We start from the raw sequence: 71,632 nt of genomic DNA, 5'->3' as shown, positions 1-71,632 counted from the left end.
CCTTCACTGGCAGCAGCAGATAACCCTACACAAGAGGCTCAGCTGGAGCCTGAACTAAAATAGTGCACCAGTGGAAAGTGGTTCACAGTCAACAGAAACAGCCCCATCACCCGCATTGCTTCCAAAGGGAACAAACCCAGATCCACAATCCAATGAGGAACTGATGTCTCCAGCATCAAGGGAACAGTTCCAGACTGAACAGGAAGCAAATGAAAGCCTCCAGAGAGTTTGGACGGCAGCATGGAGCAACCCACCGCCTCTCAGTTCTTTTAATCAATCCAGGTTTGTAGTAGAAAGAGGACTTTTATACAAGGAAACTCTTTCTGGTGGACACCAGGAAGACTGGCATCCTCAGAGACAGTTGGTAGTTCCAACTAAATACCGGGTAAAGCTCTTAAGCATAGCCCACGATCACCCTAGTGGCCATGCTGGGGTAAACAGAACCAAAGACCGTTTGGGAAAGTCATTCCATTGGGAGGGAATGGGCAAGGATATTTCTACCTATGACCGGTCTTGTGAGATGTACCAAAAAATGGGAAAACCCCAAGACCAGGTCAAAGCCCCTCTCCAGCCACTCCCTGTCATTGAGGTTCCATTTCAGCACGTAGCTGTGGATATTCTGGATCCTTTTCCAAAAAAGACCCCCAGAGGAAAGCAGTCCATACTGACTTTCATGGATTTTGCCACCCGATGGCCGGAAGCAGTAGCTCTAAGCAACACTACGGGTAAAAGTGTGTGCCAGGCACTAACAGACATTTGTGCCAGGGTAGGTTGGCCCTCTGACATCCTTACAGATGCAGAAACTAATTTCCTGGCAGGAACCATGGAAAGCCTTTGAGAATCTCATGGGGTGAATCACTTGGTTGCCACACCTTACCACCATCAAACAAATGGCCTGGTGGAGAAGTTTAACGGAACTTCGGGGGCCATGATAAAAAAATTCATAAATAAACACTCCAGTGATTGGGACCTAGTGTTGTAGCAGTTGCACTTTTCCTACAGAGCTGTACCCCATCTCAGTTTAGGGTTTTCACCATTTGAACTTGTATATGGCCTTGAGGTTAAGGGGCCATTACAGTTGGTGAAGCAGCAATGGGACGGTTTTACGCCTTCTCCAGGAATGAACATTCTCCAATTTGTAACCAACCTACAAAACACCCTCTGAACCTCTTTAGCCCTTGCTAAAGAAAACTTACAGGATGCTCAAAAAGAGCAAAGCGCCTGGTATGATAAACATACCAGAGAGCGTTCCTTTAAAGTAGGAGACCAGGTCATGATCTTAAAGGCGCTCCAGGACCATAAAATGGAAGCATCATGGGAAGGGCCATTCACGGTCCAGGAGCACCTGGGAGCTGTTTATTATCTCATAGCATTCCCCACCTCCAACCCAAAGCCTAAGGTGTACCATATTAATTCTCTAAAGCCCTTTTATTCCAGAGAATTAAAGGTTTGTCAGTTTACAGCCCAGGGAGGAGAAGACGCTGAGTGGCCTGAAGGTGTCTACTACGAAGGGAAAAGTGCTGGTGGTGTGGAAGAGGTGAACCTCTCCATGACCCTTGGGCATATGCAGTGACAGCAGATCAAGGAGCTGTGCACTACCTATGCGCCAACTTTCTCAGCCACCCAGGACTGACTGAACGGGCATATCTCTCCATTGACACAGGTAATGCTCACCCAATTAAAGTCCAACCTTACCGGGTGTCTCCTCAAGCTAAAACTGCTATAGAACGGGAGATCCAGGATATGTTACAGATGGGTGTAATCCGCCCCTCTGGAAGTGCATGGGCATCTCCAGTGGTTCTAGTTCCCAAACTAGATGGGGAGATACATTTTTGCATGGACTACGGTAAGCTAAATGCTGTAACTTGCCCAGACAAATATCCAATGCCATGCACAGATGAACTATTAGAGAAACTGGGATGGGCCCAGTTCATCTCTACCTTGGACTTAACCAAAGGGTACTGGAAGGTACCGCTAAATGAATCTGCCGAGGAAAGGTCAGCCTTCATCACACATGTCGGGCTGTATGAATTTAATGTGCTCCCTTTTGGGCTGCGGAATGCACCCGCCACCTTCCAAAAACTTGTAGATGGCCTCCTAGCGGGATTGGGAGAATATGCAGTCACCTACCTTGACGATGTGGCCATATTTTTGGATTCCTGGGCAGAACACCTGGAGAATCTAGAAAAAGTCTTTGAGCGCATAAAGGAGGCAGGACTAACTGTTCAGGCTAAGAAGTGTCAGATAGGCCTAAACAGAGTGACGTACCTTGGACACCAGAGTTCAGAGTGGGGAAGGAACCTTGACAAGTGGTTAGTAGGTTTCTGGTATAGGGTTGTGTTTATGTGACCATCGCTTATGTTACGAATTATACCTAATTTGTCACGCACACAAACTGCTGCGAATTATACCTGACAGGTCACACACACAAACTGCGCAAATTGTACTTCACAGGTCACACACACAAACTGTTACGAATTATACCTGATAGGTCACGCACAAGAACTGCTATGAATTATACCCAATAGGTCACGTACAGTTCGAGTCTAGGCTGAGGCAAATGAACAAAGTCCACAATTGCAGAGTTCCCAAAAATACTAAGTTTATTATGCTCGAGCATGGTGCCCCCCTGCTAATCAGGAGGGGACCCCAAATGCAGGTTATAAAGAGATTATATACCTTTTAGCAAAGCATGTTGCCCTCGTGCATTGGAAACCTTAGCCAATAGACAAACCCTTCCCTTACCTACCACCTATCCCTGCTAAGTGCATTCCTTGTGCTAAACCATTACTGTAACTACACAACATGGTCCTAATGCAATGCACCAGTAGCCTTTTTTATCAGGATGGGAGGCTCACATTAAGGCCAGGAGGCAGGGAGTTAGGAACAGACAAAGAACAGAAACCAGGAGTCGAGACAGGCTGGAAACAAGGGGGTGGGGAGATTTCACAGGAATGCAGTATCTAAGAAACACTCCTCCTGGTGCATGATGTGTTTGCTTTTAGACAATGGTGGGCCCCAAACCAAAATGGAGTCACATATGCACATATGCTAACTTTTCCTTAACACTTATTAGCACCATAGTGTCCAGGAAGTGGATCTCTTGTGTGGACTGGTTCAGGCTGAGGTTGATGGTGGGATGGAAATTGTTGAAATCATGGTGGAATTCCTCAAGGGCTTCTTTTCCATGGGTCTGTATGATGAAGATGTCATCAATGTAGCGCAAGTAGAATAGGGGACGAGAGCTGAGGAAGCGTTGTTCTAAGTCAGCCATAAAAATGTTGGCATGCTGTGGGGCCATGCGGGTACCCATAGCAGTGCCGCTGATTTGAAGGTATACATTGTCCCCAAATGTGAAATCGTTATGGTTGAGGACAGAGTCACAAAGTTCAGCCACCAGGTTTGCCGTGACATTATCGGGGATACTGTTCCTGATGGCTTGTAGTCCATCTTTGTGTGCAATGTTGGTGTAGAGGGCTTCTACATCCATAGTGGCCAGGATGGTGTTTTAAGGAAGATCACCGATGGATTGCAAAAAGAAAAGGAGTACTTGTGGCACCTTAGAGACTAACCAATTTATTTGAGCATGAGCTTTCGTGAGCTACAGCTCACTTCATCGGATGCATACTATGGAAACTGCAGAAGACATTATATACACAGAGACCATGAAACAATACCTCCTCCCACCCCACTCTCCTGCTGGTAATAGCTTATCTAAAGTGATCATCAAGTTGGGCCATTTCCAGCACAAATCCAGGTTTTCTCACCCTCCGCCCCCCCCCCCCCCCACACACACAAACTCACTCTCCTGCTGGTAATAGCCCATCCAAAGTGAATACCAGGATATTCTGGTGCCATCCTGGCACACGTTCATCTTATAAGTGCTTATATGTGTTTGTGTGTTTTTAGCAGCCTTCTTCTTGCCAACTTCTGTGAGCACGGCCTGCCTCTGGCTCACAGCATAACTTTTCTTTATGTTAGCATGGTCTTGACCATTACCTTAGTTCAGGCCTCATACTGGGCTCCTGATACAAGGGTTTATGTTTCAGGGCCTCATCTTACTACTCCCCCCTTAGTCATCTCTTTTCCAAGCTGAAAATTCCCAGACTTATTAATCTCTCCTTATACAGAAGCTGTTCATTACTTCTGATCAGTTCTGTTGCCCTTCTCTGTACCTTTTCCAGTTCTAGTATATCTTTCTTGAGATGGGACAATCAGATCTGTATGCAGTACTCAAGATGTAGGCATACCATGGATTTATATAGAGGCAATATGATATTTTTGGTCTTAACATCTATCCGTTTCCTCACAATACCCATAATACCCAATAATGCATCCGATGAAGTGAGCTGTAGCTCATAAAGGTTATGCTCAAATAAATTGGTTAGTGTCTAAGGTGCCACAAGTACTCCTTTTCTTTTTGCGAATACAGAGTAACAGGACTGCTACTCTGAAACCAGAGACTATATGTGCATTGCAGGAAGTACCAAGAAGTAACAACAACGATAATACAAGTATATGTTGGGACGTGAGCGTGTGTGTGGACAGACACTGTGTGCGCTGGCTGCTGAGGAAGTTTCTGAGAGATGCCATGAGCTGTCTCTTTACGTCACTCACTGAAAGCTATCCTGCTTCTGTGCTCTGTCTTCCCTCCACTGTTCTGTGGAGATATGGCATGGTGGGGGAGGGGGAGAGACTCTGTGTGTGTGTGTGTGTGTGTGTGTGTGTGTGTGTGTGAGAGAGAGAGAGTTGACTGCTGGGGAAGTCTGTGAGAGACCTGCGCTGTCTCTTTAAGGCACTCATTCATGCATCTGGAAGGCTGGTTCAGACCTGGGATCACAGCAGCTCTCTCCTGCTCAAGTCCTGAGCCCCCTCTCCCCTCTCCCCTGCTCTGTGGAGATGGGGAACAGGGAGGGGGAAACCCTGACATGAGCACCCTCTCCCCACCCCACGCTCTGCACAGCCAGCAGGAGAGTCCCCAGAGCAGCTGCAGGATCAACGTGGCTGCAAAGCAGTCGTGTGGAGGGGCACCTGAACATACACTGCCAGATTTGCCTGGCTCTGCTAATCAAGTGCGTGGCACATGAATGACTCTAGGGTGGCTGCCTGACATCACAGCTTAAAGGGAACACAGCTCCCTGCCTGAGGGGCACATCTCCTCTGCAGAACTTACATTTCACACGAATGCTGTGCTGTAGTTAAAACCTCCATCTGGGACCTCCTCCTGGGAGCTCCCATACCTCCTGTACGAAACTCGGGGGGGGAGGGCTTCTTCTCCCCTAAATGGCACCCCTGAAGAGAAGGTTCAGGGGTGACTTGATCACAGTCTGTAAGTACCTGCCTGAGGAACAAACATTTAACAATGGGCCCTTCAATCTAGCAGAGAAAGTCATAGCAGGATCCAATGGCTAGAAGATGAAGCTAGACACATTCAGATTGGAACTCAGGTTGTTGGGTTTTTTTAAAACAATGAGGGTAATTAACCCTGGGGAACAATTTACCAAGGGCCGTGGTAGATTCTCCATCACTGACGATTGTTTGATGAAGGCAGGATACTGTCCTAACAGCTCTGCTTTAGGAGTTATTTCAGGGCAGGTCTCTGGCCTGTGCTATGCAGGGGGTCAGACTAAAGGATCATAATGGTGTCTTCAACCAAGTGGTGTTAATAGCAGTGCCCTAACACACAGGGTGTTGTACTGATAAATGTGTTACAGATTGACAGACGACAATAATTGGGACCAGAGCTAAGTGCCTTCGGGAGATTTCAGCTCTGTGTGCCCCATACGGGGACAATTTGGGGCAGTGGGTGGAGAACCTGAACTCTTCTTTTCTTTTTGCTAATAATACCCAACGTTCCGTTAGCTTTTTTGAGCGCTACTCCACATTGAGTGGACGTTTTCACAGAACTGTCTACAATGATTCCAGGATCTCTTTCTTGAGTCGTAATAGCTAATTTAGACCCCATCGTTTTACATATATAGTAGACATTATGAAAAGGAGGACTTGTGGCACCATAGAGACTAACCAATTTATTTGAGCATGAGCTTTCGTGAGCTACAGCTCACTTCATTGGATGCATACCGTGGAAACTGCAGCAGACTTTATATATACACAGAGAATATGAAACAATACCTCCTCCCACCCCACTGTCCTGCTGGTAATAGCTTATCTAAAGTGATCATCAGGTGGGCCATTTCCAGCACAAATCCAGGTTTTCTCACCCTCCACCCCCCCCCCCACAAATTCACTCTCCTGCTGGTGCTAGCCCATCCAAAGTGACAACTCTTTACATAATCAAGTCGGGCTATTTCCTGCACAAATCCAGGTTTTCTCAAATCCCCCCCACCCCCATACACACACAAACTCACTCTCCTGCTGGTAATAGCTCATCAAACTGACCACTCTCCAAGTTTAAATCCAAGTTAAACCAGAACATCTGGGGGGGGGGTAGGAAAAAACAAGAGGAAACAGGCTACCTTGCATAATGACTTAGCCACTCCCAGTCTCTATTTAAGCCTAAATTAATAGTATCCAATTTGCAAATGAATTCCAATTCAGCAGTTTCTCGCTGGAGTCTGGATTTGAAGTTTTTTTGTTTTAAGATAGCAACCTTCATGTCTGTGATTGCGTGACCAGAGAGATTGAAGTGTTCTCCGACTGGTTTATGAATGTTATAATTCTTGACATCTGATTTGTGTCCATTTCTTCTTTTACGTAGAGACTGTCCAGTTTGACCAATGTACATGGCAGAGGGGCATTGCTGGCACATGATGGCATATATCACATTGGTGGATGTGCAGGTGAACGAGCCTCTGATAGTGTGGCTGATGTTATTAGGCCCTGTGATGGTGTCCCCTGAATAGATATGTGGGCACAATTGGCAACGGGCTTTGTTGCAAGGATAAGTTCCTGGGTTAGTGGTTCTGTTGTGTGGTATGTGGTTGTTGGTGAGTATTTGCTTCAGGTTGCGGGGCTGTCTGTAGGCAAGGACTGGCCTGTCTCCCAAGACTTGTGAGAGTGTTGGGTCATCCTTTAGGATAGGTTGTAGATCCTTAATAATGTGTTGGAGGGGTTTTAGTTGGGGGCTGAAGGTGACGGCTAGTGGCGTTCTGTTATTTTCTTTGTTAGGCCTGTCCTGTAGTAGGTAACTTCTGGGAACTCTTCTGGCTCTATCAATCTGTTTCTTTACTTCTGCAGGTGGGTATTGTAGTTGTAAGAAAGCTTGACAGAGATCTTGTAGGTGTTTGTCTCTGTCTGAGGGGTTGGAGCAAATGCGGTTGTATCGCAGAGCTTGGCTGTAGACGATGGATCGTGTGGTGTGGTCAGGGTGAAAGCTGGAGGCATGCAGGTAGGAATAGCGGTCAGTAGGTTTCCGGTATAGGGTGGTGTTTATGTGACCATTGTTTATTAGCACTGTAGTGTCCAGGAAGTGGATCTCTTGTGTGGACTGGACCAGGCTGAGGTTGGTGGTGGGATGGAAATTGTTGAAATCATGGTGGAATTCTTCAAGGGCTTCTTTTCCATGGGTCCAGATGATGAAGATGTCATCAATATAGCGCAAGTAGAGTAGGGGCTTTAGGAGACGAGAGCTGAGGAAGCGTTGTTCTAAATCAGCCATAAAAATGTTGGCATACTGTGGGGCCATGCGGGTACCCATAGCAGTGCCGCTGATCTGAAGGTATACATTGTCCCCAAATGTGAAATAGTTATGGGTAAGGACAAAGTCACAAAGTTCAGCCACCAGGTTAGCCGTGACATTATTGGGGATAGTGTTCTTGACGGCTTGTAGTCCATCTTTGTGTGGAATGTTGGTGTAGAGGGCTTCTACATCCATAGTAGCCAGGATGGTGTTATCAGGAAGATCACCGATGGATTGGAGTTTCCTCAGGAAGTCAGTGGTGTCTCGAAGGTAGCTGGGAGTGCTGGTAGCGTAGGGCCTGAGGAGGGAGTCTACATAGCCAGACAATCCTGCTGTCAGGGTGCCAATGCCTGAGATGATGGGGCGCCCAGGATTTCCAGGTTTATGGATCTTGGGTAGTCGATAGAATATCCCAGGTCGGAGTTCCAGGGGTGTGTCTGTGCAGATTTGATCTTGTGCTTTTTCAGGAAGTTTCTTGAGCAAATGCTGTAGTTGCTTTTGGTAACTCTCAGTGGGATCATAGGGTAATGGCTTGTAGAAACTCGTGTTGGAGAGCTGCCGAGCAGCCTCTTGTTCATATTGCGACCTATTCATGATGACAACAGCACCTCCTTTGTCAGCCTTTTTTATTATGATGTCAGAGTTGTTTCTGAGGCTGTGGATGGCATTGCGTTCCGCATGGCTGAGGTTATGGGGCAAGTGATGCTGCTTTTCCACAATTTCAGCCCGTGCACGTCGGCGGAAGCACTCTATGTAGAAGTCCAGTCTGCTGTTTCGACCTTCAGGAGGAGTCCATCTAGAATCCCTCTTTCTGTAGTGTTGGTAGGGAGACCTCTGTGGATTAGTATGTTGTTCAGAGGTATTTTGGAAATATTCCTTGAGTCGGAGACATCAAAAATAGGATTCTAGGTCACCACAGAACTGTATCATGTTCGTGGGGGTGGAGGGGCAGAAGGAGAGGCCCCGAGATAGAACAGCTGCTTCTGCTGGGCTGAGAGTATAGTTGGATAGGTTAACAATATTGCTAGGTGGGTTGAGGGAACCATTGCTGTGGCCCCTTGTAGCATGTAGTAGTTTAGAAAGTTTAGTGTCCTTTTTCTTTTGTAGAGAAGCAAAGTGTGCGTTGTAAATGGCTTGTCTAGTTTTAGTAAAATCCAGCCACGAGGAAGTTTGTGCGGAAGGTTGTTTTTTTATGAGAGTATCCATTTTTGAGAGCTCATTCTTAATCTTTCCCTGTCTGCTGTAGAGGATGTTGATCAGGTGATTCCGCAGTTTCTTTGAGAGCGTGTGGCACAAGCTGTCAGAATAGTCTGTGTGGTATGCAGATTGTAATGGACAGGCCAGTCCTTGCCTACAGACAGCCCCGCAACCTGAAGCAAATACTCACCAACAACCATATACCACACAACAGAACCACTAACCCAGGAACTTATCCTTGCAACAAAGCCCGTTGCCAATTGTGCCCACATATCTATTCAGGGGACACCATCACAGGACCTAATAACATCAGCCACACTATCAGAGGCTCGTTCACCTGCACATCCACCAATGTGATATATGCCATCATGTGCCAGCAATGCCCCTCTGCCATGTACATTGGTCAAACTGGACAGTCTCTACGTAAAAGAAGAAATGGACACAAATCAGATGTCAAGAATTATAACATTCATAAACCAGTCGGAGAACACTTCAATCTCTCTGGTCACGCAATCACAGACATGAAGGTCGCTATCTTAAAACAAAAAAACTTCAAATCCAGACTCCAGCAAGAAACTGCTGAATTGGAATTCATTTGCAAATTGGATACTATTAATTTAGGCTTAAATAGAGACTGGGAGTGGCTAAGTCATTATGCAAGGTAGCCTGTTTCCTCTTGTTTTTTCCTACCCCCCCCCCAGATGTTCTGGTTTAACTTGGATTTAAACTTGGAGAGTGGTCAGTTTGATGAGCTATTACCAGCAGGAGAGTGAGTTTGTGTGTGTATGGGGGTGGGGGGAATGTGAGAAAACCTGGATTTGTGCAGGAAATAGCCCGACTTGATTATGTAAAGAGTTGTCACTTTGGATGGGCTAGCACCAGCAGGAGAGTGAATTTGTGTGGGGGGGTGGAGGGTGAGAAAACCTGGATTTGTGCTGGAAATGGCCCACCTGATGATCACTTTAGATAAGCTATTACCAGCAGGACAGTGGGGTGGGAGGAGGTATTGTTTCATATTCTCTGTGTATATATAAAGTCTGCTGCAGTTTCCATGGTATGCATCCGATGAAGTGAGCTGTAGCTCACGAAAGCTCATGCTCAAATAAATTGGTTAGTCTCTAAGGTGCCACAAGTCCTCCTTTTCTTTTTGCGAATACAGACTAACACGGCTGTTACTCTGAAACCTGTCATAGTAGACATTATGTTTTCCAAACTGCATTACTTTGCATTTCTCAACATTGAATTTCATCTGAAATTTTGTTGCCCAGTCTCCCATTTTTGTGCAATCACTTTGTAACTGGTTTCAGAGTAACAGCCGTGTTAGTCTGTATTCTCAAAAAGAAAAGGAGTACTTGTGGCACCTTAGAGACTAACCAATTTATTTGAGCATAAGCTTTCATGAGCTACAGCTCACTTCATTGGATGAAGTGAGCTGTAGCTCACTAAAGCTTATGCTCAAATAAATTGGTTAGTCTCTAAGGTGCCACAAGTACTCCTTTTTTTTTTCACTTTGTAACTCTTCGTAATCCACTTTGAACTTAACTATCTTAAGTAATTTGTATCATTTGCAAACTTTGTCAACTCACTCTTTACCCCTTTATCCAGATCATTTAGGCATATGTTGAACAGTAGTGGTCCCAGTGTACCATCTCGTCCTGGTCGACTTATAGTTGTTTAATTTATCCATTTGTTCCAAAAGCTCTTCTAAGGACACCTCAATGTGGGACATTTCTTTGCATTTCTCCCCTAAAAAGAATGGCTCAGGTTTGGGACTCTCCCTCACATCCTTTGCAGCAAAGACCAATACAAAGAATTCATTTAGTTTCTCTGCAATAGGCTTATAAAGTTTATATTCGCTGCACTGGAAAGTACATTGCTGAGCTCCTCTGCCACCTTCTTAGCAGCCAACGCCTGTTTGTGGATCATACATTTATTCCAGGTTGCTGAGGGAGCCACTTCTTGTAACCCTGTGACAAGCCCGCTATGCCATCCTGTGATGGGTTGGATCACAGAAACCCCCTGGGGGCTGCCACCTGATGTGCCAAGACTACTTCTGCTTTCCTGCCCAGTCAGCTTAGGACTTCAGTGTCCTGCCTGGTTGGAGCAAAACCAGCTAGCCTGCTGCAAACCCAGACCCAGGTCTGAACCATGTCCCCTAACAGCTGTATGCTTAACTGAAAGCAGCTTACAGAAGTGTGCCTGTCTTTGACCCTCAGATGCCCAACTCTCAGTGGGGTCCAAACCCCAAATAAATCTGTTTACCCTGGATAAAGCTTATACAGGGTAAACTCATAAATTGTTCACCCTCTAAAACACTGATAGAGAGATATGCACAGCTGCTCCCCCCCAGTATTAATACATACTCTGGGTTAATTAAGTAAAAAAGTGATTTTATTAAATACAGAAAGTAGGATTTAAGTGGTTCCAAGTAGTAACAGACAGAACAAAGTGAATTACCAAGCAAAATAAAATAAAACATGCAAGTCTATGTCTAATCAAACTGAATACAGACAAAAATCTCACCAGTTCCAGAAAGCTCTTTTTTACAGACTAGCCTCCTTCTAGTCTGGGTCCAGCAATCACTCACAGCCCCTGTAGTTACTGTCCTTTGTTCCAGTTTCTTTCAGGTATCCTTGGAGGTGGAGAGGCTATATCTTTAGCCAGCTGAAGCCACGGGCTTAACTAGACTTTCTCTTGTGGGTGGAGACCCCCTCCTCTCTCCTATGCAAAGTCCAGCTCCAAGATGGAGTTCTGGAATCACCTGGGCCAGTCACATGTTCATGCATGACTCTCAGTTTTTACAGGCAGCAGCCATTGCCCATGCAGCATCTTGAATGTCTCTAGGAAGACTTCTTATGTGGATTGGAGCCTTCCAAGATGCATTGTTCCTTAAGTGCTTCTTAACTGGGCACTTAACTTTGCAAATTTCTTTCTCGAGGAACTGACCAAATGCTCTATTAAGATTATTTAGAAATCAAGCCAGTACATCACCAATATTCATAAATTTGAATACAAAAATGAGACATGCATACAAATAGGATTAATAGATTCAGTAGATCATAACCTTTACATAGATATGTTTCATGGCATATGTAGCATAGAACATATTCCAGTTATGTCATATATATGTATTCATAAGCATATTTCCATAAAGCCTTAGGCGGGGCACCGTCACACATCTGATCATAGACTCTCCTCCATCACTGCAAATTCCAAAACAATGTCCCCAATCAAAGCTTGTGTCTTGGAGAAAATTATTTAATAGTTTAAAAAGCTCTTCACAAGTTACTTGTGTTGGTAGTGAACGGCAAAACAGAAATTCCTCTTTTAATTCTGTTGCTGTAGCAAAATGAATATAAACGAGCAGCTCTGCAGCATTTGATATACAGCAGAACCTCAGAATTATGTACACTTTGGGAATGAAAATTGTTCGGAACTCTGAAATGTTCATAACACTGAACAAAATATTATGGTTGTTCTTTAAAAACTGAACATTGACTTAATACAGATTGGCAACTTTACTCTGCAGAAGATAAATGCTGCTTTCCCTTTGTTTTTAGTAGGATACATTTAACACAGGATTGTACTGTATACAAGTGTCAAATTGATTGAAAGGGCACTTGCATATTTACTGAGAAGTCCATCAATGCCCTCCTGATCACATGTTAGCCCTCCATCTACACTTTTATCTATTTCCATTGACTGGGATGAAAACCTGAGATTACATTCACCTAACAGCGTTTCCAAAAGAGGAAAATACAGCTATCTGCCCCATTTTCCTTTATCACTCTCATTTTTACCTGGCTGATATTCTCGTTGTCCGAGTGTACTTGTAAGAACAGAATTGTAAACACTTTTTCAAATGTTGTTTGTTAGCATACTCTTCCTCTGCTCCAGGGGTAACAGGAACACCATGAGGCTCACAGGACTTCTGGTTTTCCTCCCAAACAACATCCCACTTAGTGCTGGTTTGCATACTCTCTAACGCTTTGACAGTTCCCTGACGTTCAGTGCAGGCCTGAGAGAGTATCTTCTCTTGTCTCTGCAGAACTTTGCCTGCTATGTGAATCATAATAAGAACACAGTAAAAAACCATCAAGCACACACAAAAATCAATTTTCTGCCCATTCTTCACCAAACTGAGCGCTTCAATAAATCTTCGGTAGGGTGGTTCTGATAGTCCCAACAAACTGCTGAGGAGCATTCTCGTGGCGTTTTTTACAACAGATGCCTTTTTCCATCTGCATGCCCATCTTGTGTCACATAAATTAGACAATTCCATTTCACTCCAAGTGTTTTCTGGCTCTCTCAATAAGCCTGGTGTATGCCAGGCTGTGGTAAGATGGTAAACAAGCCCTCTAGAGTGTAAAAAACATCCTGTTGCTTTCCAGTTTACCTTGCAGGCTTCAACTAAAACCAAATTCAATTTATGAACTCTGCAGTGAGTATATATAGCAGTGGGGTGATCTTGCACCATTTTTGCTGTACTCCACTTACATGACCTGCCACAAGAACAGGAGGACTTGTGGCACCTTAGAGACTATCCAATTTATTTGAGCATGAGCTTTCGTGAGCTACAGCTCACTTCATTGGATGCTGTAGCTCACGAAAGCTCATGCTCAAATAAATTGGTTGGTCTCTAAGGTGCCACAAGTCCTCCTGTTCTTTTTGCGAATACAGACTAACACGGCTGCTACTCTGAAACATGGCCTGCCACGACAGCCACCCCTTCAGAACACTCTGCTGCGACCGGCAAGTTTGTAGTCCTCGATGCTTGTAAGAACTGCTGAATGTTGCGATAGATGGTGCCAGCATCCACTCGCTCAGAGCAATCAACAAATGCTGGAAATCATTCCTTTATTTCCAGGTTTTCTGTCTCATACACACTGTCATTTCTTCGTGTTTAAAACTGAGTGCTGCATCAACGAGAACAGAACAAAACTCCAATTCCTGAACTTTCTGAATGATTGTGCTTTTCATAATTCAGTAGCCATGCATAAAAGCTCGTTTTGAGTTGAACAACAAGGAGTCCAGTGGCACCTTAAAGACTAACAGAATTATTTGGGCATAAGCTTTTGTGAGTAAAAAAACACTTCTTCAGGTGAGTGTCTTGTGAGATTGAAAGAATCACAAAGGGTTTTTTTGGTTGGTTTTTTGTTGCTTTTCTTTGCAAATGTTTCATCGTACTGTAAAACAAATGTTATAATTCCAGAAAGTTTGCACGGTTTGCTGATTCTTCTCTCTCCTCCTGCTCCCACAGAGCAATTCCTTGTTCAGCCAGGTAAACCATTCGTGATTCTAGCAGCATAGTCTCTGTTTTCATGTAATGCAAGCTTGTGAGAATTTGACAACTGTGGCACTATGGAGCCTTCTTCTTTTCACTGTTTTAAAAAAATGCCACCTTTCAGAATGCTGCGTGTGTACGGCAGATTGTATATGTTTCTGAAGTTTTTTTCCTATATTTTTCCTGCCTCTTACTCCATTTTTGATGAATGCAGGGTCTTGCAAAAAACTGGAAAACTGTCCACAAGGACAGCAGAAAACTGTATCTGCCTGCTCACTGTACTCTTAAAACGAAAATATTTTGTAATATTTCGACATAAATGAGAAAGACCGTGACACAACTTTGGAATTAGTTTCCCTAATTCACTTTCTCTCCTTCTTTGGACTTTGCACCACTTAATCACCTCTGGCATTTGCATGCCCCTGGTCTTTGGTTGATGTCTGGCTCCTATACCTGGCCCAGCTGTGTGACCCCTCCTGCTGTTATGACTGCTGATGCTGAAACAACTCAGCTAAGGGACACAGGGTGCCAGGAGGCCAGGGCCCACTTTGAAATGTGGTTCTGTTTTTCACTGGAAAATGGCAGGTGGTAGGGGCCTTGTGGGAGCAGAGGCTGGTCTGCAGGAGAGGAGTGACTCAGCAGGCAGTGAGCAAAGGGCCATGGGGAAAGGAGAGTGGAGGAGAGGAAGGACTCAGAGAACCACATGTGGGAGGGCATGGGAGAGGCGGATGGAGGACAGGAGGGACTCAGCAAGCTGTGGGTATTGGGGCCATGGAGGAGGGGGTGGAGGAGAGGAGGGAGTCCAGACTAGAGTCAACACCATGGGGAATTGTGGTCCCCACGGGGCGGTGGAGGAGGGGAGAGGCTTGGTCAGTGGTGGGCTGCAAGGGACTCTCGGGGGAGGAGAGGAACGATTCAGCGATAAGCAAAGGGGGCCTCGGCAGAGGGGAAGAGCAGGGAAAAGAGGAGGTGGAGTGTGGGTGAGGCTATGGGGAAAAAGCGGGAGCGGGAATAGGGGTGGAGCGCAGACCACGTCCTAGGTGAGGACGGAGTGATTCTTGAGCTGCGCTTTTGTGGTGGGGGACCTGACTGTGTTTGTGGGGACATAGGGGGTGTGGCATGGAGCTTGCCCCCGTGCCATCTGTGTCCCTCCCCCGACCCCCACCACCACCGTTGCCCCCTCCACCACCCCCACCAGCCACATACCATCTGCCTCAAGCTCCTGCCTCCAGGACGCAGCGGCTTGCCTGGCCTGCCATGCCCATTTCCACCATTTGGGCCCCTTGGTTCCCTTGCCCCACCCCCAGCCTGGCTGCTCCCTTTCCTTTTCGGCCCCCCCTTGCCCTGATTGGCCCTCCCTTTGTGTACCCATGCCCCCTCCCATGTGCTTGGGTGCCCCCCCCCCCGGTTTTTGATCACTGCACCCCCCTGATGTTATTGTGACCATCCCTCCCCTAGTGCAACTAGAGGAGCTGGACAACAATCCTAGGTTGGTGATTGACCCCCCCAAGTCCTTGATAGCCCCCTTATCTGCCCCCCCCCATTTTGGTGCCCTCCTCCCCTACCTGTGTAAGGGGACTGTTGCCCCCTTACTAACATTCAGTGGGGGTGTTTTAGTGGCCAGCTCCCAGTACTAAAAAGGGGGAAGGGTCAGTGGGGAATCAGGACCCTGAGACTGACAGCCCCCAGGAAGAATGGGGAGAGGCCAATGCTCCAGGTCAGCCTGAATGACGGGGCGGGCAGGCTAATCAGGGAGTCAGGAAGCCAGGGAGGTCCTGTCCTTACTGTGAGCTGGATTTGCCTGGGTCAGACAGAGTGGGGCCGACCTAAGGAGAAAGCAGGGGCCCGAGCTGAGCTGGGGAGCAGAGCTGGGCCAGATCCAGAGAGAGCAGACCTGTCCTGGGAGCAGAGCTGCAGCAACCAGAGCCAGAGGGGCCAGAGAAGCAGCCCAGGGAGCTGGAGGCAGACCAGCAGCAGTGCAGAGACCGAGTGATGCAGCTGGGGCTGGAGCTGTCCAGAGCTGGGTGCGGTGAGCAGCTGGGGAGAGCGAGGGGGACCCTGGGCAGCGGGCCCAGCACAGGGAGAGGCCTCAGCCAAGAGGCTCTGCAGGCCAGGCTTGGATCATAACCCTGACAGGGCGGAGGTGACACCGGGAAGAAGGGTCCTGCCACTTAGAGCCTGAGAGCTTGTGGCCACCACCAGAGTGAGTGTCCAACCCACAGCATCCCTGCAGCACGGCCAGGGCCTGAGCAGGAGGCCTGGGACTTACAAAGAACCGACTGTGAGCTGCCCTGACATTCCAGAGACACTGTTCATGATGTTCCCTGCCACAGAGTGGGGTGATGTGTTTCCTTTCACCTTTCCCATTTTTCCTTATTCTTTTTAAAATTAATTGTTGATTAAATAACTTGCATTTGCTTTAACTTGTATGTAATGGTCAGTGAGTCAGAGAAGTGCCCAGTGCAGAGAGAGTACCCCGGGGTGGGGACACCCTAGCCTCTGTCCTAGGTGACCACAGCAGGGTTGGGGGTCGAGCCCCCCAGGAATCCTGGGCCCAGGCTTGTTGGGGTTACGAGGTCTCTGCCAGACAGGAGCGTGGAAGGGGACTCCTCAAGAGCAGGGAGGTCACTGGGTAAAGGAAGTGGGAGTGAGGACTCACATCCTTTCACTAGCCCACTTCACCAGGGTAGTGCAGAAGCCAGGAAAGTTCCCCACAATAGCGGGACTGTTCCCCCGCTTACACCCACAGCCTAGTGGGGAGGAGGGGTTCACCTGCTTCCCCTCTCACCCCTTTCTCCAGGGTTTTTCCCCTCCTTCCCCTCCCTCACAGCTCATCATGGTGGGAGACACAAAGGGTGGGATACTTGATGTGGACTCTGCCCCCCCACCTGCCCTTCCCATGCCCCCCCAAGCCTGTACTTCAGCCGCTGCTGCCGAACCACTGCCTATCGCCCCTGCTGGGGTGCCGGCAGCAGCAGGCAATGGATTGACCTGTGCTGCTGTCATGTCTCTCGCCCCCTCTGATTCTGGGGGAGCTTGCCCAGCCGGTGGGAAGGGTTGGTGCAAAAAGAAAGGAAAGAGCCCCACTAAAAAGTCTAGGCCCTCCATAGCAGGGGCTGCCCCCACTGCTGCGACCCCACCATCATCCGTGGCATCCCTCCCCACTGCTTCCTCCACCAGCTCCACAGGAGCCCCCCTCCAGCCACCAGAGCATATGCTCAGATGGCGGCGGCCCCCCCACCAACTACTACATCATCTCTCCCAAACACCGCAGCTGTTACCATCCCTAGCAGCCGGGGCCCCTTCCCCACCTTGACCAGGAAGCATGGCGTCGGTTGCCTCCTAGTGCCTGCCTCACCCCACATGGATACCTACGTGCGGGCGTTGGCAATGGGGGTGGGGCCCACGGCCATTGTGGCAGCCTCCAAAACGTATGGCAAGGCTCATAGAATCATAGAATATCAGGGTTGGAAGGGACCTCAGGAGGTCTTCTAGTCCAACCCCCTGCTCAAAAGCAGGACCCATCCCCAATTAAATCATCCCAGCCAGGGCTTTGTCAAGCCTGACCTTAAAAACTTCTAAGGAAGGAGATTCCACCACCTCCCTAGGCAACGCATTCCAGTGTTTCACCACCTTCCTAGTGAAAAAGTTTTTCCTAATATCCAACCTAAACCTCCCCCACTGCAACTTGAGACCATTACTCCTTGTCCTGTCCTCTTCCACCACTGAGAATAGTCTAGAACCATCCTCTCTGGAACTACCTGTCAGGTAGTTGAAAGCAGCTATCAAATCCCCCCTCATTCTTCTCTTCTGCAGGCTAAACAATCCCAGCTCCCTCAGCCTCTCCTCATAACTCATGTGTTCCAGACCCCTAATCATTTTTGTTGCCCTTCGCTGGACTCTCTCCAATTTATCCACATCCTTCTTGTAGTGTGGGGCCCAAAACTGGACACAGTACTCCAGATGAGGCCTCACCAATGTCGAATAGACGGGGACGATCACGTCCCTCGATCTGCTCGCTATGCCCCTACTTATACATCCCAAAATGCCATTGGTCTTCTTGGTAACAAGGGCACACTGCTGACTCATATCCAGCTTCTCGTCCACTGTCACTCCTAGGTCCTTTTCCGCAGAACTGCTGCCTAGCCATTCGGTCCCTAGTCTGTAGCAGTGCATTGGGTTCTTCCGTCCTAAGTGCAGGACCCTGCACTTATCCTAATTGAACCTCATCAGATTTCTTTTGGCCCAATCCTCCAATTTGTCTAGGTCCTTCTGTATCCTATTCCTCCCCTCCAGCGTATCTACCACTCCTCCCAGTTTAGTATCATCCGCAAATTTGCTGAGAGTGGAATCCACACCATCCTCCAGATCATTAATGAAGATATTGAACAAAACCGGCCCCAGGACCGACCCTTGGGGCACTCCACTTGACACCGGCTGCCAACTAGACATATCCGGGCAGAGTTCCTCTGGGTGGTGTCCACTGGCTCCCTTGACGCCTTTGAGGAGCAGTGGGTGCTGTCTGGTGTTCTCTGCTCAGTGTCCCATCAGGATCCCTTCTTTTGACCCTTTGACCACACTCCTGTCCCTGTTATTTCATTAGTTGTCCAATGGAATCATTTGGTTTCCAGGTTCTGTAGATCCTTCCCTCAGGCTGTGGGGTGGGGGTGGGGTCCTTATGCAGTGGACGGGCTCCCGCCTGCCCACTTCCCAGAACCCAATAGGTACAATATGATACCAGTCTCTGGGAAGCAATCTTGTGCAGTGATGTTACGTTCACCTTACGCAGAAAGTGTGCTCCCCAAAGTTACGCATTTCAGATTGTATCATTTCTATGAAGAATTCACAAGTTACACATCTCTTTACCCATCACTAAAATCCAACCCATCTGTTTGTCCTAGTTCCCTAATGTAAGTGGGGAAGTACTGTGGGGAACTTTCCTGGCTTTTGCATTACCCCAGGGGAATTCGCTGAGGAAAGGCTATGAGTCAAAACTCACACTCCCTTTTCCCCCAGGCCTGCCTGACATCAGGAACTCCCCTTCCATTCTCTATGTGGCAGAATCCTCATAATGGTGACATGGCTCTGCCCAGGATTCCTGAGAGGCTGAACCCAAAGTTTCATCATGGTCACTTAGGATAGGAGCTAGAGTGTCCCCACTAGAGGGTACTCCCTTCACATTGGATGATTCCTTGACCCCCTGATCACTAAATTAAGTTCAATCCAAATATAATTCATTAAACAGCAAGTGTAAGAATAATAAACCAAAAAAGGGAAAGGTTCACGGAAACAAGAAACCCTGCTCTGTGCACATGGGGATAGCACAAAGAGCCCTCCCTAGGATGCAAAGAGAGTTCATAGTCTGTTCCACTCCAAAATTGACTCCAAAAGCAACTGCAAAAGCAGTACATTATTTTTACTTAAAGGTGATGTCGTAGTTAAATACAGCAGTCCAGTTCTCAAAAACACACCATTTCCTAACTCTCACCCGTAAGCTCTGGTACAATGCCCTCAATTCCTATAGCAGCTTTCCTGTATTTGGACTTTCCCACTGAAACATTAGCATTATCCTCCAGGATTTGTGATGGATTCAACATAGAAAAATCAGGTATATTTTGCTCAGCGAAACAATGTCCATATGATAAAGAACTTCAGCATTGCCTTTTCTTTCTTTTTCTCTTTGGCTATCTGAAAGTGTAACTTTTGTTTGTAAAACTGGACAAGAACAATTACCACAGAGGGACTAATGGAAAACTACTTTGCATCAAAATGCTACAGTGTCTTATGGTAGTCTTAGGGCAGGTCTACACTACATCTGGGATCAATGATCTGAGATCAATTCACTGGCGGTCGATTTAGGAGGTCTAGTGAAAACCCGCCAACTCGACAGCAGATCACTCTGCAATTGGCCCCCAAGAAAAAGAGTAACATAAGTCAATGGGAGATTTTCTCCATCGACAGCCCCCTCTCCGCCTCGCCACAATGTAGAACCCGCTGTAACTTGACCTAAGGTACATCGACTTCAGCTGCCTTATTCATGTAGCTGGAGTTGCATAGAGTAGGTTGACACGATGAGAGTAGGTTGACACCACGGTAGTGTAGACATAGCTTAGAGTCATGGAAAGGCTAAGTAACAGGGTGTGTGGGGAGGGAGGCTGATGGGGTGACAATAAAGAGGTCAAGTGATGGTCAGAGAGAGGTAACTCAGCAGTGGAAAGAGCAGTGCTTAGTGATGGAGTGATGAGATGTTGGTTGGGAGGAAATTCTCAGACTGTGAACTTCCACAATCCTTAGCTCAACCAAACTGGGACAGTGCACCCCTGATTAATGAGGAGATATGCTTTCCTCCTCTTGTCACACAGGTTTCAAGTCAGTGGCCCCAGGTAATCACCTTCGGCAGGTGTATTTGCCTACTTTGTCACGAAGCTCTTTGGTTTTGACCCCATAAATGATAGGATTGAGCATGGGAGGGATGAGGAGATAGAGGTCAGCCAAAATGATGTGAACATAGGGAGCGATGCCTTGACCGAAGTGGTGTGTGAGAATGGAGAAGAGTCCAGGAATATAATATGTCAGCATCACAGAGATGTGGGTTGTGCAAGTGTTGAGGGCTTTCTGGTGGCCTTTCTTAGAGGAGATTCTGAGGACGGCCCTGATGATCAGACTGTAGGACAGGGCAATGAGCGTCAGGTCAAACCCATTGATTACAAACATTAGCACCAAGCTGTATATCTTGATGACTGTGATGTCCCCACACACCATCTTCACCACAGCTATGTACTCGCATTGCGTGTGCAGGATAATGCGGTTGGCACAGAATGGCTGCTGACTCAGGAGCAGGGGTAGGGGAAGAATGAAGAGAACAGCTCTTATCAAACCTACAAGCCCTAGCTTAGCTATTTGTGCATTACTGAGGATGGTGGCATATCTCAGAGGGTTACATATGGCAACGTAGCGATCAAAGGCCATTGTCATGAGGGTGGCTGAGTGCATGACAGAAACCGTGTGGAGGAAGAACATCTGGGAGAGGCAGCCAGCCACAGTAATGCCTTTCAAGTTGAACCAAAATATGCCCAGTGCCTTTGGTACGACGAAGGTAGGTGTGGCAATGTCTGTAAGTGCCAGTATGCAGAGCAGCAGGTACATCGGCTTCTGCAGAGTCTGCTCCTTACCTACAACAGACAGAAGCGTGAAATTTCCCAACAGGCTGAGAATGTAGAATGTAAAGAAAGGGATGGAAATCCAGATGTGGGCAGCCTCCAGTCCAGGGATGCCCGTTAGGATGAAAGTTGAAGCATCAGAGTTGGTGAAGTTGAAAGCTGCCATGTGGCGGTTGATGCATCTATACGACTCAGAAATGTTGAAGGTGCCTGTAAAGGGAGAGAAGCACAGCAAGGGGGTTACGTGCTTTATAACAAATAATATGGTAAATAAGTTGTAGTTATGAACATTCTCGGAGTCTTCTTGAGTGAGGAGTGAAGTACCACCGACAATGTCACTCCCTGCTTTCTATAGCTTTAGCATATGGCGGGAACCGTTTGTTTCAAAACTTGGTTTCCAGACTAGTTCGTGGGAAAATTACAGACTCCCCAAGATGGAGTCCAGAGTTATGTGGCCTGGTCACATAGCCTTCTAGATTCATAGCATCCATTATGTATAGGCTGTCTGAAGCATTCTCAGGGAGGCTCACCAGATGGGAGATAACTTTCTCTGAAGGCCTATTGTTTCTGCCAATGTCTCATTGCCCTGAATAGGCCCTTCCCAACCAGCGATCTAGACTGAAACCAAGTTCCCTAGTGGGCGTTACCCAGTTGTAATTACATGTGAAATGCAGAGAAGTAGTCAATATTCAGAACTTCTGACAAAAATCATAAATGCATACAAAAAGGATAATCATATTCAGAAAGTCATAACTTTTCCAATGACATCTTACATAACCCATCTTGCAATGGGGTACATTGTCACAAAAATATCAATGGTTATTTCTACCAGTGAAATGCCTGAAGTTACATAACAACAACAATTGGAAACAAAACTGAGTAAAGTTTGTGATACCCAGATTGTAGTTTTGTGACTTGCCAGGGGAAAGAGACCCTAAAACTCCCCAAATGCACTCTGTACCAAGAAAGGTCCCAAAGTTGGCCTTGGACCAACAATCACAAAGAAAAAAATAATTTCAGCAACACTGTCCACCTGTCCACCTACATGATGCTCTGCGACCCTATGACGTTGTCCTCTGGTGTTATTTAGACTGGTGATCTGTTAGGTCACCCCAGTCCTTGACTCTGGGAGCCAGCCTTCCCCTGCTCAGCTATGAGAACCCCCACTCCTGGGCTCTTCACTCACAGGCTCTGGCATGTAAGCTGCTCCTTGGATTGTGCAACCGAAAGACACTAGCCAATATCTCCAGTCCAAGACACAACACAAGAAACCTCCCTCTTGCAGTGTCCAGGTATGCCCGCAGGACACTGCAAGTTAATATGAGTTTGTCAGTTTAAGAAAGAAATTGAGATGCACCAGGCTTTTTATCCCAAGGGGAGTCTCTTACACGCTTCAAACCAAACACACTGTTTCAGGTAGAATAAACAACAAATGTATTAACTACAAAGATAGATTTTAAGAGATATTAAGTGATGGCAAAAAGTCAGAGTGGTTACCAAAACAAACAAACAAAAAAATGTAAGCACACTGTCAAAATATAAAGGGAAGGGTAACCACCTCTCTGTATACAGAACTATAAAATCCCTCCTGGCCAGAGGCAAAACCCTTTCACCTGTAAAGGGTTAAGAAACTAAGATAACCTCACTGGCACCTGACCAAAATGACCAATGAGGAGAGAAGATACTTTCAAAGCTGGAGTGAGGATTGGGGGAACAAAGAGTCTGTCTGTCTATGTGATGCTTTTGTCAAGAGCAGAACAGGAAAAGAGTATTAGAACTTGTTAGTAAGTAATCTAGCTAGAAATGCATTAGATTTCCTTTTGTTTAAATGGCTCGTAAGTAAGCTGTGCTGAATGGAATGTATATTCCTGTTTTTGTGTCTTTTTGTAACTTAAGATTTTGCCTAGAGGGATTCTCTATGTTTTGAATCTGATTACCCTGTAAGGTATTTACCATCCTGATTTTACAGAGGTGATTCTTTTACTTTTTCTTTAATTAAAATTCTTCTTTTAAGATCCTGATTGCTTTTTCATTGTTCTTAAGATCCAAGGGTTTGTGTCTGTGTTCATCTATGCAAGTTGGTGAGGATTTTTATCAAGCCTTCCCCAGGAAAGGGGGTGTAGGACTTGGGGGGATATTTTGGGGCGTAGACGTCTCCAAGTCTCATGCACGTGAATCATTTTATTGGAGCTCCCTTGCTGGACAATGGCTGTTGATGGGTTGTTTGACACCCTGCCCCGCTATTAGTCACTTTCCTTGCTGTTGCCTCTTGGGAGCTAATATCTGGCTGATTCCCCAACTCACAGCATGTTTTAGTGACCACCATACAACACCATTCTCATAACTCCATATACATTAATGATACACATGTATGGACAGAGACATGACTTTCAGCAGATCATAACCTTTCCCCTGAGACCTTACAAGGCATGCTTCATAAGTAAAATCATGTTTATATGAAAATGAGGTTTATGGCGGTTACAGTATGCTCCCTGATGATAGAGAATGTCTCACCTCCCCCCTTAGTTTGTTACAAGAGGGTTAGCCACCGACTACCTCAAAGGCAGGGTGTGTTATAGTTCTCTTGGCACCCAGCTTTCAAGGCCATGAGGCGGTGTGCCTCAGTTTCCCCATTCAGACACTGCAAACCAGGTTTCTCTGCTGTGATGAGATTTAAATCTGTTTACAGCTATTAACTATGAACTAGACTTATCATAAGGTTTAACATCAGTCATAAAATTCTTATCCCAAAACTTTATGTTCATACATTTTTTTTATCACAGATGGGTGTTTACAAGTATCTTTATGCTACCACACCCTCTGTTCAGATACTGTAGTGTGAGGTTACTTTGTTCATTACCCATGGTGTCCTTTGACTCTCTCCCAGGTAATCAGTCAATGGCTTGTCTTTCCCTCCAGTGTTCCCATCTCTGTGGGCTCTGAATTTAATAATGTTTCTGGAATTTTGGTGCCTCAGGTTCTAGCAAGATATTTTTTTCAGGGGGACCCTGCACATTGGCTGGCCCTTTGCCCCCTTTTCCTAGAGGACAGTGATCTGAGCTCTGTGGGCTAGGTGTGTTTATCCTTTGATCAGACGCCAGCAGCTTTCCCACGACTGCTTTCTGTGTCTCACCAGCATGGGGGAAGACACCCCCTTCTATGTCAGTTGGACCATTTGTATTCTCACAAACTACCACCTGGCAACTTCCTGGTATCAATTCCTCCATTATCAGAGGTGTTGGAGCTGCATCTAGATGTAAAGAGACACAGATACTTTCCAAAAAGAGTATCAAAAATAGCGTCCTGAAAAACTGGGACCTGGATTGGGGTACCCTCCGCCTCCCCTTCCTCTGTCCCTGAGAAGTCAGCTGTGGGACTGCTCCCATCCAGGACAGAATTTACATAGTTCCTTCTCAAAACCTGGGTCACTGGCTGTCAAGGTTCCCTCCCCACTCTGAGCTCTGGGGTACAGATGTGGGGTCCCACATGAAACACCCTCTAAGTGTATTTCTACCAGCATAGGTGAAAAATTCCCAAGACACAAATCATTTCCTTGTCCTTGGACAGAATTGCTGCCACCACCAAGTGATTTAAAGAAAAATCCAGGAAAAAGGGCCACTTGGAGTCCTTGTTTCCCCAGAATATTCCCCGGAATCCCCTTCACCCCTTTTCCTGGGGAGGCTTGAGAATAATATACTAACCAATTGGTTACAAAGTGAGCACAGACAAAACCCCTGGCTTTTTAGCACCCTGAAAATCAATCAGGTTCTTAAAAGGAGAACTTTTTTCTTTTAAAAAAGCAAAAGAATCACACCTGGAAAATCAGGATGGAAGGTAACTTTACAGAGTAAATAAAAAGGTAAAACACAGAGAATTCCCGTCTGGGCTCAGCTTCAAAGTTACGAAAAACAAGAATAAAACTCCCTCTTAGCATATGGAAAATTCACAAGCTAAAACAAAAGATAACAAAGGCATTTCCTTGCCTTTACTTACAATTTCTGTAATTTTAGATGTATCATTTCAGGAGATTGTTTACTAGTTTGATCTCTCTCTCTCTCTGTCCAGAGAGGGAACACACAGAGAGAGCACAAACAAAAGCTCTTCCCCCCTCCCACCCCAGATTTGAAAGTATCTTCTTTCCTTTTTGGTCTTGTTGACCAGGTGCCAACCAGGTTATTGGAGGTTCTTAACCCCTTACAGGTAAAGGGATTCTGTACCTCTGGACAGGAGGGATTTTATGTTACCACATACATCAAGGTTGTTACCCTTCCCTTTATATTTATGACACAGTCTGTGTACCTGGGTTCCCAGATGCTGATGCAGCCTTCCTTCTAGTGTCCTCTGCATCATGTCCCAAGTGACGAGTGGGGAGACATTCCTCTACCCCCACTATTCCTTCCCCAGTTTCCTCCTCTGGGCCCCCTCCTAAGACACATTTCTGTGTGCTCCATAGGAAGTGATCTTTCTTTTGTTCAGCTGCAAAACTCTGCCAGTTAACAGCTGAGACAGTTTCCTTACTCACTGACAACATCTCCCCTGCCTCTGTGCCTGAGGGCATGTTGCCTAGTCTCAGTCCCCTCCCCTACTTGGAAGCACCCTGCTTCCCTGTGTTACAGAGTGACAGGAATCCTCATTCACCTCAGTGGTTTCTGAGATTCCCTGCCCCTTCTCTAGGCTCTCCTCTGGGACACATTTCTCCATGCTCCCTAGAGTTTGTCTCTGGTTCAGCTGTGACCTGCTGGAAGCTAACAACCTGGACAGTTCTCTTCCTGGCAGGTATTGCACCCCATCCCTTCCTGATGTGATGTTTCCTCCAGCTTGAGTGCACGAGTTGTTCTAAACCACCCTCCCGCCTGGAAGCATGTGGCTTCCCCCTGCTGAAGAAAAATCAAGGAGACTCTCTCCAATTCTCTCAGCAGTTCCTGAGACCTTACCCTTTCCCTCAGGGGTCCCAGCATAAAACTCCCTTCTGCAGCAGGTAAATGCTTTAAGCTGAGCTACACAAAAAAAAACATGACCAAGGAGCAGGTCGACTAAGAGGTGTTCCAATCTCCACAATCCAAACACTTTCCAGACCTTCCCACACTGCAAGGATTTTACCTAGTGGTATGAGGAATCTGCTTTCACCCACCCTCACAATCTCAGCCATTTGGCCAGGTAGCATACTGGCCTTTGGGAACACACTCTGCTTCATCTGAGAAATCGGGGCCTATGTATCCCTCTGCCCCAAGTACTCCCTGCCATCCATTTGGAGAGCGTTAACATGCTCCATGTCTGGTTCTGCAGAGGCTAAGCTCACAAAATCAGTATGATCATATTTTTGTTGCTTCGGGAGTTTCTGTGGTGAGAACAGAAGAACTAACATGAGCTATAGGTTGCCTGCTTCCTCCTAGCACAGGGCATTTATTCCTCAGGTGATGAGTGGAATTACACTGATAGCACCTTTTGAGATCTTCTGCTTCTGCCTCCTCCTGACTGTCCTTAGCCACTGCACGTTCTCACAGGACGAAGGATGGTCCAGACGGGGACGGTTTCAGAGACAATCTGCTACAGTGTTGTCCACTTTACATTCCAGGCTGAGACACCTCCCGGACACAGGAGGCCTCATGACGCCTCTTTGGGCTATGCATTGGGGAGGACGTCCATTCCCCATTTTCCATAATTTCAGGACTCCAAGTCACTCTGATCTGGATACTGCATGTCCCGTTGTCCCACCCCCACCGCCCCACACACTGTGCATTTCTGGACCTCCCCCAGGGACATTTGCAACACCACCTCTAAGCCAGAAATGTGCTTTTAATTTTACTGCCTTCTTGTTTTTCATCCTCTCCAGAAACAGAGATGCAGGGGCTCAGAGAGAGCAGACCCCTCTCCCCCCTTGAAAAAAATGTTATACTAATTGTTTTGAAGGTTTAAGCCTGTGAGTTTGAGATATCAGCAACTTTCCTGTAAGTTCTTCTTGGGTCCTAAGAAGCTCACCCGTCCTTAGAGGCCACAGGAGAGCTCCACATGAAATCACTGGAGACTCAGTGGCGATTTAAATCAGGGCATTTATTTAAGTCACTACATATGGATTACGGGGGAACTCCTGGATCTGTTGGGAATTTGGCCTTTGATCTCAAAGGGGACCAGATTCACCCTGAGTGTTTAACTTTTGGCTCCTGGCAGTGAAAATCGCGGCTTTGGGTCCTGCTGCAGAAAGTGCGATTCTGTTAGGGTGCTGAAAGAGTCTGAGGGGAAACCCCCAGTTCATGGGGTGTTCTGAGACCGGGAATGAAAGTTGGGAATTTCAAAACACAGAAGGCCTGATTTTGCTCTCAGAGAGGCCAGTGTCAATCTGGAGTGACCCAGTGAAGACAGAATGTGAGAGCAGAACATAGCCAGTGTGTGGCCCATTCCTGTTGTGAAACATCTGGTTGCACAGATACACTCTGCAGAGGCTTTGGCTGCACTTCCTAACAGGGCAGTGACGTTGCTGAATTGCAAAACTTGAGCGAACCAGAGGAAAAACCACACAGCACAAAAAAGGAAGTTACTGAGATAGATAGAAGGACACAGTAAGAGAAAAGGAACTAAATTTAAAAACAAATATTTGTCTAAACTCTTTCCAATACATTTGTAGTTCCAATTTTACCAGGTAAATCCCTTGGTGTTTCCAAGAGTACTAAACAATTTAAGTCACCCTGCTGGTGAATTCCCCCAGATGGTTATTGATTTGAACAATGGAACCCTTCCTGAGCCCTCAGCACTAACCTTAATGCAGAAACAGGCAAGTCACCGCAATCCTGCTCAGCAGAGAAGGGAAATCTCCTTACGGCTACTGCAAGGCTGAGGCTTGAGAATCAGTGTGTGAATGTCACATGGCTGACACTTCACATGCTGCACAGCAACCTTTATAATCCCCCTGAACACTCCCTGCAAACTGTCAGGTTGCCCAGGACTCCCGTAGAATTCCCTGGACTCTGTGAGCTGCGGGAAAAGCAGAAAATAGACCCTAGAGAACTGCAGCCTGAGAGCCCACCCGGGAGTGAAGAAATGATCTGCCAATAACAGGGGCTCAGATTTACAGAGCAAAATGCAGTTTGCGAACGGTTCAGCGCAGCACATGGTGATAGATTTCTTTCCTGTGTGTAGTGCAAGGCCACCTGCACTCACTGGGAACGCTGCCACAAGATTGGGGGCCAGAAACACATTTCACTTGATGGTAGCATTGTACAGCTGCACACCGCCCATGCAGCTGTAATAGCCATTCCCTTCGCCTCTGAAAAATCAGTGCCACCCTGTCGCAGGCAAATTACATGATCCTGAACTGATGCAAGCTGAAATGCGTGTAAAAGGGTTTCTTCTCCCAGGATTCTGACATCAATGGTATTTGCCAGTGGCCCTTGGGAGGTGTTAACTTGTTTTTTGTCTGACAGCTGCCAACTGTTTTAATGGTTAATCTACTCTCTGCATCAGGGAGGCATCACATTTCAATTCTGTTTTGACCTTTCACAGATTGGTGCAGAAATGGGTTATGATATCCTGGGTCAGAGCTAGCCGAATGGGACTTCTCCATTGACTGTGTTATTCCTTCCTCTCTTCCTGTGCTAAAAGGACCCGGACTTCATCTCACATGATATCCCACTTTTTACGAGAGAAGAGGCATGGAATTTGCCTGATCTATTACCCTGGGGCTATTTGAGAGTGATGTATTTTCATAGACTCATAGAATATCAGGGTTGGTTAGGACCTCAGGAGGTCATCTAGTGTAACCCTGTGCTCAGAGGTAGGTCAGTAGGTGTGCCCTGCTTGAGTGAGAACATGGTGGTACAGGAATCAAATAACTGCTACATCTGGATCTCCTGTTTGGGCTACTGTCCCTACCCCATATTTGCGTCATAGGTGCCTTGCAGCCAAATTTGGGGTCCAGAGGGTGTAAGATGGATGGGTTGTCACCCCTGGGGTGCAGTCTGGAAGCCATGAGAACTGCTGCACCCCTCTAACCACGGAACTGGGCTGGCCCTGTTTCACACTGCTTTGCTGGAGATTCAGCTTCTCCTGGCTCTGTGATCACCAACCCTAGAGCAGATGGTGCCACACACTGAAGCAGAGCTTCTTGAGAGTTTAGCTAATCTCCTAAGTATAAACAGCAGACCCCAGCCGATTTCTCAGCTCCCAAGGCTCATATCCCCCCGCCCAGCTCCGGAGTATAACCCCAAAATTATACTGTCTTACACTGCATAGGGATTTGCACAATGTAAATGTGATATTCCCCTCTGGTGTTATCTGGACCGGTGATCTGCTAGGCCTCTCCAATCCTTGACTCTGGGAGCCAGCCGTACCCTGCTCTGCTGTAAGAAACCCTACTCCTTGGATGTCCACACACAGCCTCTGGCATGTAAGCTGCTCCCAGCTCTCTGCAAGTGAATGACTCTACCCAATATCTCCGGTCCTGTCTTCTGATAGGGGCCAATATCATGTGCTTCAGAGGGAAAGAATGGAACAGGGCTATTATCGAGGGATCCATTTCTTGTCATCCACTGCCATCATCTGGCAGTCAGGGGCTAGGGACACCCAGAACATGGGGGTGCATCCTGGAACATCTTGGTTAACAGCCATTGATGGACATATCCTGCATACCTTTATCTAGTTCTCTTTGAACCCTGTTATATATTTGGCCTTCACAAAATCCCCTGCCAATGAGTTCCACAGGTTGTCTGTGTGTTGTGTATACTACTTCTTTTTCTTTGTTTTCAACCTGTTGCCTATTATTTCTTGGTTGACCCCGGTTCTTTCCTTACGTGAAGGAGGAAACAAGACTTCCATATTCTCTTTCTCCACACCATTCATGGTTTTAAATGTCACTATCATACCCCTCCTTAGTTGTCTCAATTCCAAGCTGAAATGTCCTAATCTTTTTAGTCTCTCCTCAGATGGAAGCTGTTCTAGACCCCGAATCATTTTTGTTCCCTTTTTCTGTACCTTTTCCTTTTCCAATATGTCTTTTTTGAGATGAGTCTACCAGAACTGCACAAAGTATTCATGGTGTTGTATTTATGTAGTGGCATTATTATATTTTCTATCTTTTTTCCTGTCCCTTTCCTAATGGTCCTGAACATTCTGTTAGCTTTTTTGACTGCTGATGTTTTCAGAAAACTATCTACGATGACCCCAAGATCTCTTTCTTGAGGAGTAATAGCTAATTTAGTCCCCAAGATTTTGTATGTTAAGTTAGGATTATATTTTCGAATGTGCTTTACAGCTATCATCTGAGTCTTTTAAAAGCGTAGGAGGGAATCCTCCTTATAAACTCACTGGGACACTGCACCCCATATTCTTCATATTTGTATAATTTTGATATAATTCTGGCATATATGTCTTGTCAGTTGTAACAGGAAAAGTTATGATTTCCTAAAAAGGACTGTCCTGTTTGTGTGGCTGTATCGTTTTTGTATGGGAAATTATGAATATTGACGATGTATCTGTATTTGAAAATGAGTTACAGCTTCGTGACTCCCACGAGGCAAAATGCTTCCTGTGTAGATAGCTGGTGGTAAAGGGCCTATTCAGGGTCTGGGACATTAGGGGAAACAATAGGCTTCATGAGAAGCTTATCCCCACTGAGTGAGCCTTTCTGAGAACACTCCATAGAGACGATGGATAATGGCTGCTGTGAGTCAGCAGGGCAGCCAAGGTTGTGTGACCAGAGCAAATGACACTGAACTCCATTTTGGGTACCTGTATTTTTCCACAAACTGGACCAGGAACTGATTTTGGAACACAGGATTCCCACCATGGATTAAAGCTATATAAGGGGGGGTGTAACATCATCTAGTGGCCTCACTCACCATACAAGAGAACTCCTGGAAATATGTAAGACACAAAGATTGAACTGGGAGCATGTCACACTCTAAACTCTTTTGTGCCCAAATTAGGCCCCCAGGCACCTGTGATGCAAGCATGGAGGAGGGACTGTAGCCTGAGGAAAGATCAAGATGTAGCAGCTGTTTGATTCCTTAACCACCATCTTCATACCCCAGCAGGGCACACCTACCTAAAATACCACCACACTGAAATGGCTCAGGCTGTCACACTGAAATGGCTCAGGCTGTCATACTCCTGATGAGGCTTTAATCTTCCCCATTTCAGTCTCCCCCGCAGACCCTCGTAACCTGTTGGTGACTTTTACTAAAACTATCTGTGACAAAAAACCTTAGTCATGACTATTCAACTGGTCTGCCCCTCTTCCTGAAAAAAATTGTGTTTTGGGCCAGGATATCCCTCCCCGGGTGAACACATTCTGGATGCTGTCGAGGGTTGTGGTGAATGCAGGCCCATGGACCGATTCAGGCAGTCCGATTCAAAACATAGAGAATCCCTCTAGGCAAAACCTTAAGTTACAAAAAGATACAAAAAACAGGAATACACATGTCTTTGTGGTATATATATATAAGGGGGAGGTATAGCTCAGTGGTTTGACCATTGGCCTGCTAAACCCAGGGTTGTGAGTTCAAACCTTGAGGGGGCCATTTAGGGAGGGAGGGATAGCTCCGTGGTTTGAGCATTGGCCTGCTAAACCCAGGGTTGTGAGTTCAATCCTTGAGGGGGCCATTTAGGGATCGGGGCAAAAATTGGGGATTGGTCCTGCTTTGAGCGGGGGATTGGACTAGATGACCTCCTGAGGTCCCTTCCAACCCTGATATTCTATGTCCTCCAGGACAGTGAATTTCCAAGTCAAAACAAAGAAATCCAAAAGCATTTTCTAGCTAGATTTCTTACTAACTGTACAGGAGTTGAAGGGCTTGCATCCTTGATCTGTTCCCAGCAACGTCATCACACAGACAGACAAAGGCTTTTCCCCCCTCCAGATTTGAAAGTACCTTGTCCCTCATTGGTCATTTTGGATCAGGTGCCAGCGAGGTTACCTTAGCTTCTTAACCCTTTACTTGTGAAAGGATTTTCCTTCTGCTAGGAGTACAACTCGTAAGAACTGCACAGTCAAGGAAGGCTGACTTTTTTTACAGATTGTTTGTGAGCATACTCTTCCTCCATGCCAGGGGTAACTGGGGAACCATGGCGCTCACAGAACTTCTGGTCTTTCTCCCAAACCGCATCCCACTTAGTGCTGGTTCACATACTCTCTGACAATTTGACAGTTCCCTGATGGACACTGCAGGCCTGAGGAGATATCGTCTCTTGTGTCTGCAGAACTTTGCGTGAACTTTGTGTCTGCAGAACTTCTGCAGGTGTATTTGACTACTTTGTCACGAAGCTCTTTCGTTTTGACCCCATAAATGATAGGGTTGAGCATGGGAGGGATGAGGAGATAGAGGTCAGCTAAGATGATATGAACATAGGGTGCGATGCCTTGACCAAAGTAGTATGTAAGAATGGAGAAGAAGGTAGGGGTATAATATGTCAGCATCACACAGATGTGGGTTGTGCAAGTGTTGAGGGCTTTCTGGTGGGCTTTATGAGAGGAGATTCTGAGGACGGCCCTGATGATCAGACCATATGAAATGGCAATGAACGTCAGGTCAAACCCAATGATTACAAACATTAGCACAGCACCATATATCCTGCTGACTCTGATGTGCCCACACACCATCTTCTCCAGAGCTATGTGCTCACATTGCGTGTGGGGGATAATGCGGTTGGCACAGAATGTCTGCTGACTCAGGAGCAGGGGCAGGGGCAGAATGAAGAGAACAGCTCTTATGAAACCTACAAGCCCTAGCTTAGCTATTTGTGCATTGCTGAGGATGGTGGCATATCTCAGAGGGTTACATATGGCAACGTAGCGATCGAAGGCCATTGTCACGAGGGTGGATGAGTGCATCACAGAAATCGTGTGGAGGAAGAACATCTGGGTGAGGCAGCCAGCCACAGTAATGCCTTTCAAATTGAACCAAAATATGCCCAGTGCCTTTGGCACAACAAAGGTAGGTGTGGCAATGTCTGTAAGTGCCAGCATGCAGAGCAGGAGGTACATCGGCTTCTGCAGAGTCTGTTCCTTACCTACAACAGACAGAAGCGTGACATTTCCCAACAGGCTGATAATGTAGAATGTAAAGAAAGGGATGGAAATCCAGATGTGGGCAGCCTCCAGGCCAGGGATGCCCATTAGGATGAAAGTTGAAGCGTCAGAGTGGGTGAAGTTGAAAGGTGCCATGAAGCAGTTGATGCATCGATATGACTCAGAAATGCTCAAGGTGCCTGTAAAGGGAGAAAAGCACAGCAAGGGGGTTCTTATTTGTAAAAAATAATATGGTAAATATGTTATAGTTATGAACATTCTCGGAGTCTTCTTGAGTGAGGAGTGAAGAACTACCGACGATGTCACTCCCTACTTTCCATAGATCTAGAATACGGAGGTTCTCTATATTTTGAATCTAATTACCCTGTAAGTTATCTACCATCCTGATTTTACAGAGGTGATTTCTTTACTTCTATTTACTTCTATTTTTATTAAAAGTCTCCTTGTAAGAAAAATGAATATTTTTTCATTGTTCTCAGATCCAAGGGTTTGGGTCTGTGGTCACCTATACAAATTGGTGAGGCTTTTTAACCAACATTTCCCAGGAAAGGGGGGGTGCAAGTGTTGGGAGGATTGCTCATCGTTCTTAAGATCCAAGGGTCTGGGTCTGTAGTCACCTAGGCAAATTGGTGAGGCTTTTTACCAAACCTTGTCCAGGAAGTGGGGTGCAAGGTTTTGGGAAGTATTTTGGGGCGAAAGACATTTCCAAACAGCTCTTCTCCAGTAACCAGTATTTGTTTGGTTGTGGTAGCAGCCAATCCAAGGACAAAGGGTGGAATATTTTGTACCTTGGGGAAGTTTTGACCTAAGCTGGTAAAGATAAGCTTAGGAGGTTTTTCATGCAGGTCCCCACATCTGTACCCTAGCGTTCAGAGTGGGGAAGGAACCTTGACAGGTGGTGTGCCTCAGTTTCCCCATTCAGACACTGCAAACCAGGTTTCTATGCTATGATCAGATTTAAATCTGTTTGCAGCTATTAACTATGAACTAGACTTTCCATAAGGTTTAACATCAGTCATCAAATTCTTATCCCAAAACTTTACATTCATACCTTTTTTTTAATCACAGATGGGTTTTTACATGTATTTTTATGCTACCACGCCGTCTGTTCAGATACTGCAGTGTGAGGTTGGTTTGTTCCTTACCCATGGTGTCCTTTGACTCTCTCCCATGTAATCAGTCAATGGCTTGTCTTTCCCTCCAGTGTTCCCGTCTGTGTGGGCTATTAATTTAATTGTGTCTCTGGAATTTTGGTGCCTCAGGGTCTGGGAAGATAGTTTTTCAGGGGTATCCTGCACATTGGCTGGCTCTTTGCCACCTTTCCCTAGAGGATGGTGATCTGAGCTCCCTGGGCTGGCTGTGTTTACCCTTTGATCAGACACAACTTTTTCCCAGCAGCTTTCCCACGACTCACTAGCATGGGGGAAGACACCCCCTTCTCTGTCAGTTGGGGCATTTGTATTCTCACAAACTACCACCTGGCAACTTCCTGGTCTCAATTCTTCCGTTATCACAGGCATTGGAGCTGCAACTAGATGTAAAGAGACACAGATATTTTCCAAAAAAAGTATCAGAAATAGCATCCTGAAAAATGGGACCTGGATTGGGGTACCCTCCGTCACCCCTTCCTCTGTCCCTGAGAAGTAAGCTGTGGGACTGCTCCCCTCCAGGAAGCCAGTTACACAGTTCCCTCTCAAAACCTGAGTCACTGGCTGTCAGGGTTCCCTCCCCACCCTGAGCTCTGGGGTACAGATGTGGGGTCCCGCATGAAACACCCCTTAAGGGTATTTCTACCAGCATAGGTGAAAAATTCCCGAAAGGCACAAATCATTTCCTTGTCCTTGGATGGTATTGCTACAACCACCAAGTGATTTAGACAAAAATCCAGGAAAAAAGGGCCACTTTGAGCCCTTGTTTCCCCAAAATATTCCCCGGAAACCCCTTCACCCCTTTCCTGGGGAGGCTTGAGAAAAATATACTAGCCAATTGGTTACAAAGTGAGCACAGAGGAAACCCCTGGCTTTTTAGGACCCTGAAAATCAATCAGGTTCTTAAAAGGAGAACTTTTTTTTTTTTAAGTAAAAGAATCACACCTGGAAAATCAGGATGGAAGGTAACTTTACAGAGTAAATAAAAAAGTAAAACACAGAGGATTCCCGACTGGGCTCAGCTTCAAAGTTACAAAAAACAAGAATAAAACTCCCTCTTAGCATATGGAAAATTCACAATCTAAAACAAAAGATAACAAAGGCATTTCCCTGCCTTTACTTACAATTTCTGTAACTGTAATGTATCATTTCAGGTATCTTTTCAGGAGATGATTTACCAGCTTGGTCTCTGTCTCTCTCTGTGTCCAGAGAGGGGACACACAAAGAGAGCACAGATAAACACTCTTCCCCCCCACTCCAGATTTGAAAGTATCTTCTTCCCTTATTGGTCCAGTTGGCCAGGTGCCAACCAGGTTATCTGACCTTCTTAACCCCTTACAGGTAAAGGGACTCTGTACCTCTGGACAGGAGGGATTTTATGTTACCGCATACATCAAGGTTGTTACCCTTCCCTTTATATTTATGACACAGACTGTGTACCTGGGTTCCCAGATGCTGATGCAGCCTTCCTTCTAGTGTCCTCGGCATTATGCCCCTAGTGACGAGTGGGGAGACATTCCTCTAGCCCCACTATTCCTTCCCCAGTTTCCTCCTCTGGGCCCCCTCCTAAGACACATTTCTGTGTGCTCCATAGGAAGTCATCTTTCTTTTGTTCAGCTGCAAAACTCTGCCAGTTAACAGCTGAGACAGTTTCCTTACTCACTGACAACATCTCCCCTGCCTCTGTGCCTGAGGGCATGTTGCCTAGTCTCAGCCCCCTCCCATAATTGGAAGCATCCTGCTTCCGTGTGTTACAGAGTGACAGGAATCCTCACTCACCTCAGTGGTTTCTGAGATTCCCTGCCCCTTCTCTAGGCTCTCCTCTGGGACACATTTATCTATGCTCCCTAGAGTTTGTCTCTGGTTCAGCTGTGACCTGCTGGAAGCTAACAACCTGGACAGTTCTCTCCCTGGCAGGTATTACACCCCATCCCTTCCTGATGTGATGTTTCCTCCAGCTTGAGTGCAGGAGTTGTTCTAAACCACCCTCCCGCCTGGAAGCATGTGGCTTCCCCCTGTTGCAGAAGAATCAAGGAGACTCTCTCCCATTCTATCAGCAGTTCCTGAGAACTTACCCTTTCCTTCACTGGTCCCAGGATAAAACTTACTCCTGCGGCAGGCAAATACTTTAAGCTGAGCTGCACAGAAAAAACATGAGCACGGAGCAGGTCGACGAAGAGGTGTTCCATTACTCCACAGTCCAAACACTTTCCAGACCTTCCCACACCACAAGGATTTTACCTAGTGGTATAAAGAATCTGCTTTCGCCCACCCTCACAATCTCTGCCGTGTGGCCAGGTAGCACCCTGGCCTTTGGGACCACATTCCGCTGAACCAGAGAGATATGAGCTCCTGTATCCCTCTGCCTCAAGTACTCCCTGCCATCCATTTGGAGAGCGTTAACATGCTCCATGTCTGGTTCTGCAGAGGCTAATCTCCTAAAACCAATATGATTGGTTTCAGTTGCTTGGGGAGTTTCTGGGGTGAGGACAGCAGAACTAACATGAACTATTGGTTGCCTGCTTCCTCCTAGCACAGGCCATTTATTCCTCAAGTGATCAGTGGAATTACACTGACAGCACCTTTTGAGCTCTTCTGCTTTTACAGGAGAGTTGGGATGGGGGTTAGAGGAATGTTTTTGGGTAAGAGAATGTTTAGGCTCCCATCCCCCTACTGTCTTCCCAGGGGCAAAATGGGACACTCCCTTCCCACCAGTTGTCAACCCCTCTTTCTGTGGCCTGGCCTCAATAGACACCTGAGTCTAATCGAAGTCATCAGCTAAAAAAGCCATCTCAGCCCCAGACTTTACATCTTTGTCCCACAGACACTGCTTTACTTTCAGCCGTACTTAGTAAATGCTCTTGAGCAACAAGTCCAAGTATTTCTTCAAAACTTGCCACCTCTTTACCCCTCACCCATTTTCCCAAAAAATCTTTCACATTCTTTAAATATTCCCCATTACTCATCCCAATATCCCTCCTAAGATTCCTAAATTTAACTCTCTATATTTCAGGGGTAATCTGGAAACTTCACAAAACAGTATCTTTAAATTTACAGTTGTCTCTAAAGCATCTTCATTAGGCATTCCATTGAAATCATTTGGAGCTTTGCCAGTGAATTTTGCAATCAGGGTAGGAGCTCTCTTACCAGCAGGGATTTTATGTATCACATACAGCCTGTCGAAGGCAGTCAGATATTCAGCAATATCATACTCCTGACTGTCTGCAGGACATGAGTGTTCCCATTTGTGGATTTTTGGAGTGATGGGAGTCATTGGGGTCAGGGGCCTCTGGTTCTGCTTCTCTATCAAGTCCAGTTGGTGTTTTCACCCTCTCACTTTCTCTCTCTCTCTTTTTCGCTCTTTTTCTTCCATAGCCCTGCTGTGTGCAGCTTCCTCCCTGGCTGCCTCTTCCTCCATAGCCCCTTGGGGTGCAGCCTCCTCTTCTTTGACCTCATTGCTGCCTGCCACGTTTGAAACTTGCCGTAGTTTCCCTTCTCTGCTGCTTCCAGTTTTGCCAGCTCTAGTTTTGTAGCTCCAGCGTTGGTTGTCATTTTTTTGCTTTCTTGTGCTTAATTCCCTCATTGAACTTAAACAAACAGAAAATGACATAACAGTGCCTCCTCCTGACTGTCCTTAGCCACTGCACCTTCTCACAGGATGAAGGATGGTCCAGATGAGGATGGTGTCAGAGACAACCTGCTACAGTGTGGTCCACTTTACATTCCAGGCTGAGACACCTCCCGGACGCAGGAGGGCTCATGATGCCTCTTTGGGCTGTGCATTGGGGAGGACGTCCATTCCCCATTTTGCAGAATTTCAGGACTCTGAGTCACTCTGATCTGGATACTGCATGCCACAGAACATCAGGGTTGGAAGGGACCTTAGGAGGTCATCACAGTGTCCCGCTGTCCCACCCCCAGCCCCCACACACTGTGTGTTTCTGGACGTCCCCCAATAACATTTGCAACACCACCTCTAAGCCAGAAACCTGCTTTTAATTTTACTGCCTTTTGTGTTTCTCATCCTCTCCAGAAACAGAGATGTGGGGGCTCAGAGGGAGCAGACCCCTCTCCCCCCTTGAAAAAAATGTTATCCTATTTGTTTTGAAGGTTTAAGCCTGTGAGTTGGAGATATCAGCAACTTTTCTGTCAGTTCTTCTTGGGTCCTAAGAAGCTCACCCGTCCTTAGAGGCCACAGGAGAGCTCCACATGAAGTCACTGGAGACTCAGCGCTGATTTAAATCAGGGCATTTATTTAAGTCACTACATGTGGATTACGGGGGAACTCCTGGATCTGTTGGGAATTTGGCCTTTGATCTCAAAGGGGACCAGATTCACCCTGAGTGTTTAACTTTTGGCTCCTGGCTGTGAAAATCACGGCTTTGGGTCCTGCTGCAGAAAGTGCGATTCTGTTAGGGTGCTGAAAGAGTCTGAAGGAAACCCCCAGTTCATGGGGTGCTCTGAGACCGGGAATGAAAGTTGGGAATTTCAAAACACAGGGTCCCTGATTTTGCTCTCAGAGAGGACAGTGTCAATCTGGAGTGACCCAGTGAAGAAAGAATGTGAAAGCAGAATATAGCCAGTGTGTGGCCCATTCTCGTTGTGAACTCTCTGGTTCACAGGTACCCACTGCAGAGGCTTTGGCTGCATTTCCTAACAGGGCAGTGACATTGCTGAACTGGAAAACTTGAGCGAACCAGAGGAAAAACCACAGCACCAAAAAAAAAAAAAAAAAAAAAAGGAAGTTACTGACACAGATAGAAGGAAACAGTAAGAGAAAAGGAACTAAATTTAAAACACAATATTTGTCTAAACTCTTTCCAATACATTTATAGTTCCAATTTGACCAGGTAAATCCCTTGGTGTTTCCGAGAGTACTAAAAACTCAGCACTAACCTTACTGCAGAAACAGGCAAGTCACCGCAATCCTGCTCAGCAGAGAAGGGAAATCTCCTTATGGCTACTGCAAGGCAGAGGCTTGAGAATCAGTGTGTGAATGTCACATGGCTGACACTTCACATGTTGCACAGCGACCTTTATGATCCCCCTGAACACTCCCCGCGAACTGTCAGGTTGCCCAGGACTCCCATAGAATTCCCTGGACTCTGTGAGCAGCGGGAAAAGCAGAAAATAGACCATAGAGAACGTCAGCCTAAGAGCCCCCCTGGGAGTGAAGAAATGATTTGCCAATAACAGGGGCTCAGATTTACAGAGCAAAATGCAGTTTGCGAACGGTTCAGTGCAGCACATGGAGATAGATTTCTTTCCTGTGTGTAGTGCACTTCCACCTGCACTCACTGGGAACGCTGCCACAAGATTGGGGGCCAAAAACACATTTCACTTGATGGTAGCATTGTACCACTGCACACCACCCATGCAGCTGTAATAGCCATTCCATTGGCCTCTGAAAAATCAGTGCCACTCTGTCGCAGCCAAATGACATGATCCTGAATTAATGCAAGCTGAAATGCGTGTAAAAGGCTTTCTTCTCATAGGATTCTGACATCAATGGTAGTTGCCAGTGGCCCTTGGGAGGTGCTAACTTGTTTTATGTCTGACAGCTACCAACTGTTTTAATGGTTAATCTACTCTCTGCATCAGGGAGGCATCACATTTCACTTCTTTGTTGACCTTTCACAGATTGGTGCAGAAATGGGTTATGATATCCTGGGTCAGAGCTAGTCCAACGGGACTTCTCCACTGACTGCGTGATTACTTCCTCTCTTCCCGTACTACAATGACCGTGCTTCGGTGAGAACATGGTGATACAGGAATCAAAGAACTGCTACATGTGGCTCTCCTGTTTGGGCTACTGTCCTTAGCCCCATACTTGCGTCATAGATGCCTTGCGGCCAAATTTGAGGTCCAGAGGGTATAAGACGGATGGGTTGTCACCCCTGGGGTGCAGTCTGGGAGCCATGAGAACTGCTGCACCCCTCTAACCACCCAACTGGGCTGGCCCTGTTTCACACTGCTTTGCTGGTGATTCAGTCTCTCCAGGCCCTGTGATCACCAACACTAGAGCAGATGGTGCCACACAATGAAACAGAGCTACCTGAGAGTTTAGCGAACCTCCTAAGTATAAACAGCAGACCCCAGCCGATTTCTCGGTTTTGTTTCCAATTTTTGTTGAAAGTTATATACATAACTTCAGACATTTCACTGGTGGAAAGAACCACCGATCTTTGCACCTCAGCTGCTTCAATCTCCCACCATATCCTGGACCCGCTGTCTGAACTCTCCTTCCCCATCCCAGGCTGCCTTGCTTCCAACATCATGCTGGTTGCCAGTGTCTTCTCCATACACCTCAGTCACCTGTGGATTCCACAACCTCCGAGCTGCCCCACGCTCCCCACAACTCTTCTTCTGCAGGGGGTGAGATGACTCCCATCAAACCGGCTCCCTTGGCAGGGAGGAGTGACATACTGGTCAGAAATCTACACACAGGCCTCAAATGCCGAGGAACCTATGCTGCTTCTCTTATTGCACCTATACACAGTACATGGTGCTTCAAGGACTGCTGCTCAGGAAAAACTCACAGGCTGAGAATTATGCACATTATATAATGAGAGCGGGCAACTCTGGGACATGTGAGGGCCTAGATCAATACAGCTGCCACATGCAGGCACCACTGGTAGCTGACTGACACAGTGGGCCAGTGTGAGACAGATGTTAAACCCAGGATGCTCTGGGACGATTTGCTAGCCAGCTCTGTTAGTTATGAATGGTGAGGGTTGTACATTCATCCTTAGTGCAAAGATTTTATGGGGTGTGTGAAGGTTCCTTCCCCACTCTGAACTCTAGGGTACAGATGTGGGGACCTGCATGAAAACCTCCTAAGCTTACTTTTACCAGCTTAGATTAAAACTTCCCAAGGTACAAAATTATTTTACCCTTGGATTTCCACTGCCACCACCAAAATTTATCTGGGTTTACTGGGAAACACAGTTTGGACATGTCTTTCCCCCCAAAATCCTCCTAACCCTTGCACCCCACTTCCTGGGAAGGTTTGGTAAAAATCCTCACCAATTTGAATAGGTGACCACAGACCCAAACCCTGGGATCTTAGAACAATGAAAAAACATTCAGTTTTCTTACAAGAAGACTTTTAATAGAAGTAAAGGAATCACCTCTGTAAAATCGGAATGGTAGATACCTTACAGGGTAATTACATTCAAAAGATAGAGAATCCCTCTCGGTAAAACATTAAGTTAAAAAAAAAAACACACAGACAGGAATAGTCATTCTATTCAGCACAGCTCTTTTCTCATCCATTTAAAGAAAACATTATCTTACACATACCGAGGTAGATTACTTACTAAAAGTTCTAAGATTCCATTCCTGTTCTATCCCTGGCAAAAGCAGCATACAGACAGACCCAGACCCTTTGTTTTTCTCCCTCTTGCCAGCTTTTGAAAGTATCTTGTCTCCTCATTGATCATTTTGGCCAGGTGACAGCGAGGTTACCTTTAGCTTCTTAACCCTTTACAGGTGAGAGGATTTTTCCTCTGTCCAGGCGGGATTTTAAAGGCGTTTACCCTTCCCTTTACATTTATGACAGGGCGAAGTTATTATTTTTCTCACCTAAATCTTTTTTGCATGCAGCGCCTTATGGGATCCCTCAGGTTCATGAAATACCCACAGAGTGCACATTTTCCAAGGCAGAGCTGTCACCTGAGAATTATGGTTAACTTCAACATACTCATAAATAGAAAATTGTTCTAATGCTTAATTAACTCTCACCATTTAAAATGTACACTTTATTTCCAATCAGAAATTCTTTAACTCCAATTTCCAGCCATTGGATTGTGTTACACATCTCAGAGTAACAGCCATGTTAGTCTGTCTCCGCAAAAAGAAAAGGAGGACTGTGGCATCTTAGAGACTAACAAATTTATTTGAGCATAAGCTTTTGTGAGCTACAGCTCCCTTCATCGCAAAAGCTTATAGCAAAAGCTTATGCTCAAATGAATTTGTTAGTCGCTAAGGTGTCACAAGTCCTCCTTTTCTTTTTGCTTTTACACTTCAGTATGCTAGCCTGAAAAGCCTATTATTCAATACTAGTTCACAGTGTATATCGTTTCCGACAGTTATCAAGTCACCCCTTAACCATCTTGATTAAACTAAACAGATTCAAATCTTTGAATCTATCACAATAAGGCATGTTTTCTAATTTGTACTAATTCTTGTGACCCCTCTCTGAAAACTCTTCCGTAGATAAACATCCAGTTTTAACTGGGGACACCACAACTAGACAGAGGATTCAAGAAGCAGCCACACCAGTGCCAAATACAAAGGTAAAATAACTTCTCTAACTCTCCTTGAGATTCCAGTTTTTACCATCCAAGGACCACATTGGCTCTTTCGGCCACAAGGCCACACTGGAAATTCATGTTTAGCTAATTATTCCTTCTTACAGATTGCTCTGAATCAGTGACCTGTCTTCTTTATTATTTACAATCCCCCAATTTTTTGTCATCTGCAAACGTCATTGAGATTCAGGCATGAGAAGGGTTAGCAGCTGAGTTGCTGACACATGTTTCTTCTTACATTTGTCTGTTAACATCTGTAACTTATGCCTCAGACAAAGCTGGGTGCCTGCAAGAAAGTGTCTCACCAAAAGAAACAAGGAAGGTGTCAGGGTTCCCTCCCCACTCTGAATTCTTAGGTACAGTTGTGGGGACCAGCATGAAAGCCCCCCTAAGCTTATTTTAGATTAAACCTGGTACGCTGCCAATACCAAGCATTTTAACAAAGAATCAGGGAAGATCCCACTTGGAGACGTCTTTCCCCAAAATATCCCCCGAAGCCCTTACACCCCCTTTCCTGGGAGGCTTGAGAATAAACAAGATGAGCACAAACCAGCCTTGATTTTTAAGACCCAAAAAAACCCATCAGATTCTTCAAAAACAGAACTTTATTAGAAGAACAAAAACAGATAAGAGAACAACTCTGTAAGATCAGAATGGAAAATAATCTCACAGACAGTCAGATTCAAAACATAGAGAATCCCTCTATGCAAAACCTTAAGTTACAAAAAGACACAAAAACAGGAATATAATTCCTCCAGCACAGCGAATTTCAGAAGCCAAAACAAAGAAAACCTAATGCATTTTCTAGCTAGATTACTTACTAACTTTACAGGAGTTCGAGGGCTTGCATCCTTGATCTGTGCCCGGCAAAGGTATCACACAGACAGACAAGCCTTTCCCCCCCCTCCAGATTTGAAAGTATCTTGTCCCCACATTGGTCATTTTGGATCAGGTGCCAGCCAGGCTACCTTAGCTTCTTAACCCTTTACAGGTGAAAGGATTTTGCCTCTGGCCAGGAGGGATTTTATAGCACTGTATGCAGAAAGGTGCTTATTCTTCCCTTTATATTTATGACAGGAGGTAACAGAGGTGCAGACCTGTTGCCCTAAACACCAATAGCCTTGTGGCCTTCCTGCCCATTCTGTTGAGCACAAAGTCTCACTTAGCCCATGGCCTCAACTACCTCTTGTTGCAATGAGTTCCTCAGTTTAATTAGGCATTGAGTCAAGAGAGCACTCTTTTTTTATTGGTTTTGAATTTGCCATGTTTCACTTTAATTGAATGTCCTCTTGATCTTGTGTTAGGAGACATGGAGAACACATTCTCAATCTACTCTCTACCAGGCAGTATTTTATAGATTTTCACATCTCCCCTCTAATTGATCTTCTTTGTAAGGTAACAATCCCAGTCTTTTTCAACTTCCATTATGCTGCCCATTCACCTGGCTTGGTTAGCTCTCTCTGAGGACTTCTCTGGACTTGATTAGGACCTAAATAATCTTGTGCCACCTGCATATGTTGCCACATCACTGCTCAACACCCCCTTTCTAGATTGGTAATAAGTATTAAATATTTGCTATACAGTTTGTTATAAATTGTGTAAACCCCCCACCCCTCTCCCACCACCCACTGGCTGTCCTTCACAGGCACCTTGATCATTTCTGACCCTGACTGACACATGAACCACCTCATGGCAGTTTTCAACCTCACACACTTTGACGCTTCAGCATTCTTTCTAATGGGCATCCCTGACTTGGAAGCTGCTCACGTCTGGATTTCCGTCCCTTTCTCTATTTTCTACTTTATGGGCCTGCTGGGAAATTTCACGCTTCTCTATGTTATAGCCAAGGAGGAGACTCTGCACAAGCCGATGTACCTGCCGCTCTCCATGCTGGCACTCACAGAAATCGGCACATCTACTTCCGTCATGCCAAATTCAATGTGCATATTTTGGTTCAATTTGAAAGGTATTACTGTGGGTGGCTGCCTCACGCAGATGTTCTTCATTCACGTGGCTTCTGTGACACATTCAGCCCCCCTCATGACAATGACCTTTGATCGCTGTGTCGCCATATGTCACCCTCTGAGATATGCCACTGCCATCACCAACGCATGAATAGCTAAGCTAGGGCTAGTGGGTTTGATAAGAGCTGTTCTCTTCCTTCTTCCCATGCCCCTGCTCCTGAGCAGGCAGCCATTCTGTGCCAACCACATTATCCCACATACGTGCTGTGACCACATGGCCCTGGTGAAGATGTTGTGTGGCGACATTACAGTCAACAGGATGTATGGTTTGGTAATAGCATTTGTAATCATCATGTTAGACCTGACACTTATTGCCCTTTCCTATGGTCTGTTCATCAGGGCTGTCCTCAGAGTATCCTCCAAGAAAGCCCACCAGAAATCTTCCAGCACTTGCACAGACCATATCGGTGTGATGAAGATGTCTTACCCTTCCTTCCTCTTCTCCACTGTGACATACCAGTTTGGTCAGGGAATTGCTCTCCATGTTCACATCATCTTGACCAGCCTATATTACCTCCTTCTCTCCATGTTCAATCCTATCATTTATGGGGCCAAAACCTTCGAGCTTCGTGAGAAGTTGCGTAAGTACACTTGCAAAATATGATTACCCGGTGCCACTGATTTTAAGCCTTCGTGACAAGAGGGTGAAAGTATATCTTGTTAATCAAGGGTGCTCTTTTCTCCTTTGGCTGAGCTCAGCACTGTGGAAGTTCAAGTCTGAGAAGCTCCTCACACCTAACCTCTTATCACTGTATCACCAAGTACTGATCTCTCTGCTGCTAAGTTTCCACTTTCTCACCATCAGCTGATCTCTCTCAGTGTCATCTATCAGCCCTCAGCCCCAGAAACCCTGTCACTTGTTCTTTCCATGACTTTCAAACCAACAGAAGATACGGTAGTTTTCTGAAGCAAGGTGGCTTTCCATTATACCCTGTTTGAACCGGTATCTTGTTCAGTTTGACAAACTGAAGCCATGCTTTCTGATAGCCAAAGACAATAAAGTAAGGACAGTGCTGAAATATACCTGATTTTTCTACGTCCAGTCCTTCTTGAAGCCTGGAGGATAAACTCAGTGTTACGGTTGGAAAATGTTAATACAGGAAAGGTGCTGCAGGAATTGAGGGCATTCTAGTAGAGCTTCTTGGTGAGAGTTTTGAAATGATGTGTTTCTGAGAACTGGACCACATTACTCTGAATTTGAGGGCAGTTTGTGAAACAGATGAAACAGAGATTGTCACTATATGTCCAGGTGATTGAATCGCTTGCCTTCCTGAGTCTTTCACAACCTAGATTGGCTGATGTCTCATTTTTGCATCTATACAATTGTACAAAATCTGTTATGAAGAGTCTGCACCAATGAAAGAATGATTGCACTGCTTACTGCTGATATGTATGACCAGAAGCAGAAGCATCCTACTTCCAGTGAAGACACCGAGGAGGAAATGTTGCCTTTTAGGGACTAACAGTAACAATATAATGAAACTCAGAATATGCACATTGAGCTAGCATCATTGAATGTATTTAGAAATAAATAATATAATAATGTTATTGTTGTTTTTACGCAACATAAGTTTTGGGCTCCCTTGGGCAAGACAATTTTTAACAACATAATTTGCTATTTTTTCTTTAAAACACCAGCCACCCATCAATCAGGATTCAATACAAATACTGGGGGTTTGATTTTCAATTTGATTGTCATCTCATAGATTTGTAGATTATGTGGAAAAACTCCTTCTGGGGCTTTTAGCTTCTTGTCTTTTCTAAATCAGATCTATGGGTGGTATCTAACAAAACGTTTCATTTGTTACTTGATGTATAGACCATTGCATTTATTATAAAAAACCCCTTTGTTTCAAGAAAGAGATTGCGCTACGTTTAGGTTAGTTTTTAAGTTATTTGGGGCTATTAAAGCAGTAAAATGCGGCAAACCTGATGCAGTAGCTCAAGCTGAGCTGGAGGCAGAGCAGCAGCAGCCATAAAAAGAAAGGTCCAGAGAAGGATCCCTGAAGGCAGAACTGGGCTGAGGCCACAGATGCAGCACTCAGCCATGTTGTATCCTTGGGAGCAGCAGTTGAGGAAGAAATCACTTGAGACACAGAGAGCTGTGAGCCATGAAAGCAGCCATTTATTTTCCACACCCTGAACTAACCAAACCAGCCCAAACTGGCTGGGCTACCCCCTAATAATCTAACTCAGTTGCCATAGCAACAACAAGCTGCTATTACCATGACAACCAAATACACAACATATTCCTCCCCCCTTTATAAGAACATTTCCTAAATAAAACAAACACTAAACTGGAGAAGAAAGGTAGACTGCCTCCATTCCCGGCTAAACCCCAGGGATTATTTTGCCCCATAACCCTGGGTTCACCCTAGCTAAAGATCCAGCCATTGGAGTGTTGTCTCCTTGCTGATTTCAAAGCTTGTTTCATTGTCTGCACAAATCTTTCAGCTAATCCATTGGTCGATGGATGATATGGTGCTGTAGTGATGTGGTGTATCCCATTTGCTTCATAAACTTTTGAAACTCCTGAGAGATGAACTGTGGTCTGTTGTCACTCGCAAGTTGTTCTGGCAGAACAAAACGACTAAAGAGTCCCCGTAGTTTTTGGATAGTACTCTCTGCAGTAGTGGACTGCATTCTGGAGACTTCTGGCCATTTAGAATGGGCATCTACCACCACTAAGGACATGCTTCCTTCAAGGGGGCCAGCAAAGTCAACATGAATACATTGACATGGGTTTTCAGGCCAGTCCCTGGTTGTAGGGGTACCCACTGGGGTGCATTCCTGACACCCTGACATGACATACAAGCTCTTGCTTTCTCTTCAATAGCACTGTCCAATCCAGGCCACCAGAAATAGCTTCGTGCAATTTCCTTCATGCGCACTATTCCACAGTGACCAGAATGTAGCTGTTCTAACATCTGTGATCTCAGTGGTGGTGGGATAATGACACGTCTCCCCCACAATAAACAACCAGATTGGATCGATAACTCCGTCCTCCAGGACATGTAGGTAACAAGGTCCGATGAGACCGGAGAGGTTTCGTTGAGATTTTCCATGCATCACGAGGTCCATAACTTGGGACAATACTGGGTCAATGCGAGTTGCCTTCTTTATCTGAGTAGCAGTGATGGGTGTATTCTCTACGTGTTCAAAGTGGAAGACTTCCTTTTGGGCAGTATCTTGATGTTTGACTGGCAAAGGTAACCTTGAGAGACCATCCACATTGCCGAGCAGAGTGGATTTCTGATATTTGATTTCATATGTGTGCGCTGAAAGTAACAATGGCCAATGTTGCATACAACTAGCAGCTAATGGGGGAATGCCTGGATAGGGTCCAAAAATTGACGTCAGAGGGCGATGGTCAGCAAGAAGAGTAAAGTTCCACAAAAACAGGTCCTGATGAAACTTCTGAATTCCAAAAATGATTCCCAATGCCTCACGTTCAATTTGGGCATAGTTAGTTTCTCCTTTGCTTAGAGTGCGTGAAGCAAAGGCAACAGGTCTCTCTTCTCCCAAAGGCATAATGTTTGACACGACTGCACCCACTCCATAAGGGGAGGCATCGCAGGCCAATTGTAGGGATAAGGATAGATCAAAGTGTGTTAGAACTTCAGAATTTAGCAATGCATTTTTAGCTTTGTTAAATGCAACATCTCAGGCTTCAGTCCACTTCCAGGTCTCGTTCTGCCCAAGGAATTTACGAAGTGGTTTTAGCAGTGTGGCTAACTGTGAGATGAACTTTCCAAAATAGTTCAATAGTCCTAGAAACCAGCGCAGCTGGCTAACATTTTGAGGTGGGGGAACCTCCACAATAGCCTTAACTTTTGCAGGGGCCTTATGAAGACCCTCAGCGTCAATGATGTGTCCCAAATATTCAGCAGAGGGCTGGAAGAATTCACACTTGTCTTTGCGGACTTGTAGGCCATACTCTTCCAGTCTTTGTAGGGTAGCCTCTAAATTCTTTAAGTGATCCTTTTCATTCCTTCCAGTGACCAGGATGTCATCCAGATAGCACTGAACTCCTGGCAAGCCACACAAGATCTGGTCCATAGCCCTGTGGAACAGGGTGGGAACAGACATTAAGGGTAGGCGACAGTATCGATAAAGCCCCTTATGAGTCACAATAGTCAACAGCTCTTGGGACCTTTCATCGATATGCATCTGTAAACACACTTGACTCAGATCAATCTTACTGAAGTTTTGTCACCCAGCCAGGCCCACGAAGAGGTCATCGATGCAGGGAAACGGGTATTGCTCTGCACACAACACTGTGTTGACAATGACCTTATAATCACCACAGATCCAGAGGGAGCCATCTTTCTTCATGATTGGAATGATAGGAATGGCCCATGGAGTATGGCTAACTGGTATTAGGACTCCATTGGTGACCAGGCACTCCAAATCCGCTTCAACTTTCGGCCTGATGGCATATGGCACAGTTCAGGCTCTCAGATATTTTGGTTGACTGTCAGGTTTCATGTTCAGTGTGACAGTGATTCCCTTCATACTTCCCAGATCCTCTCCAAAAACAGCAGCATGTTTCCTTAGTAGAGCGGTCAGACCGGTTTCTTCTTTAGTCCTTTGGTGCACTTCTGCCCTGTTCAGCTGAATCTTCCCAAGCCAGGACCTACCCATTCAGGCTGGGTAACTACCTCTCACCAGAAACAGTGGCAATTTAGCAGCCTGTCCTTTGAGTTCCACCTTAACATCAATACTGCCCAACATGGGCACAGCTTCTCCCGTATACGTCTTCAGAACAGCTTTTGTTGCCTTAAACGGAAAATGCTGTAGCTTTTCTTTATACACAGCCTCAGAGACCAGTGAGAGGGCTGCCTCGGTGTCCAGTTCCTTGCGTATAGGTTTGCCATCCAACAACGGGGTTACCCAGTATTCATGTGAGCCCACTGCCAAAGACAAAACGTGGAGTGGCTCTTCTTCTTGCGATGAGGTGTCACCTTGGTCATCCTGGATCTGCTCTAGGGTATACGGGTTCCCCTTTTAGGTCGGCCAGAGCACAGGCCTCTTTTTCTTTTGTTTACAGGCACACTCAATGTGTCCCTTTTTGCCACAGTGTCGACACACCAGGTCCTTACACCATCATTGTGATGCCTTGTGACCCGGCTCACCACAGTGGCAACATTCCTGACTCTGCACAGTTTTGTGGGAAGGTTCTTGTGACATTTTATGCACCCTAGAGGATGCACCGATGGATTGCACCTCCTTTGTAGCCAGTTCCATGGAGACGGCAATATCCACAGCCTTCGGTAAGGGAAGCTGAGCCTCTGTCAATAGGCTCTTCCGTATAGTTTCACTCTGCAAACCACACAGTAACCTGTCACGCAGGGCATCATTTAACATCTCCTTAAATTCACGGTGTTTTGCTCGCCTTTTTAAAGTTGCTACAAATTGTACAACTGTTTCCTCTTCTTTTTGGCCTCTTTTGTGGAACCTCTATCCTTCAGGAATTACCAGTGGTTTGCAGGAAAAATGGGACCCCAGGATTTCTGCAATGTCACTGTAAGATTTGGTCTCAGGCTTAACAGGGTGTAATAAGCTGCGTAGCAGGGAGTAGGTTTTAGCTCCCACAACACTTAAGAATATTGGCACCTTCTTCTCTGCTGTAATGTCATTTGCAAGAACAAAAAGATCAAAACGCTCAGTATACACATGCCACTGCACTACATTCTCCTCCAAAGGTTCCAGTGGCCCTTTAAGTGTAGCCATGGTTTTAGTTTCATGTTTCACAGTCAGTGCCAACAAGCCAGCACAGTCAGTGCAAACAAGCCAGTTCTTACCCCCTTCCAACAGTTGAAAGATTTTGGTAGGTTTTTTTTTGTTTGTTTGTTTGCTTGCCTTGACTTCTACTTCCTTCTGTGGCTGGGGCAGCACAGGGATCCCATTCTTGTCGCCACTTTGTTGTATCCTTGGGGGCAGCACTTTAGGAAGGAATCACTTGAGACGCAGAGAGCAGTGAGCCATGAAAGCAGCCATTTATTTTCCACACACTGAACTAACCAAACCAGCCCAAACTGGCTGGGCTATCCCCTAATAAGCTAACTCAGTTGCCATAGCAACAACAAGGTGCTATTAGCATGACAACCAAACACACAACAAGCCAGAAGAGTTGAAGGCAGCAGTGCTGAAGCAGAGCTGGGGAGCTGCAGCTGGAGCAGACCAGAACCGGGAGCTGGATCCGCACAAACCTGCTGCACCAACAGGGAGACACGGCTGAGCTAGAGTAGGGAGCTGCAGGGACAGAGCGAGGACAGTGGATGCCGGCAACTAGTAACAAGGTAGCCGATCACAATGAGCAGCTCAGGAGAGCAAGTTGGGGCCATGGACAGAGGGTCTAGCACAGGGAGATGTCACCAGACCGGAGGGCCTTGAAGACTGGACTCAGGAGAGAGGACGTCAATCTGATGTAGGGCCAATTGCTGGGGAGAAGGGTCCTGCCACCTAGAGCCTGAGGGTGTGTGGCCACTGCAAAAGCCAGTGTCCGACTTGGCAGTATCACCACAGCACAACTAGAGGCTGGCAGGGGGCCTGGGATGTGTGAGGAACACAAAGAGAACAGTTCTTAGGTTCCAGACATGGCTGTTTGTCAGGACGGGGTTCCTTGTTTCCTTGAACTTTCCTATGTATCCTTAATTTTCTTTCCGGTTTCAGAGTAGCAGCCCTGTTAGTCTGTACTCGCAAAAAGAAGAGGAGGATTTGTGGCACCTTAGAGACTAACCAATTTATTTGAGCATAAGCTTTTGTGAGCTACAGCTCACTTCATCGGATGCATTTAGTGGAAAATACAGTGAGGAAATTTATACACACACAGAACATGAAGGAAAAAAAAAAACCAAACCTGTAAGGAGAGTGATCACTTAAGATGAGCTATTACCAGCAGGACAGCAGGGCGGAGGGGGAGGGGGATTTGTGTCCATTTATTCTTTTACGTAGAGACTGTGCAGGCATATCACATTGGTAGATGTGTAGATGTCCACACTATCAGAGGCTCGTTCACCTGCACATCCACCAATGTGATCTATGCCATCATGTGCCAGCAATGCCCCTCTGCCATGTACATTGGCCAAACTGGACAGTCTCTAAAAGAATAAATGGACACAAATCAGATGTCAAGAATTATAACAATCATAAACCAATCAGAGAACACTTCAATCTCTCTGGTCATGCGATTACAGACATGAAAGTTGCTATATTACAACAACAACAAAAAAACCCTTCAAAAACAGACTCCAACGAGAGACTGCTGAATTGGAATTAATTTGCAAACTGGATACAATTAACTTAGGCTTGAATAGAGACTCGGAATGGATGGGTCATTACACAAAGTAAAACTATTTCCCCATGTTTATTTCCCCCACCCCCGCCCACTGTTCCTCAGATGTCCTTGTTAACTGCTGGAAAGTTTTCACCCCCCTCCCCCCCAACCCCCACCCTTCTCTCCTGCTGGTAATAGCTCATCTTAAATGATCACTCTGCTTACAGGTTTTTTTTTTCCTTCATGTTCTGTGTGTATATAAATTTCCTCACTGTATTTTCCACTAAATGCATCCGATGAAGTGAGCTGTAGCTCACAAAAGCTTATGCTCAAATAAACTGCTTAGTCTCTAAGGTGCCACAAGTACTCCTCTCCAATTTTCTTTCAGTCGCTGTTTAACACATTCTAGTTGGTTTGAAGTTAATGCAGTGATCAGTGGGTCAAAGAAGTGTCCGGTGTGAAGAGAGTACCCCAGAGTGGGGACACCCTAGCCCCTGTCCTAAGTGACCACGATGAGACTGGGGGTTCAGCCTTCCAGGAATCTTTGTCTCAGCCATATCGCCATTACGAGGACTCTTCCAAACAGGAGAGTGGAAGGAGAGTCCTTGAGGTCAGGCAGGCCTCTGGGAAAAGGGAGTGGGAGTAGGGACTTGGACTCTTTCACTACCAGTTCCCTTGGGGTGACGCAAAAGCCAGGAAAGATCCCAACAATAGTTCCCCACTTACATTAGGGAACTGTTAGAAAATGATAGGTTGGATTTATAGTGACGTATAAACAGATGTCAGGTTTCAGAGGAACAGCTGTGTTAGTCTGTATTCGCAAAAAGAAAAGGAGTACTTGTGGCACCTTAGAGACTAACCAATTTATTTGAGCATGAGCTTTCGTGAGCTACAGCTCACTTCATCGGATGCATACCGTGGAAACTGCAGCAGACTTTATATATACACAGAGAATATGAAACAATACCTCCTCCCACCCCACTGTCCTGCTGGTAATAGCTTATCTAAAGTGATCAACAGGTGGGCCATTTCCAGCACAAATCCAGGTTTTCTCACCCTCCACCCCCCCACACAAATTCACTCTCCTGCTGGTGCTAGCCCATCCAAAGTGACAACTCTTTACATAATCAAGTCGGGCTATTTCCTGCATAAATCCAGGTTTTCTCAAATCCCCCCCCACCCCCATACACACACAAACTCACGTTCCTGCTGGTAATAGCTCATCTAAACTGACCACTCTCCAAGTTTAAATCCAAGTTAAACCAGAACATCGGGGGGGGGGGGGGTAGGAAAAAACAAGAGGAAACAGGCTACCTTGCATAATGACTTAGCCACTCCCAGTCTCTATTTAAGCCTAAATTAATAGTATCCAATTTGCAAATGAATTCCAATTCAGCAGTTTCTCGCTGGAGTCTGGATTTGAAGTTTTTTTGTTTTAAGATAGCAACCTTCATGTCTGTGATTGCGTGACCAGAGAGATTGAAGTGTTCTCCGACTGGTTTATGAATGTTATAATTCTTGACATCTGATTTGTGTCCATTTATTCTTTTACGTAGAGACTGTCCAGTTTGACCAATGTACATGGCAGAGGGGCATTGCTGGCACATGATGGCATATATCACATTGGTGGATGTGCAGGTGAACGAGCCTCTGATAGTGTGGCTGATGTTATTAGGCCCTGTGATGGTGTCCCCTGAATAGATATGTGGGCACAATTGGCAACGGGCTTTGTTGCAAGGATAAGTTCCTGGGTTAGTAGTTCTGTTGTGTGGTATGTGGTTGTTGGTGAGTATTTGCTTCAGGTTGCGGGGCTGTCTGTAGGCAAGGACTGGCCTGTCTCCCAAGACTTGTGAGAGTGTTGGGTCATCCTTTAGGATAGGTTGTAGATCCATCCTTAATAATGCGTTGGAGGGGTTTTAGTTGGGGGCTGAAGGTGACGGCTAGTGGCGTTCTGTTATTTTCTTTGTTAGGCCTGTCCTGTAGTAGGTAACTTCTGGGAACTCTTCTGGCTCTATCAATCTGTTTCTTTACTTCTGCAGGTGAGTTTGTGTGTGTATGGGGGTGGGGGGGATGCGAGAAAACCCGGATCCATGCAGGAAACAGCCCGACCCGACCATGCAAAGAGCCGCCACCCCGGATGGGCCAGCACCAGCAGGAGAGCGAACCCGCGTGGGGGGGTGGAGGGCGAGAAAACCCGGACCCGCGCTGGAAACGGCCCACCCGCCGATCACCCCAGACAAGCCACCACCAGCAGGACAGTGGGGTGGGAGGAGGCACCGCCCCACACTCTCTGTGTATACACAAAGTCCGCCGCAGCCTCCACGGCACGCATCCGATGAAGTGAGCTGCAGCCCACGAAAGCCCACGCTCAAACAAACTGGCCAGTCTCTAAGGTGCCACAAGCACTCCCCTTCTTTTTATGTATGTATAGCTGCGCAGGCCAAACTTTTTGGCCCGAGGGCCACATTGGGGTTGCAAAACTGTACGGAGGGCCAGGTAGGGAAGGCTGTGCCTCCCCAAACAGCCTGGCTCCCACCCCCTATCCGCACCCTCCCACTTCCTGCCCCCTGACTGCCCCCCTCAGAACCCCTGACCTATTCAACCCTCCTACTCCTTGTCCCCTAACCGCCCCCTCCCGGGACCCCCCGCCCTTAACCACCCCCGGGACCCCACCCCCATCCAACCCCTCTGCTTCCAGTCCCCCGCCCCTATCCACACCCCTGCATCCTGAGAGGCCCCCCCGGGACCCCACGCCTATCCAACCCCCCCGTACCACGTCCCCTGACTGACCCCCACGCAGAATCACCGCTGCATCCAACTGTTCGCTGTCCCCTGACTGCCCCCGAGACCAGTTGTCACTTTGGATGGGCTAGCACCAGCAGGAGAGTGAATTTGTGTGGGGGGGTGGAGGGTAGAGAAAACCTGGATTTGTGCTGGAAATGGCCCACCTGTTGATCACTTTAGATAAGCTATTACCAGCAGGACAGTGGGGTGGGAGGAGGTATTGTTTCATATTCTCTGTGTATATATAAAGTCTGCTGCAGTTTCCACGGTATGCATCCGATGAAGTGAGCTGTAGCTCACGAAAGCTCATGCTCAAATAAATTGGTTAGTCTCTAAGGTGCCACAAGTACTCCTTTTCTTTTTAAAAACAGATGTGTAATTGGTGAAATCTTTCAAGAATTGATAAAAGCCAAAATGTCTAACTTTGGGGAGAACATAAGAACATAAGAATGGCTGTACTGGGTCAGACCAAAGGTCCATCCAGCCCAGTATCCTGTCTACTGACAGTTGCCAATGCCAGGTGCAACGGAGTGTGTGAACCTAACAGGTAATGATCAAATGATCTCTGTTCTGCCATCCATCTCCAGTCTGACAAACAAAGACTAGGGACACCATTCCTTACCCATCCTGGCTAATAGCCATGAATGGACTTAACCTCCATGAATTTATCCAGTTCTCTTTTAAACCCTGTTATAGTCCTAGCCTTCACAACCTCCTCCGACAAGGAGTTCCACAGGTTGACTGTGTGCTGAGTGAAGAAGAACTTCCTTTTCTTGGTTTTAAACCTGTTGCCCATTAATTTCATTTGGTGGACCCTAGTTTTTATATTATGGGAACAAGTAAATAACTTTTCCTTATTCATTGTCTCCACACCACTCATGATTTTATATACCTCTATCATATCGCCCCTTAGTCTCATAGATTCATAGATATTAAGGTCAGAAGGGACCATTATTATCGTCTAGTTTGAGCTCCTCCACAATGCAGGCCACAGAATCTCACCCACCCACTCCTGCAATAGACCTCTCATCTATGTCTGAGCTATTGAAGTCCTCAAATCATGGATTAAAGACTTCAAGTGCAGAGAATCCTCCAGCAAGTGACCCGTGCCCCATGCTACAGAGGAAGGCGAAAAACCCCCAGGGCCTCTTCCAATCTGCCCTGGAGGAAAATTCCTTCCCGACCCCCAATATGGTGATCAGCTGAACCCAGAGCATGTGGGCAAGATTCACCAACCAGATACCCAGGAAAGAATTCTCTGTAGTAACTCAGATCCCACCCCATCTAACATCCCATCACAGGCCATTGGGCCTATTTACCAAAGATCAATTAATTGCCAAAATCATGTTATTGCAACATACCATCTCCTCCATAAACTTATCGAGCTTAATCTTGAAGCCAGGTAGGTCTTTTGCCCCCACTGCTTCCCTTGGAAGGCTATTCCAGAACTTCACTTCTTTGATGGTTAGAAACCTTCGTCCAATTTCAAGTCTAAACTTCTCCTCTTTTCCAACCTGAAAAGTCCTAGCCTCTTTAATCTCTTCTCATATGTGAGCTGTTCCAAACCCCTAATCATTTTAGTTACCCTTCTCTGAACCTTTTCTAATGCCAGTATATCCTTTCTGAGTTGAGGAGACCACATCTGTATGCAGTATTGAAGATGTGGGCACACCATGGATTTATATAAGGCAATAAAATATTCTCCGTCTTATTCTTTCTCCCTTTTTTAATGATTCCTAACATCCTGTTAGCTGATGTTATGAAGATGGCTCAGTTTTGGGAATCTCTCTAACGTCCTCAGCCATGAAGACTGAAGGAAAGAATTCATTTAGTTTCTCCATAATGACTTTATCATCTTTAAATGCTCCTTTTGTATCTCAATTGTCATGGGGTCCCACTGGTTGTTTAAGAGGCTTCCTGCTTCTGATGTACTTAAAAACATTTTGTTCTTAACTTTTAAGTTTTTGGCTAGCTGTTCTTCAACTCCTTTTTGGCTTTTCTTATTACATTTTTACACTTAATTTGGCAGTGTTTATGGTCCTTTCTATATACCTCACTAGGATTTGACTTCCACTTTTTAAAAGATGCCTTTTCATATTTCACTGTTTGTTTTACATGGTTCTTAAGCTCTTGTTTAGTTCTTTTACTGTGTTTTTTCATTAGGGGTAATTTAATTGTGGAAGTCTTGTTTACTCCTTCACATTACACAAGAACCAGGGATGACTGAAGGAAATTAATAGGCTGCAGGCTAAGATATTCAGGGATTCAACCCCATGATCTGGGAATCCCTGGCATCTGATTGCCTATGCTTGGACTGGAGAACAGGAGATGGATCCCTCAAGAACAGCCTGTTCTGTTCTTTCAGTGTGAAGATTGGAATTGGTCACCGTCAGAAGACAAGATACTGGACTAGATGGACCATTGGTCTGACCAGCATGGCTGTTTTTATGTTCTTATCTTAGTCTTCTTTTTCTTCTCTGGGTGGTGCTCCTTGTAGTCGATGCGGCCCACATGCCTCACTACATCAAAGAGTCCCTGCCAATGAACCAATCATCTGAAGAGCAAGCTTGGTTGTAACCATAACACACAATCACCCAGTCGGAACACTCACAGCTAGACCCCTTTATTATCGGCCTTCTCTTGTACCTGCTGTGCATTTAGCAAAATTCTTCGAGCAAACACTCACAAAGTCTCGAGGCAATTTCTTAATTGAAGAATTTATTGGTCTATGTTCATTACCTGAGGACTTCCAAGACAGCAGTTCAAAGGGCGAAAACTTGAAGCCTTGAGGCACCTCCCTGATTGGTTAAAGGAGGTTGGGGAGGAGTTGATCGTAATGTTCGGAATCTGAGGCTACAGAATTCAATAATGTCTCCAGAACAGTTCCTTGAAATCACTCTACCAACCCATCAGTTTGGAGATGGTAGATCAACATTCTTAATGTCTTTACCCTCAGTAGTCCTTGATCTCTAAGGATTTATTGGGGTATTACCACCCAGAAAAGGACTTTCATAAGGTAATTCACTCATTTTGCTCATACTCAGGGTGATGGGATTCTGCCTAGGGGGAAATAAACCTCTCCGGATGCCTTTGTCATCGAACCATGACTGTGGTCTTTCTTTCTGAATAACATCAAGGACAGCTGAATTAGTAGGTTGCCTTACCTGCCAACACTGATAATTTTGGAGCTCCAAGGAGAGAAGCACTGAACAGTGTTACAGAGGCAACAACATTCCAGGTCTTAACAATTCCGGATGACACTCTGAGTCCAGGGATGAACAATTCTACTGTCTGGGGCAAGTCAGTGATTGTTTTGCCTCCTGCACAAAGTATTGTCACTGTCTCAGTCACTAGGGTTCCACCACTTCTCCATTCACCACTGAGAGTTGTTCATAGACATGGCTAAGGATAAGATTAAGTCATAGAAGTCACAGATTCTGTGACTTTCGGAGACCTCTGTGACATTTACCACTTCAGCCCTGGGGCAGCGGGTGGAGGCTCCTGAGCTCTCAGTGGCCATGTGTGGCCAAGGAACCAGCAGCTTTCAGCCACCTCTGGCGGTGGGGGTATGTGGCACTCCAAGTAGCTCTTGGCCGTGCGGGGACCCAGATCTCTGAGCTGCCACTGGCAGTGGGAGCCGTGGAGCTCTCTCACATGGGCTGCAGCAGGGGCTCTGGACCTCTGAGGTGCTGGGGCTGCAGTGGGGGCCACAGAGCTGCTATCTGCAGTGGCAGTAGGTGCTGGACCGTCACCCGTCCTGAAGTGTGGCTCAGGCTCTCATACTCCTGATCAGGCTTTAATCTTTCCCATTTCAGTCTCCCCCCAGCCCCAGACCCTCATGACCTGTTGGTGACTTTTACTAAAAGTATCTGTGACAAAAAACCTTAGTCATGACTATTCAACTGGTCTGCCCCTCTTCCTGAAAAAAATTGTGTTGTGGGCCAGGATATCCCTCCCCGGGTGAACGCATTCTGGATGCTGTCGAGGGTTGTGGTGAATGCAGGCCCATGGACCGATTCAGGCAGTCCGATTCAAAACATAGAGAATCCCTCTAGGCAAAACCTTAAGTTACAAAAAGATACAAAAAACAGGAATACACATGTCCTCCAGAACAGTGAATTTCCAAGCCAAAACAAAGAAATCCAAAAGCATTTTCTAGCTAGATTTCTTACTAACTGTACAGGAGTTGAAGGGCTTGCATCCTTGATCTGTTCCCAGCAACGGTATTACACAGACAGACAAAGGCTTTTCCCCCTCCAGATTTGAAAGTACCTTGTCCCTCATTGGTCATTTTGGGTCAGGTGCCAGCGAGGTTACCTTAGCTTCTTAACCCCTTTCTGGTGAAAGGATTTTCCTTCTGCTAGGAGTACAACTCGTAAGAACTGCACAGTCAAGGAAGGCTGACTTTTTTTACAGATTGTTTGTGAGCATACTCTTCCTCCATGCCAGGGGTAACTGGGGAACCATGGCGCTCACAGAACTTCTGGTCTTCCTCCCAAACTGCATCCCACTTAGTGCTGGTTCACATACTCTCTGACAATTTGACAGTTCCCTGATGGACACTGCAGGCCTGAGGAGATATCGTCTCTTGTGTCTGCAGAACTTTGCGTGAACTTTGTGTCTGCAGAACTTCTGCAGGTGTATTTGACTACTTTGTCACGAAGCTCTTTCATTTTGACCCCATAAATGATAGGGTTGAGCATGGGAGGGATGAGGAGATAGAGGTCAGCTAAGATGATATGAACATAGGGTGCAATGCCTTGACCAAAGTGGTGTGTAAGAATGGAGAAGAAGGTAGGGGTATAATATGTCAGCATCACACAGATGTGGGCTGTGCAAGTGTTAAGGGCTTTCTGGTGGGCTTTATGAGAGGAGATTCTGAGGACGGCCCTGATGATCAGACCATACGACATGGCAATGAGCGTCAGGTCAAACCCATTGATTACAAACATTAGCACAAAACCATATATCCTGTTGACTCTGATGTCCCCACACACCATCTTCACCATAGCTATGTGCTCGCATTGTGTGTGGGGGATAATGCGGTTGGCACAGAATGTCTGCTGACTCAGGAGCAGGGGCAGGGGCAGAATGAAGAGAACAGCTCTTATCAAACCTGCAAGCCCTAGCTTAGCTATTTGTGCATTGCTGAGGATGGTGGCATATCTCAGAGGGTTACATATGGCAACGTAGCGATCGAAGGCCATTGTCACGAGGGTGGATGAGTGCATCACAGAAATCGTGTGGAGGAAGAACATCTGGGTGAGGCAGCCAGCCACAGTAATGCCTTTCAAATTGAACCAAAATATGCCCAGTGCCTTTGGCACAACAAAGGTAGGTGTGGCAATGTCTGTAAGTGCCAGCATGCAGAGCAGGAGGTACATCGGCTTCTGCAGAGTCTGTTCCTTACCTACAACAGACAGAAGCGTGACATTTCCCAACAGGCTGATAATGTAGAATGTAAAGAAAGGGATGGAAATCCAGATGTGGGCAGCCTCCAGGCCAGGGATGCCCGTTAGGATGAAAGTTGAAGTGTCAGAGTGGGTGAAGTTGAAAGGTGCCATGAAGCAGTTGATGCATCGATATGACTCAGAAATGCTCAAGGTGCCTGTAAAGGGAGAAAAGCACAGCAAGGGGGTTCTTATTTGTAAAAAATAATATGGTAAATATGTTATAGTTATGAACATTCTCGGAGTCTTCTTGAGTGAGGAGTGAAGAACTACCGGCGATGTCACTCCCTACTTTCCATAGATCTAGAATACGGAGGGAACCGTTTGTTTCAAAACTTGGTTTCCAGACTCGTTTGTGGGAAGATTACAGACTCCCCAAAATGGAGTCCAGAGTTATGTGGCCTGGTCACATGGCCTTTTAGAGTCATAGCATCCACTACGTATAGTCTGTCTGAAGCATTCTCAGGGAGGCTCACCAGGTGGGAGATAAGTTTCTCTGAAGGCCTATTGTTTCCCCCAAAGTCTCATTGCCCTGAATAGGCCCTTCCCAACCATCTATCTAGACTGACATCAAGTTCCCTAGTGGGCGTTACTCACTTGTAACTACAGGTTTCAGAGGAACAGCCGTGTTAGTCTGTATTCGCAAAAAGAAAAGGAGTACTTCTGGCACCTTAGAGACGAACCAATTTATTTGAGCATGAGCTTTCGTGAGCCACAGCTCACTTCATCAGATGTGTTGTGATGTGAAGTGAGCTGTGGCTCACGAAAGCTCATGCTCAAATAAATTGGTTAGTCTCTAAGGTGCCACAAGTACTCCTTTTCTACTTGTAACTACATTTGAAATACAGGGAAGTCATCAAAATTCAGAACTTTTGACCAAAATCATCAATACATACAAATAGGATAACCATATTCAGAAAGTCATAACTTTTCCAATAACATCTTACATGACCCATCTTGCATAAACTGTTTCATAATTATGCTATAATCATATCATCATATCACAATGAACAATATGGGGTACATTGTTACAAAAATATCAAATGTTATTTCTACCAATGAAATGCCTGAAGTTACAGAACAACAACAAATGGAAACAAAACTGAGTAAAACTTGTGACACCCAGATTGTAGTTCTGTGGCTTGCCATGGGAAAGAGACTCTGAAACTCGCCAAACACACTCTGTACCATGAAAGGTCCCAAAGTTGGCCTTGGACCAACAATCACAAAGAAAAAAATAATTTCAACAGCACTGCTCACCTGTCCACCTACATGCTGCTTTGCAACCCTGTGATGTTCCCCTCTGGTGTTATCTGGACTGGTGATCTGGTTGGTCACCCCAGTCCTTAGCTTTGGTAGCCAGCCTTACCCTGCTCAGCTGTGAGAACCCCACTCCTGGGCTGTTCACGCTCAGTCTTGGACATGTAAACTGCTCTTTGGATTATGCAACCGAATGACACTAGCCAATATCTCCTTTCCCAGACACAACCTTACTCTTGCAGTGTGCAGGTGTGCCCGCAGGGCACTCCAAGCTTATGTGAGTTTGTCAGTTTAAGAAAGAAATGGAAATGCCCCAGGCTTGTTATCCCAAGGGGAGTCTCTTACACGCTTCAAACCAAACACACTGCTTCAGGTAGAATAAACAACAAATGTATTAAGTACAAAGATAGAATTTAAGTGATATTCAGTGATAGGCAAAAAGTCAGAGTGGTTACCAAAAGAAAAGGAAATGTAAGCACACTGTCTAAACTCTCAATCCTATTAGACTGGGCAACATCTAGATTAAGGATTTTTCTCACCCCACTGAATATTGCAGTCCTTAATATACAAGTTTCCTGTGTAAACCTGGGCCAATCTCCCCTGTTGGAGTCTTGTCTTCTCAGTGGGGGCAGGAGAAGGGCCCAGTATGTGTCCGCTCTGTCTGTTTTATAGCCTCAATCCATGTGCTTGGGGGGCACAAGTCCAGGCATGTCTGGGGGGCATTGCTGAGTCTCTCCAAGCAAGGTTGAGCAATTCCCTCTGTGGGGCTTCGTGCACGTGAGTCATTGCATTGGAGCTCCCTTGCTGGACAAGGGCTCTTGATGGGTTGTTTGACACCCTGCCCGGGGATTGGTCACTTTCCTTGCTGTTGCCTCTGGAGAGCTAATATCTGATTTATTCCCCAATTTACAACATGTTTTAGTGACCACCATACAACACCATAATCATAACTCCATATTCATTAATGATACACATGTATGGATAGAGGCATGATTTCAACAGATCATAACCTTTCCCTGATACCTTACAAGGCATGTTTTCTATGTAAAATCATGTTTATATGAAAATGAGGACTATGGCGGTTACAGTATGCTCCCCGGTGATAGAGAATGTCTCACCTCCCCCCTTAGTTTGCTACAAGAGGGTTAGCCACCGACTAGCTCAAAGGCAGGGTGTGTTATCGCTCTCTTGGCACCCAGCCTTCAAGGCCATGAGGCGGTGTCATAAATATAAAGTGAAGGGGAAAACTCCTCTCACCTGTAAAGGGTTAAGAAGCTAAAGGTAACCTCGCTGGCACCTGACCAAAATGACCAATGAGGAGACAAGATACTTTCAAAAGCTGGGAGGAGGGAGAGGAACAAAGGGTCTCAGTCTGTCTATATGCTGTCTTTGCCAGGGATAGACCAGGAATGGAGTCTTAGAACTTTTAGTAAGTAATCTAGCGAGGTACGTGTTAGATTATGATTTCTTTAAATGGCTGAGAAAAGAATTGTGCTGAATAGAATAACTATTCCTGTCTGTGTATCTTTTTTGTAACTTAAGGTTTTGCCTAGAGGGGTTCTCTATGTTTTGAATCTAATTACCCTGTAAGGTATCTCCCATCCTGATTTTACAGAGGTGATTTCTTTACTTCTATTTACTGCTATTTTTATTAAAAGTCTCCTTGTAAGAAAACTGAATATTTTTTCATTGTTCTCAGATCCAAGGGTTTGGGTCTGTGGTCACCTATACAAATTGGTGAGGCTTTTTAACCAACATTTCCCAGGAAAGGGGGGGTGCAAGTGTTGGGAGGATTGCTCATTGTTCTTAAGATCCAAGGGTCTGGGTCTGTAGTCACCTAGGCAAATTGGTGAGGCTTTTTACCAAACCTTGTCCAGGAAGTGGGGTGCAAGGTTTTGGGAAGTATTTTGGGGCGAAAGACATTTCCAAACAGCTCTTCTCCAGTAACCAGTATTTGTTTGGTTGTGGTAGCAGCCAATCCAAGGACAAAGGGTGGAATATTTTGTACCTTGGGGAAGTTTTGACCTAAGCTGGTAAAGATAAGCTTAGGAGGTTTTTCATGCAGGTCCCCACATCTGTACCCTAGCGTTCAGAGTGGGGAAGGAACCTTGACAGGTGGTGTGCCTCAGTTTCCCCATTCAGACACTGCAAACCAGGTTTCTATGCTATGATCAGATTTAAATCTGTTTGCAGCTATTAACTGTGAACTAGACTTACCATAAGGTTTAACATCAGTCATCAAATTCTTATCCCAAAACTTTACATTCATACCTTTTTTTTAATCACAGATGGGTTTTTACATGTATTTTTATGCTACCACGCCGTTTGTTCAGATACTGCAGTGTGAGGTTGGTTTGTTCCTTACCCATGGTGTCCTTTGACTCTCTCCCATGTAATCAGTCAATGGCTTGTCTTTCCCTCCAGTGTTCCCGTCTGTGTGGGCTATTAATTTAATTGTGTCTCTGGAATTTTGGTGCCTCAGGGTCTGCGAAGATAGTTTTTCAGGGGGATCCTGCACATTGGCTGGCTCTTTGCCACCTTTCCCTAGAGGATGGTGATCTGAGCTCCCTGGGCTGGCTGTGTTTACCCTTTGATCAGACACAACTTTTTCCCAGCAGCTTTCCCACGACTCACTAGCATGGGGGAAGACACCCCCTTCTCTGTCAGTTGGGGCATTTGTATTCTCACAAACTACCACCTGGCAACTTCCTGGTCTCAATTCTTCCGTTATCACAGGCATTGGAGCTGCAACTAGATGTAAAGAGACACAGATATTTTCCAAAAAAAGTATCAGAAATAGCGTCCTGAAAAACTGGGACCTGGATTGGGGTACCCTCCGTCACCCCTTCCTCTGTCCCTGAGAAGTAAGCTGTGGGACTGCTCCCCTCCAGGAAGCCAGTTACACAGTTCCCTCTCAAAACCTGGGTCACCGGCTGTCAGGGTTCCCTCCCCACCCTGAGCTCTGGGGTACAGATGTGGGGTCCCGCATGAAACACCCCCTAAGCGTATTTCTACCAGCATAGGTGAAAAATTCCCCAAAGGCACAAATCATTTCCTTGTCCTTGGATGGTATTGCTACCACCACCAAGTGATTTAGACAAAAATCCAGGAAAAAAGGGCCACTTTGAGCCCTTGTTTCCCCAAAATATTCCCCGGAAACCCCTTCACCCCTTTCCTGGGGAGGCTTGAGAAAAATATACTAGCCAATTGGTTACAAAGTGAGCACAGAGGAAACCCCTGGCTTTTTAGGACCCTGAAAATCAATCAGGTTCTTAAAAGGAGAACTTTTTTTTTTTTTTAAGTAAAAGAATCACACCTGGAAAATCAGGATGGAAGGTAACTTTACAGAGTAAATAAAAAAGTAAAACACAGAGGATTCCCGACTGGGCTCAGCTTCAAAGTTACAAAAAACAAGAATAAAACTCCCTCTTAGCATATGGAAAATTCACAATCTAAAACAAAAGATAACAAAGGTATTTCCCTGCCTTTACTTACAATTTCTGTAATTGTAATGTATCATTTCAGGTATCTTTTCAGGAGATGATTTACACACAAAGAGAGCACAGATAAAAACTCTTCCCCCCACTCCAGATTTGAAAGTATCTTCTTTCCTTATTGGTCCAGTTGGCCAGGTGCCAACCAGGTTATCTGACCTTCTTAACCCCTTACAGGTAAAGGGACTCTGTACCTCTGGACAGGAGGGATTTTATGTTACCGCATACATCAAGGTTGTTACCCTTCCCTTTATATTTATGACACAGTCTGTGTACCTGGGTTCCCAGATGCTGATGCAGCCTTCCTTCTAGTGTCCTCGGCATTATGCCCCAAGTGACGAGTGGGGAGACATTCCTCTACCCCCACTATTCCTTCCCCAGTTTCCTCCTCTGGGCCCCCTCCTAAGACACACTTCTGTGTGCTCCATAGGAAGTGATCTTTCCTTTGTTCAGCTGCAAAACTCTGCCAGTCAACAGCTGAGACAGTTTCCTTACTCACTGACAACATCTCCCCTGCCGCTGTGCCTGAGGGCATGTTGCCTAGTCTCAGCCCCCTCCCATACTTGGAAGCATCCTGCTTCCCTGTGTTACAGAGTGACAGGAATCCTCACTCACCTCAGTGGTTTCTGAGATTCCCTGCCCCTTCTCTAGGCTCTCCTCTGGGACACATTTCTCTATGCTCCCTAGAGTTTCTCTCTGGTTCAGCTGTGACCTGCTGGAAGCTAACAACCTGGACAGTTCTCTCCCTGGCAGGTATTACACCCCATCCCTTCCTGATGTTTCCTCCAGCTTGAGTGCAGGAGTTGTTCTAAACCACCCTCCCGCCTGGAAGCATGTGGCTTCCCCCTGTTGCAGAAGAATCAAGGAGACTCTCTCCCATTCTATCAGCAGTTCCTGAGAACTTACCCTTTCCTTCACCGGTCCCAGGATAAAACTCACTCCTGCGGCAGGCAAATACTTTAAGCTGAGCTGCACAGAAAAAACATGAGCACGGAGCAGGTCGACGAAGAGGTGTTCCATTGCTCCACAGTCCAAACACTTTCCAGACCTTCCCACACCACAAGGATTTTACCTAGTGGTATAAGGAATCTGCTTTCGCCCACCCTCACAATCTCTGCCGTGTGGCCAGGTAGCACCCTGGCCTTTGGGACCACATTCCGCTGAACCAGAGAGATATGAGCTCCTGTATCCCTCTGCCTCAAGTACTCCATCCATTTGGAGAGCATTAACATGCTCCATGTCTGGTTCTGCAGAGGCTAATCTCCTAAAACCAATATGATTGGTTTCAGTTGCTTGGGGAGTTTCTGGGGTGAGGACAGCAGAACTAACATGAACTATTGGTTGCCTGCTTCCTCCTAGCACAGGCCATTTATTCCTCAAGTGATCAGTGGAATTACACTGACAGCACCTTTTGAGCTCTTCTGCTTTTACAGGAGATTTGGGATGGGGGTTAGAGGAATGTTTTTGGGTAAGAGAATGTTTAGGCTCCCATCCCCCTACTGTCTTCCCAGGGGCAAAATGGGACACTCCCTTCCCACCAGTTGTCAACCCCTCTTTCTGTGGCCTGCCCTCAATAGACACCTGAGTCTAATCGAAGTCATCAGCTAAAAAAGCCATCTCAGCCCCAGACTTTACATCTTTGTCCCACAGACACTGCTTTACTTCAGCCGTACTTAGTAAATGCTCTTGAGCAACAAGTCCAAGTATTTCTTCAAAACTTGCCACCTCTTTACCCCTCACCCATTTTCCCAAAAAATCTTTCACATTCTTTAAATATTCCCCATTACTCATCCCAATATCCCTCCTAAGATTCCTAAATTTAACTCTCTATATTTCAGGGGTAATCTGGAAACTTCACAAAACAGTATCTTTAAATTTACAGTAGTCTCTAAAGCATCTTCATTAGGCATTCCATTGAAATCATTTGGAGCTTTGCCAGTGAATTTTGCAATCAGGGTAGGAGCTCTCTTACCAGCAGGGATTTTATGTATCACATACAGCCTGTCGAAGGCAGTCAGATATTCAGCAATATCGTACTCCTGACTGTCTGCAGGACATGAGTGTTCCCATTTGTGGATTTTTGGAGTGATGGGAGTCATTGGGGTCAGGGGCCTCTGGTTCTGCTTCTCTATCAAGTCCCGTTGGTGTTTTCATTTTCTCTCTCTCTTTCTCTTTCTTCCTGCCCTCTGTCTCTCTCTCTCTCTCTCTTTTCTTGGGTCAGGGGCCTCTGGTTCTGCTTCTCTATGAAGTCCAGTTGGTGTTTTCACCCTCTCACTTTCTCTCTCTCTCTTTTTTGCTCTTTTTCTTCCATAGCCCTGCTGTGTGCAGCTTCCTCCCTAGCTGCCTCTTCCTCCATAGCCCCTTGGTGTGCAGCCTCCTCTTCTTTGACCTCATTGCTGCCTGCCACGTTTGAAACTTGCCGTAGCTTCCCTTCTCTGCTGCTTCCAGTTTTGCCAGCTCTAGTTTTGTAGCTCCAGCGTTGGTTGTCATTTTTTTGCTTTCTTGTGCTTAATTCCCTCATTGAACTTAAACAAACAGAAAATGACATAACAGTGCCTCCTCCTGACTGTCCTTAGCCACTGTACCTTCTCACAGGATGAAGGATGGTCCAGATGAGGACGGTGTCAGAGACAATCTGCTACAGTGTGGTCCACTTTACATTCCACGCTGAGACACCTCCCGGACGCAGGAGGGCTCATGATGCCTCTTTGGGCTGTGCATTGGGGAGGACGTCTATTCCCCATTTTGCAGAATTTCAGGACTCTGAGTCACTCTGATCTGGATACTGCATGCCACAGAACATCAGGGTTGGAAGGGACCTTAGGAGGTCATCACAGTGTCCCGCTGTCCCACCCCCAGCCCCCACACACTGTGTGTTTCTGGACTTCCCCCAATAACATTTGCAACACCACCTCTAAGCCAGAAACCTGCTAATAATTTTACTGCCTTTTGTGTTTCTCATCCTCTCCAGAAACAGAGATGTGGGGGCTCAGAGGGAGCAGACTCCTCTCCCCCCTTGAAAAAAATGTTATCCTATTTGTTTTGAAGGTTTAAGCCTGTGAGTTGGAGATATCAGCAACTTTTCTGTCAGTTCTTCTTGGGTCCTAAGAAGCTCACCCGTCCTTAGAGGCCACAGGAGAGCTCCACATGAAGTCACTGGAGACTCAGCGCTGATTTAAATCAGGGCATTTATTTAAGTCACTACATGTGGATTACGGGGGAACTCCTGGATCCGTTGGGAATTTGGCCTTTGATCTCAAAGGGGACCAGATTCACCCTGAGTGTTTAACTTTGGGCTCCCGGCTGTGAAAATCACGGCTTTGGGTCCTGCTGCAGAAAGTGCGATTCTGTTAGGGTGCTGAAAGAGTCTGAAGGAAACCCCCAGTTCATGGGGTGCTCTGAGACCGGGAATGAAAGTTGGGAATTTCAAATCACAGGGGCCCTGATTTTGCTCTCAGAGAGGACAGTGTCCATCTGGAGTGACCCAGTGAAGACAGAATGTGAGAGCAGAATATTGCCAGTGTGTGGCCCATTCTTGTTGTGAACTCTCTGGTTCACAGGTACCCACTGCAGAGGCTTTGGCTGCATTTCCTAACAGGGCAGTGACATTGCTGAATTGGAAAAATAGAGCGAACCAGAGGAAAAACCACAGCACAAAAAAAAAAAAAAAAAAGGAAGTTACTGAGATAGATAGAAGGAAACAGTAAGAGAAAAGGAACTAAATTTAAACACAATATTTGTCTAAACTCTTTCCAATACATTTGTAGTTCCAATTTGACCAGGTAAATCCCTTGGTGTTTCCGAGAGTTCTAAAAACTCAGCACTAACCTTAATGCAGAAACAGGCAAGTCACCGCAATCCTGCTCAGCAGAGAAGGGAAATCTCCTTACAGCTACTGCAAGGCAGAGGCTTGAGAATCAGTGTGTGAATGTCACATGGCTGACATTTCACATGCTGCACAGCAACCTTTATAATCCCCCTGAACACTCCCCGCGAACTGTCAGGTTGCCCAGGACTCCCATAGAATTCCCTGGACTCTGTGAGCAGCGGGAAAAGCAGAAAATAGACCGTAGAGAACTTCAGCCTGAGAGCCCACCCGGGAGTGAAGAAATGATTTGCCAATAACAGGGGCTCAGATTTACAGAGCAAAATGCAGTTTGCGAACGGTTCAGTGCAGCACATGGTGATAGATTTCTTTCCTGTGTGTAGTGCACTTCCACCTGCACTCACTGGGAACGCTGCCACAAGATTGGGGGCCAGAAACACATTTCACTTGATGGTAGCATTGTACCACTGCACACCACCCATGCAGCTGTAATAGCCATTCCATTCGCCTCTGAAAAATCAGTGCCACCCTGTCGCAGCCAAATTACATGATCCTGAAATAATGCAAGCTGAAATGCGTGTAAAAGGCTTTCTTCTCATAGGATTCTGACATCAATGGTAGTTGCCAGTGGCCCTTGGGAGGTGCTAACTTGTTTTATGTCTGACAGCTACCAACTGTTTTAATGGTTAATCTACTCTCTGCATCAAAGAGGCATCACATTTCACCTCTTTGTTGACCTTTCACAGATTGGTGCAGAAATGGGTTATGATATCTTGGGACAGAGCTAGTCCAACGGGATTTCTCCACTGACTGTGTGATTCCTTCCTCTCTTCCCGTGCTAAAATGACCGTGCTTCGGTGAGAACATGGGTGAGAACATGGTGGTACAGGAATCAAAGAACTGCTACATGTGGCTCTCCTGTTTCGGCCACTGTCCCTAGCCCCATACTTGCGTCATAGATGCCTTGCGGCCAAATTTGAGGTCCAGAGGGTATAAGACGGATGGGTTGTCACTCCTGGGGTGAGGTCTGGGAGCCATGAGAACTGCTGCACCCCTCTAACCACCCAACTGAGCTGGCCCTGTTTCACACTGCTTTGCTGGAGATTCAGTCTCTCCAGGCCCTGTGATCACCAAAACTAGAGCAGATGGTGCCACACAATGAAACAGAGCTACCTGAGAGTTTAGCAAACCTCCTAAATATAAACAGCAGACACCAGCCGATTTCTCCGTTTTGTTTCCAATTGTTATTGAATGTTATTTACATAACTTCAGACATTTCACTGGTGGAAAGAACCACTGAATTTTGCACCTCAGCTGCTTCAATCTCCCACCATATCCTGGACCCGCTGTCTGAACTCTCCTTCCCCATCCCAGGCTGCCTTGCTTCCAACATCATGCTGGTTGCCAGTGTCTTCTCCATACACCTCAGTCACCTGTGGATTCCACAACCTCTGAGCTGCCCCACGCTCCCCACAACTCTTCTTCTGCAGGGGGTGAGATGACTCCCATCAAACCGGCTCCCTTGGCAGGGAGGAGTGACACACTGGTCAGAAATCTACACACAGGTCGCAAATGCCAAGGAACCTATGCTGCTTCTCTTATTACACCGATACACAGTACATGGTTCTTCAAGGACTGCTGCTCAGGAAAAACTCACAGGCTGAGAATTATGCACATTATATAATGAGAGCGGGCAACTCTGGGACATGTGAGGGCCTAGATCAATACAGCTGCCACATGCAGGAACCACTGGTAGCTGACTGACACAGTGGGCCAGTGTGAGACAGATGTTAAACCCAGGATGCTCTGGGACGATTTGCTAGCCAGCTCTGTTAGTTATGAATGGTGAGGGTTGTACATTCATCCTTTGTGCAAAGATTTTATGGGGTGTGTGAAGGTTCCTTCCACACTCTGAACTCTAGGGTACAGATGTGGGGACCTGCATGAAAACCTACTCAGCTTACTTTTACCGGCTTCGATTAAAACTTCCCCAAGGTACAAAATTATTTTACCCTTGGATTTCCACTGCCAACACCAAACTTTATCTGGGTTTACTTGGAAACATAGTTTGGACATATATTTCCCCCCAAAATCCTCCTAACCCTTGCACCCCACTTCCTGGGGAAGGTTTGGTAAAAATCCTCACCAATTTGAATAGGTGACCACAGACCCAAACCCTGGGATCTTAGAACAATGAAAAAACATTCAGTTTTCTTACAAGAAGACTTTTAATAGAAGTAAAGGAATCACCTCTGTAAAATCGGAATGGTAGATACCTTACAGGGTAATTACATTCAAAACATAGAGAATCCCTCTCGGTAAAACATTAAGTTAAAAAAAAAAACACAGACAGGAATAGTCATTCTATTCAGCACAACTCTTTTCTCAGCCATTTAAAGAAATCATTATCTAACGCATACCTAGCTAGATTACTTACTAAAAGTTCTAAGACTCCATCCCTGGTCTATCCCTGACAAAAGCAGCATACAGACAGACCCAGACCCTTTGTTTTTCTCCCTCCTGCTAGCTTTTGAAAGTATCTTGTCTCCTCATTGATCATTTTGGTCAGGTGCCAGCGAGGTTATCTTTAGCTTCTTAACCCTTTACAGGTGAGAGGATTTTTCCTCTGTCCAGGAGGGATTTTAAAGGTGTTTACCTTTCCCTTTATATTTATGACAGGGCGAAGTTATTATTTTTCTCACCTAAATCTTTTTTGCATGCAGCGCCTTATGGGATCCCTCAGGTTCATGAAATAC

The 71,632-nt window shown here is 46.0% G+C and overlaps 2 protein-coding genes across 4 annotated transcripts; both read right to left on the bottom strand.

The window, feature by feature from the left end:
• Nucleotides 1-17,321: 17,321 nt before the first annotated feature.
• LOC142068342 (olfactory receptor 52D1-like) lies at nucleotides 17,322-49,030 on the bottom strand. Of its 3 annotated transcripts, XM_075125601.1 has the most exons (3): nucleotides 46,713-49,030; nucleotides 33,281-33,478; nucleotides 17,322-21,490 (listed from the first exon to the last, which is right to left on the bottom strand). In XM_075125601.1, exons 2-3 carry the CDS (start codon nucleotides 33,432-33,434, stop codon nucleotides 20,508-20,510), a joined length of 1,137 nt encoding a protein of 378 aa, XP_074981702.1. In that variant the 5' UTR covers nucleotides 33,435-33,478; nucleotides 46,713-49,030; the 3' UTR covers nucleotides 17,322-20,507. The 3 variants fall into 3 exon arrangements, with proteins under 3 accessions (XP_074981702.1, XP_074981704.1, XP_074981708.1); XM_075125603.1 differs by lacking the exon at nucleotides 33,281-33,478; XM_075125607.1 differs by lacking the exons at nucleotides 33,281-33,478; nucleotides 46,713-49,030 and adding an exon at nucleotides 28,034-28,191.
• Nucleotides 49,031-59,210: 10,180 nt separating this feature from the next.
• LOC142072999 (olfactory receptor 52P1-like) lies at nucleotides 59,211-60,449 on the bottom strand. Its single transcript, XM_075131524.1, has one exon. The coding sequence runs from the start codon at nucleotides 60,408-60,410 to the stop codon at nucleotides 59,358-59,360; it is 1,053 nt and encodes a 350-aa protein (XP_074987625.1). The 5' UTR covers nucleotides 60,411-60,449; the 3' UTR covers nucleotides 59,211-59,357.
• Between the last annotated feature and the right edge of the window lie 11,183 nt (nucleotides 60,450-71,632).

Source organism: Caretta caretta, chromosome 1, assembly GCF_965140235.1.
Source record: "Caretta caretta isolate rCarCar2 chromosome 1, rCarCar1.hap1, whole genome shotgun sequence".
Lineage (NCBI taxonomy): Eukaryota > Metazoa > Chordata > Testudines > Cheloniidae > Caretta > Caretta caretta.
Note: the sequence above shows the minus strand (reverse complement) of the source record. Positions and strands in the feature narration are given on the sequence as shown.

Excerpts from the sequence above, each read along its gene's own strand:
- LOC142068342 (XM_075125601.1), bottom strand. The coding sequence starts at position 33,434 with ATGGCACCTTTCAACTTCACCCACTCTGACGCTTCAACTTTCATCCTA. Across the intron at positions 21,491-33,280 it reads CACGCTTCTGTCTGTTGTAG|GCACCTTCAACATTTCTGAG; the intron begins GTAAGGAACAGA and ends CTCCCTTTACAG.
- LOC142072999 (XM_075131524.1), bottom strand. The coding sequence starts at position 60,410 with ATGGCACCTTTCAACTTCACCCACTCTGACACTTCAACTTTCATCCTA.